Source organism: Beta vulgaris, chromosome 9 (assembly GCF_026745355.1).
Source record: "Beta vulgaris subsp. vulgaris cultivar EL10 chromosome 9, EL10.2, whole genome shotgun sequence".
Taxonomy (NCBI): domain Eukaryota; kingdom Viridiplantae; phylum Streptophyta; class Magnoliopsida; order Caryophyllales; family Amaranthaceae; genus Beta; species Beta vulgaris.
In genome coordinates, this window is record NC_079210.1 from 36,443,262 (window position 1) to 36,515,350 (window position 72,089).

General features: G+C 37.6%; 3 protein-coding genes across 3 annotated transcripts; 1 reads left to right on the forward strand and 2 right to left on the reverse strand.

Moving 5' to 3' along the window:
* Nucleotides 1-22,499: 22,499 nt before the first annotated feature.
* On the forward strand, nt 22,500-23,927 carry LOC104903662 (hypothetical protein). Its single transcript, XM_010691738.4, has one exon. The coding sequence runs from the start codon at nt 22,844-22,846 to the stop codon at nt 23,762-23,764; it is 921 nt and encodes a 306-aa protein (XP_010690040.2). The 5' UTR covers nt 22,500-22,843; the 3' UTR covers nt 23,765-23,927.
* A 2,348-nt stretch (nt 23,928-26,275) lies between these two features.
* Nucleotides 26,276-32,205, reverse strand: LOC125493631 (uncharacterized). The gene is made up of 7 exons (XM_048637107.2): nt 31,250-32,205; nt 30,889-31,130; nt 28,747-28,962; nt 28,290-28,382; nt 27,996-28,100; nt 27,425-27,904; nt 26,276-26,329 (listed from the first exon to the last, which is right to left on the reverse strand). The coding sequence occupies exons 1-7, from the start codon at nt 31,344-31,346 to the stop codon at nt 26,276-26,278; spliced, it is 1,287 nt and encodes a 428-aa protein (XP_048493064.2). The 5' UTR covers nt 31,347-32,205.
* A 2,692-nt stretch (nt 32,206-34,897) lies between these two features.
* On the reverse strand, nt 34,898-37,522 carry LOC125493632 (uncharacterized). The gene is made up of 4 exons (XM_057392248.1): nt 37,276-37,522; nt 36,157-37,159; nt 35,477-35,588; nt 34,898-35,392 (listed from the first exon to the last, which is right to left on the reverse strand). The coding sequence occupies exons 1-4, from the start codon at nt 37,520-37,522 to the stop codon at nt 34,898-34,900; spliced, it is 1,857 nt and encodes a 618-aa protein (XP_057248231.1).
* Nucleotides 37,523-72,089: the final 34,567 nt, after the last annotated feature.

Below are 72,089 nucleotides of genomic sequence, written 5' to 3' on the forward strand. Positions count from 1 at the left end.
CGGCCTGAGTCCGGCCTTCCCTAAGGGTAATTCGGCAAGAGGGGGTCCGATTAACTTGCTTTTGTTGCTTTACTTGTTGTATTTTGCTAAATGTGTTTTTCCTTTTACAGAAGCTTCTTTAGCATTCTTAAAAGAAACTGATCAAGAGATGGCCGAGCGGTTAACTTCTGCTGCCCTTAAAGCTGCTCGGATCAGGGCCGAGATGAAGGCCAATAAAATCAACAAGCCCTCCAAGCCGAAGGTAAGCACTTTTTCCATCCGGCCTGGTTCGAGTTTACCTTGCATATCTTGCTAACTCCTTGGGTTTTTATAGGACCCGTCCAACCCCAAGCCGAGGAAGCGCAAGGAGAGGGCCGAGGAGAGGGTCGAGCTGACAGAGAAGGCTTTGGCCAAAGCTCGAGCTGAGAAGGAGGCTTCAGCGAAGAAGGCTCGGAAGGAGCCTTCTGTCGAGGTAAACAGTCCTCGACCTGATTCTGGAGGTGGGGACACCCACGTCTCGGTTCACCCCTCGGACTTCGAACCTGTCCGGAGTCCGGGATATGTACCGGGGACCTCCCACCCTTCTTTGGCTGAGCATTCCCTGTCCGAGGCGCCCGTTCCTTTTACTCAGATGTCCAAGACGGACAAGAAGAAAAGGATTTCCGAGGCCCTGGAGATCCTGTGCACCCAAACTGACCGAGATCATATCTGAGGTCAATGGGAGGAACGAGTCGAGCGAGCTTTTTCGCTCCTGGATGGACGTAAGTGAACTTCTTTTTCTTTGCCCTTTACTTGCCTTTTATTTGTCAACTTTCTCCTCCTAACTCATTTTATTTTGGCTGTTTTCTATCCGAATGACCAAGGTGGCCGAGGACTGGCTTGCTTTGGTTCAAGAAGTCCAGGATCTGAAGGACGCGGCTCGGACGCACGTTGACGAGCTTTATCAAGCCAAAGAGGGCAAACGGCTGGCCGAGCTGCGACAGGAGGAGGCGGTGGATAAGATCCGGAAGGGCGAGGAGGCCTGGCAGAAGGGGCAAGAAGAATGGAAGGTGGAGAGGGCCAAGCTGACAACGGCCAAGGAAAATGCTAAATCGGCCAAGATTACTGCTGAGGCCAAGGTGACCCGGATCGAGGGCGACTTGGAGAGGGTGAAGTTTAAACTTTCTACGGCCGAGGCTCAGTTGAAGGAAGCCCAGGCCGCGGCCTCCCGCTCTCAGGAGGAGTGGTTTAAAGTCTGGCAGACTTCGGATGCCTACACCGATTTCTGCGCTGACGTGGGCCAATCCTCCCACAAGATGGGCGAGGACGAGGCCCTTACCAAGCTCAGGGTTGCCTTGGCCGACTCCTGTCCTTCAGCTGACTGGAACTCGGTTTGGTCCCGCTACCAGGAGCTAGCAGAGGTCGAGGCAGCTGAGATCCGGGCAAAGATGGCCGAGGAGGCAAGCTCGGATGATGAGGATGATGACGATGATGAAGAGGCTGCCGAAGAAGGAGGGAGCACCGAGCCGCCTCCGGAGATCACTGCCGAGCAGCCTGCTGCCGAGCAACCGGGTGTTGAGCAGCCTACGGCCGACCCCTCAACCCAGAAGCCTTAGGATCTTATTTTCTTAGCTTTTTCCTTGTTGGCTTTTTGGATTTTTGCTTTTGACCCTGTATTTTTGTAAACTTTTGGTTGTATTTTGCAACTTTTGATCAATTGGAATACAACTACTATTTTGCAACTTATCGTTTATTACACAATTTTCGTTATTTGCAATATCACAACATTTAATAGACAATGGACTGGTTAAGTCTTGCTTGCCTTTTTGATCAAAATAATAAGACTGGCTAAGTCTTTTCATTTCTGGGGTAGAAACCCGACTTGATACATGGACTGGTTAAGTCCGAGTTACAATTGGATTTGCTAGCTAAAACTGACCAGGTAGTGCTGGCCTTACAAATTGCCCCTATTGCAAGTAACGAAAAGAAATTAAACATAGAATCTTTTGAGATTGTCTAAGTTCCAAGGTCGAGCCAGGGGGACCCCTTCGGGAGATTCGAGTCGGAATGTCCCTGGCTTGATGACCTCTGTAACCTTGTAAGGGCCATCCCAATTTGCCCCACTTCCCTTTGAGATGGGAAGTCCGGTGGCTTCCACCTTTCGGACGACCCAGTCACCTAGGCTGATTGGCCGAGGCTTTACCCGCCTATTAAAGTGCCTTGTGATTTTTGCTTGTACCGGATGGCTTGCAGCAAAGCATTGCCTCGTGTTTCTGGCAACAGGTCTAAGTTGACGGGTTTTTCTTCTCGTTTTGGTCAAACTCATAGAATGTCATCCGAGGAGAGGGATTCCCACCTCGACCGGAAGGACAGCTTCGCTACCATAGACCAAGCCGAAAGGGGAGTGCCCCGTAGCTTCTTTCACTGTTGTTCGAGCCGACCAAAGTACTCCGGGTAGGTCGTCTACCCATGCCCCTTTAGCTGCATCAAGGGATTTCTTGATTCCCTTTAGGACAATTTTATTGGCTGATTCGGCTTGCCCGTTGGTCTGAGGGCGGGAGACGGCTGAAAACCTTGTTTGAATGCCGAACCGGGCACAATACTCTCGAGTCGGCCCGCTGTTGAATTGTCGGCCATTGTCCGACACCAGGGCTCTTGGAATTCCGAACCGGGTGATGATATTCCTCCAGATGAACAGCTGGACCTGCTTGTCAGTAATTGACGCCAGTGGTTCGGCTTCGGTCCACTTGGTGAATAATCAATAGCCACAATTAGGAACTTCCTTTGCCCAGAAGCTGGGGGAAAAGGTCCGAGCAAGTCCATGCCCCACTTGTCGAAGGGCAGGACGCTTGAATGGTGGTGAGGGGGTGGCAGGTGCTCTTGGTATGTCCGAGTGAATCTGGCAGGAGGGACACCCGGACTAAGTCCGAGGCGTCAGCCTTCAAAGTGGCCAATAGTACCCTGCCCTTAGTGCCTTTCCGGCTATCGTTCTGCCCCCTTGATGGCTTCCCGCAACTCCTTGGTGTATTTCCCGGAGGACATAGTTTCCTTCCTCGGGGTTATACACTTGAGGAGGGGATGGTGAAGGACTTCTTATAGAGCTGCCTTTCATGCCAAAGGAACCAACCTGATTTATGTTTGACCGGTCGGCTTCTTTAGGATCACTGGGTAAGGTCCCTCTCGCAAGTACTCCACAATTTCGCCCATCCAGTTCGAGGAACGATTGAGTACGAGCTGCTCTTTGGCATTTATGCTAGGCTCCTTCAATACTTCCCAAGTTATGGTTCTGGGGCCGACCCTTCAGCAGAACTAGCCATCCGAGCCAGTGCATCAGCTTGCTGGTTTTCCGAGCGAGGAATGTGGGTAATCCGGAATCCGGACAACCTTCCAATGACAGCTCGGGCTTTGGCCAAGTACATTCTCATGTTGTCTTCTTGGCCTCATAGTCTCCAGAAATCTGACCCACATGAGTTTGAGTCGGACTTGGCTATGACTGATGTTGCTCCAGCTAGGATGCATAGTTGTATCCGAGGATGAGGGCCTCATACTCGGCTTCATTGTTAGATCCGAGAAACTCGAACTTAACAGCATATTCAATTTTCTCCCGACCGGGGTTTGATGACCTAGCCCTGCTCCACAACCACTCTTTGTGGATGACCCATCAACAAGCAACTCCCACTCCTCTTGCGAACCGACCGGGGTCGAGTTGCGCATTCAGTGATGAAGTCAGCGAGTGCTTGGGCCTTGATTGCCCTTCGTGGCTCGAATTCGAGCCCAAGTCTGCTAACTGGTCTGCCCAATCGCTCATCCGACTCGAGTGATTTCTATTCTCAATGAGCTTCCGGAGCGGTTGTCCGGTTAGGACTTTGATGGGATGTGCTTGGAAATAAGGCTTGAGCTTCCGACTCGCCATTACTAAGGCAAAGACCATTTTTCGACATCGCTGTACTTCGCCTCGGCCCCCCTATAGGCGTGGCTGATGAAGTAGACAGGATGTTGCTTTCCTTCTCGCTCGGCTATTAGGACTGCGCTAAGAGCGTAGTCCGAGACAGCCAAGTAAATGAAAGGGGTTCCCCCGGCAAGGGGGAGATCAGTTTAGGCAAAGTTGCCAAGTGATTCTTGAGGGCAGTGAAGGCTTGCTCGGCTTCTCATCCCATGCGAATCTTTTCGCTTCAGGGCCTTGAAGAACAACAAGCTCTTATCGCCGACCGGGAGAGGAACGACCGAGGCGCCGTAAGCAGCCGGTTAGGCGCTGTACTTCCCGAACGTTCCGAGGAGATTTCATCTCTAGCCGCTTTGATTTTGTCCGGGTTGGCTTCGATCCTCTTCATCCACTAGAAATCCGAGGCACTTTCCCCCTTTAACTCCAAGACACATTTTTTGGGTTGAGCATCATTCGGTATTTTCTTAGGGTGCTCAGCGTTTCTTTCAGATCCGCAGGGTGATCCGACTGGGCCTTGCTCTTGACTATCATATCGTCAACGTATACTTCAATGTTCCGACCCAATTGGTCGCTGAAGATTTTGTTGACGGTTCGCTGATATGTAGCCCCGGCATTTTTGAGGCCGAACGGCATCATCTTATAGCAGTAGACACCCTGAGGAGTGATAAATGCCGTATGAACCCTATCCTTCTCGGCCATGGGAATTTGATGATAGCCAGCATTTGCTCCATGAAGCTGAGAAGGGCGTGCCCTGCCGTTGAATCGACCAGCCTATCGATCTTTGGCAGAGGGTGATTGTCTTTTGGGCAGGCTTTGTTTAAGTCGGTAAATCGACACACATTCGCCATGCCCCTCGGCTTTTTGACCATACCACGTTGGCCAGCCACTCCGAGTATAGACATTCTTCATGAAACCCGCTTCGAGCAGCTTCTTGACCTCCGGCTGCTGCGGCATTTCTTTCGGACCTTGGTGTCTGAGCTTTTGTTGATTGGTCTGAACCCCTCTTTGATGTTAAGCTCATGACACATGATTTTCGGGTCGAGCCCGGCATTTCTGTGGCCTCATAGGCGAAGACATCCTGGTACTCCGTGAGCACTCGGATGATATCTTGCCTTGTTTGGGGGTCCATGGCCTTGCCTACCCTGACGATCCGACCGGGGTCCTGGCCGATCGCGACTTCTTCGTCATCCTCGGCTGGCTGAGGGCGTTCATATTGCTTGGGGTTCTCAGTTATGTATACCCCGAGGCTGGTTGAGGGCTGACCCCCTTCGTATTTTCTTTTTTTCGAGTCCTTTTGGACGTCGTTGTCCGAGTCCTTTTGGACGTCGTTATTTTGAGGCTATTCACATAGCACTCTCTTGCGCCTGTTGGTCGCCTTGAATTTTTCCTACCTTCCCGTCATCAGTCTCAAACTGCAAGAGGAGTTGGTAGGTGGAGATGGCGGCCTTGGCTTTGTTTAGCATGGGCCTCCCCATTATTATGTTGTAAGGCAAAGGGATGTCTACCACCAAGAAGTCGATCGGTAGGCTTCTCCCCTTACCCTTTTCACCCATCCGAGTGGGTAATTTTATTGATCCGACCGGGAGGACAGAGTTGCCCCCGAAGCCTATGAGCGGCTGAGCCATGGGGTAACATCCCGTTCGGTGTACTTCAACTTTTTGAGGCAGTCAAGGGTGATATATCAGCGGATGACCCACTATCCACCAATACCCTCTTCACCTTTGTATTGCTACCTTGAGCTCGATGACTAGGGGGTCGTCGTGCGGAACGTGCACGTCCGACTGGGTTCCCCGAAGGTCATGACGGGGCACTGCTCGGGGGAGCTGGACATCAAGTACCTGATGTTTGAGGTTTTGGAGGTGAGCCTTGCGTGCTCGGCCGGTTAGGCCTCCCGACGCGAATCCTCCAGCGATGACACCAATGAATCCTTCCGTGTCCCCCTGTTCGACTGACCCACCTTTTGCTTCCCTTTTCTTCGCTCGAGCGCTTTAGGTAGTGATTAGCTTGCCCTGGTCGGCCAAACCTCCAAGGATTTCTTGAGCTCTCGACAGTCTTGGTGGTGTGCCCATTCCTTGTGGTAGTCCACCATAAGCTTTATCCCTCCGAGACGATGATGTCCGGATGGGCGTTGGCCTGGGAAGCCAATTTTTGTTCCGGATGTCAAAGTAGATTTCTTTCCGGTTTTTATTGAATCGGGGGTCGTTGCCGTTATCGGTGAGCCGATCCCCGCGGCCCCCCGTTCTTTGATGCTTAGGCTGACCCAGGTGACCTCCTTCATCTTTTCTCTTCTTGCCACCTCATCCGAGTAACGGCAGATATCGTTGCCTGGATGAATCTTTGGGCCCTAGCCATGGCTTCCGAGTAAGTCTTTACTTCATTCTCGGCCAATGACCATCTGAGCCGACCCGGTTGGAGCCCGGACATGAGGGCAGCGAAGGCTACAGCGTCCTGTAGGTCGGTTATTTTGAGGGACTCCTCGTTGAACCTCTTTATATAGTCCGACAAGGATTCATTCTTGTCTTGCTTCACCCCCATGAGATGAAGGCTGGTTTTTCTTTGCCTCTTTCCAGCTACGAACTGGTGGATGAAGAGGTGTTCCAGTATGGCGAAGTCAGTGATGACCCCCGCCGGAGTTCTTGGAACCATTGAGGCCAGACCTTTGAGGGTGGTGGGAAGAACGGCACCAAGTGGCCTCGCAACTTGTCTGAACGCTCATTTGAGCCTTGTAACTAGCCATATGATCATCTGGGTCGGTTAGGCCCGCAAATGGCTCGATCAGGGGGGTTTTGATTTTCCCTGGGGGTTGGGTCCCTAGGATTTCTTAGCTGAAGGGGATCAAGAACTTGAGCCCCCTCCAGTTAGCCTAGGAGGCTGAGAATGAGCCGAGTCCCCTTGGCCCTCTCGGTCATTTGCTTTCTTCTTGAGGAACTCCCGGGCGTCATAGCCTTGGCTGAGGCGCTTCTTTTGTTAAGGAATTCTCGGGCTCTTGGGGTTTCCGACCCGCCCCCCCTTGGGGATTTAGATACATGGGTTTCTGCATGCAGACGGGCCGACCCCTGTCGCGCCGACTTTTCTTTTTCCCGGTGGCTTGGGTCTCTCGCATCGGACCGTGGCCGGCTAGGCTGCGGATCCCGATTAGAACGAGAGTGGTCCTTGTGGGAGCGGACGACTGTGCGCTCTCTGGGCTCATGCTGATTGAGCGGGACGACTTGTTGCGGCTGCCTCTGTTGGAGCATGGCCATCATGTCCATCATGCCCTTTTGGAAAGTTTCCTGGAGCTGAGCAGTGATAAGGGCCAGGTCAGACGCAAAGAGCGGCTGAGGCTCCACATGTTGAATCTGTTGGGAGACCGACCGAGGGTCCAGAGTTTGGACGGTGGGTGACCTCCGACCCGGAGAGGGGTCTGCTCGGCCTCCCTATTGTGCGCAGGTGAGTGGCCTCTCTCTGGCCGAGGGATTGGGGGTTCCCGATTATGCGCGGGTGAGTGGCCTCTCTCTGGCCGAGCGACCTGATCAGAGGCTGGCTTGCCGCGAGTGTTTTTGGTTGGTGCCATTGTTAATTGGCGTTCGAAGCTGAGTAGCTGTGTGAAAAAATCTTAATAAGTGGTGGCGAAGTAACTTTTTGTACTTTCCCCACAGACGGCGCCAAACTGTTTCTGTCTAGAAATTGAGGATGATAATTCCTTTGCTTAGGGATACCGGGTCAGATCTGAATGTCCTGAGTCCAAAGTCCGTACGCCGGAATCCTGCAAAGTAATGGTTAGACTGCCCCGGGGGTTGTTCCGGGATCGCCTCTCGACGCTCAAGTCAGTGATCAAGCTTAGAGAGATAAAGTCTAGAGAGAGATGCTCTGGTTTGTTAGGTAAGAATTCAATACCTTCTCATTGATGAGGGGGTTGAGTATTTATAGTGCTTGGGATATCCCAACTGTAGGCCAGCTGGAAGGCACTGACAGCTGGGAGGCACTATCACAGGTGGGGCCCTCTGGAGGCTTAAGGCTTTGTTGGGTTTAATTGTCTCTGGCTGGCTTAGCCCAGGAAATAAGCCCAAACACATACCTTAGAGAGTCAGAGGTGATGTGTCTTGAGTGCATCATTGTTGGGTCAATATCGCTTCTAAGTTAACCTAAACACAATTTTCAGGAAATACCAACATTAACTTTCACATCCATATCCTCTATTTGGAAGTTATACTTTGAAGTTCGAGAGTAAGATTGTTTCTAATATTTCATGTATTTGTTAATGAATATTATACTACCTTGTTCATGTTTATTATCACTTATTTTACTCAAATATTGAAATAACTTAAAATCAAGATTCTTAAGATCCCAAAACGCTCGAAACCAGTATTTTATATGCAAGGGCTTAGGCATGTATTTAGTGCCATATACAATACAATTTCTTACTGATGAAAGTCTTAACAGGCAACAATGGATCTCACTGCTTACTGCTTAGCTTTGGCTACTAGATTAATCAATAATCTACTCGGAATATTGCACGATGTTGAACATGAACAAGAAGGCCATTTTATAGTGATAAATACTAGTAATAAGTACAATTATAAAGTATAAACTACTAATTCTATACGGCATGTTGTGTCTTATTTATGGTTTGTTTTCTTTTTCAGAAAGTTGTTTTGTGTGTCTGTCTTGATTCTTTAATGGAAGGAATTGGGAATTGAAAATTTAAATTACAAACCATACAAGACCTTTTTACATCCATGTTCTGTACCACTAAAAAAAAGACATCCATGTTTCTTTACCTGTCAATTGAAAGTCTGTCAAAAGCTCAATGATATATCATTGTTGGTGCTTGTCCTCTATTAAGGAGCTCAATAATGTGTGTTGCGTTGTGTGGGAGGTCAATATTTTTAAATTTGATTTTCCTAATTTTTAATAATTATCTATATTGTCATCTCTTGTCAAGAGGAAGCTTTTTTTCGTGTGTGCATGTGTGATATCCATGCACAGTTTAAGTGTATATTCTTTTGAGGGATACAAAATCTCCACTAGTAAGAATCAAGAGATGTAGGCCGTATTCTTTTAGACAATTTTACTATTTCAGTTCAACTCATCTTAGCTTAGTTCAATTATATTCCGCTCAGCTGTTTTTCTCGTATGATTTTACTTCAGTTCAGCTCATCTCAATTCTAATCAATTCAGTTTAGCCCAAAGAAAAAGGGCCATTGTAGTGGTTGTTGCTTTTATCTTCTCCGTTCACGCGCGAGTATATAGGGTTCTATTCTTGGTGAACAGTGGCGTACAATTATGGGTTAGTTGTACTCAAGGTTTTGGTAGTAAGGCATTTCTATTGATTTACATCACATATCTTATAGTATGTATATAAACACATGTGAATATAATTAAATAATTTATATGATACATACAAGTTTACCAACATGTAGATATACAAAAAATAATTTTCTCGTGAATCTGCTCCAAATCAGTAAAAGAGCAAAAAGGAAGATTTTTATATGAGAAAACGAGAAGGAATTGAGCTTGTGTCTGTATAGCTATATTTAGGTAAATCTAGGTATATGATAATAATTATGGCTTTCGAAGAGGTATCATCTTTGTGTTGGTTTGTTCTTCTTACTTTAACTGTGCTGTTTGTCAATGCACTTCTTTGAACTTAAATATAGTTTATTACATATTAGTAAAAACTATAATGACTGAATATTAATAAAGTATTCATTGAGAATCAAACAAGAACCCACATAACTATATTTTTAGTTATATATTAAGAAAAAATTCAGAAGATTATCTGTAATTGTAAATAGTGTTAAAAATCCAAGTAGGATACACAAGAAAATATAGAAGTAGTATAAGATCTTTATCTTACTACACTTTGTGATTGCTCTAGGACCATCGGAACACATTAAAGGTATGGTTGTGCAACGCTTGAATTTATCTATACTAATATATTTAAAGGTCCTTCTGAACAAGGAGCTTTACAATAAAAATTAGAAAATGCATGGTACAAGATTTGATCCCATGACTTCAAGCTTATAGAAAATGCATGGTACAAGATTTGATCCCATGACTTCAAGCTTATAGAAAATGCATGGTACAAGATTTGATCCCATGACTTCAAACTTATAGAAAATGCATGGTACAAGATTTGATCCCATGACTTCAAGCTTATATACATAAGTTTTAACTAGTGAATCAAGTAATGTTTGGTGTCAGAATGTTAAAGTTAAATATTAATAAATAAAAGTTAAAATTACTCGGGATATAGACCAAGCCTAAAAACTAGTTTTAATCCTAAAAGATGAGGTCTATGTCAGCTAATACTGTTTGCTTTTCGTTGTTACCGATCTCTATTACATAAGTGAAGAAGGGAGCTATGGTGTCCCCCCTATAAATTTATTTAATTGCCCATTGGTAAATCAAAGTCAAACTCAAATATAGCATTAAAAAATTAACTAAAATGTTGAAGGCAATCAAATTATAATAAAACTATAAAAAAAAGAAACATTATTGAATATAAGATTTGGTACATTTATGCTGAAAAAAGTAAAAAAGTATATTACATCAATAAAATATCTTATTAATCAATTCACAAACACAATTAATCAAATATAACATCAAAACGGAAAATTCAATTAATTAATAAAGTGAAATGATTTATTTAACACAAAAGACTATGTTAGTACAACACAAGAAAACCTAAGGGGGAGTTTGGTTGGGGGTGAAACGGTAAGGGAATTAGGGAACCTGATTCTCTTGTTTGTTTGCTCAAATCAATGAAACCCTTTACCCTCTCCTTATCCCCAAAGTCCTCTATTTTCATCCCTTCACCCCCAAGGATTTCACTTACCCTTTCTTTAACTCATAATTGACCATGTCTTTAACCACCCAACCACCACTTGAACCAACCACTCAACCACTTGACCACCCAACCGCTACCACCTGCGCACCCTGTCACCACAACTCGACACCTCCATCCCAACATACCCTACCACCGCAAACTAGCCGCCGAGTAACATCACTACCATCCACCACCTAAACCACCACTCACCCACAAGGCACAAAAACCCTAGAAAAAAGTTGGAAGAACAACACAACAATGATGGGAAAGAGAGGGGGAGAAGGTGGCAACGTAGAGAAGGGGAGAGGTGAAATCGACGTTGTAGAGAAGGGGAGGGGGAGAAAGCGACCACGCGATGCAGGGGAGAAGGAGAAAGTGACGACTTAGAGAAGGGGTTGGGAGAAAGCAACAGCGTGGCACAAGGAGGGGGTGAAAACGACAGTGCAAGGGAGGGGGTGAACACGACAGCGTGGCATAGGGGAGGGGAGGAGGTGAACGCGACGGTCAGGGGAGGGAGGGTGAACACGACAGCGCGGTGCAGGGGAGGGGATGAGGTGAATGCGACGGCTCCGGGGAGGGAGGGGGAACACACAACAGCGCAGGGGAGGGAGGGGCAACACTCGACGACGGAAAGGGGAGGGGTTGATGAGGTGGTGTTACTGGGGTGGGGAGGCGGTGGGGGAACAACAAAAGAGGAAGGAGTAGTGGTGCTATGGTGGGAGAAGGTTAAGAGGAGGAAGAAAGAGGATTGACATTATACTAACCAAACACCACTCTAAATCTAAGGGTTTTGATTTCATTTGCCCTTCTACCCCTTTCTTGATTCCATTCCTTTTACCCCATAGGAACCAAACGCCCCCTAAATAAATTCACTTAATATTATATTCTTATTCGTTCATCAAGTAAAAGACATATATATTACACTTTTCGGATGTAGTTTTACCTTCTCTTTTACATATACTCCCTCCGGTCTTTATTAGTTTACCCCTTTCTTTTGCACAGAGTTTTAGGAGATCATAATGTTGTGGGTCATAGAAAGAAAGAGAAACTATTATTTTATATTAAAGTTGAATGTATGTGTGATAAAAAGTTAGTGGTCCCATTCCAAAAATAGAAACAAAAGAAAGGGGTAAACTAATAAGGGACATCCCAAAAAGGAATACAGATAAACTAATAAAGACCGGGGAGTACATCACATCATTAGTATTTATTTTTACCAACAATTTTTTGTAATTTTTGGTAGTTGTATATTGGAGTACTTGCAACATTTGCTTTCTTACTAAGACATTATCTCTTTTTCACTCCTGACACATGTGATCCCCGTTCTTTTCTTCATTTTTCTCTATCTCTCTCCTCCTTTTGAATTCTTATGTCACCCTTCAATGTTGCAAGTTGTTATTTCACTAGGAACAATACAAGAGGGGAGGGGGGTTGAATTATATGTGTGGAAATAAACATAACTCTTTGCTGAATTTTAAACTTAAACGAAGAAACAAGCTAAAGGAACACAAGGGATTTTTACGAGGAAAAACTTCTTGCGCCTAACAAGAAGAAACAACATCGACCACTAGGGATTTTAAACTCGACTCTTTCACTAATTAGGCCAAAAAACTTTGTTACAACCTAATTCTACTCATAGGCATACTTTGAGTTCCTAAACTCAAGTTCCTGAACAATTGTTCCCTTAACAGTTGTTCCTCTCAAATTCACTTGAAATTTTCTCACTTTAACTTGTTTAAAGTTTCTCTCTCACAGAACCTCACTCAAAGTCCCTTACCCCAAAACCAAAATACAATTGATCAATAAACTTAGTGGAATTAAGAGTAGAGCAAAGAACAAATGACTTTTATGAGAGAATAAAGGCACTAACACTTTACTTACTCACTAATTCACTCGGTCAGACTCCAACTAGAACTTAATTAGACACTAGTATTTATACTGGTAATAACTTAGAACGTGGTATTAAAGCATGTGTTAGTGATAAAATCATTATCCCATGATGTTCCTTACCCGGAGGAACACGTTCCTTCTTAAATCCATGATCTCCATGATCACTGTTAAACGTGAGAGATAAACATGTTATTGCTCCCTTAATTTTAGCAACCACTTAAAGCTGTAATTCTAAAATCTGATTGAATTAAAAAGTATTTTAATTCATAAAATCAAAATAAAATCCTGTTACCAAAAATATTATATTTTAAAAATATTTTCCATAAAATCGAAAAGGATATTTATTATCTTAAAAATAAAATATTTTCCTTAGATTTTCCTTAAAATCAATATTTTCCTTAGATTTTCCTTAAAATCAGATTTTTAATTAAATAAAATGGTTACCTAGAATCTAGGCATAAATTACTCAACATACATAATTAAACTGTTGTACTGCTTCATCCTAAGTCTAGTTCCTTTTAATAGTTAGTTCCTTTAACTTCTTATGACAGCGCCAGTTCGTCTGTTTCTTACAAAGGAACAAACGCTCATTCTCATTTTAAATTGCCATAGTTCTTTACCATTCTTACTCGTGTCTTTACATTGGAACTAAAAACAAAAAGCCTCACTTTGGTCTTCTTGCTCTAATGCTTCTCCAGTATCAAATCTTTCAACATCTTCACTTAGGCTCCGTTTGCTAGGGCGTAAAATATTTTCAGTGTAAAATGATTTTCATGGAAAACAATTTACAATGGAAAACACAATTCCAAAATTAGTTTTCCGTTGTTTGGTTCGATGTAAAAAATATAATGAAATGAAAGGAAAATGAAAGGGAAAGTAATGAGGTAGTGAGAGGAGTGTACAAGAGAGAGAAGAAAAATAGTTTTCCCTTCATTTTGAAAGGAAAATGGTTTTCCATCATTGGGAGAGTAATTTTACCCCAAGGGAAAATGGTTTTACACTCTTTTGCCAACCAAACAATGTAAAACTGAAAATAGAGGAAAACAGTTTTCCGGGAAAACGTTTTACGCCCTACCAAACGGAGCCTTAGGGCCTGTTCTCCCCAGCTTATTTTCAGTTCAGTTCAGTTCAGTTCAGTTCAGTTCAGTTCAGCTCTAATAAGTTCAGTTCAGTTCAGTTCAGCTCCAATAAGTTCAGTTCAGTTCAGTTCAGCTCCAATAAGTTCAGTTCAGTTCAGTTGATCAGTTCAGTTCAGTTCAGTTCAGCTCTATTCTTTTATAACCATTTTGTTAAATATTATTATTATTATGTTGGTATAATTTATTTTACTAATTACTATTATTATTATTATTATTATTATTATTATTTAAATATATATCATTACTATTAAGTATTATTATTATTATTATTGTTGTTGTTGTTGTTTCTATATATTTTTATTATAGCTTTACTAATTATTATTACTATTATTATTAGAGGAACATGGTTTAGGTCAAAGCACAAATAAACCCACTTTTTTTAGCCCATAAACCAATCAAATCGTGTCAAGACGGTTTATGATGTAATTTTCGCGGTCCAACCCAATCATTATTTTTATTACTAAATATTTTTAAATTATTAAATCTAATTATAAAAATAGTAATATTATTTCTTCTTAGATATTATTGTTATTATATATCATCGTCAAGTATTAATATATTAATACAAATAATATAAAATAATTATTATTAATTATCATTACTATCATTAATTATTATTATTATTAATTTATGATTATTAATATTATTTATTTATAACTATCATTTAAAGATATTCAAAATACTACTATTATTATATTCATTATTATTACTTATCATTATAATTATTATTTAATATTCATATTATTATTGTTTAAAATATTATTTATATATTTATTACATTCAATTTATTTCAATGTAATATAATTCAATTCAATTCAGTTCAGTTCAGTTCAGTTCAGTTCAGTTCAGCTCTGATAAGTTCAGTTCAGTTCAGTTCAGCTCCGATAAGTTCAGTTCAGTTCAGTTCAGCTTTGATAAGTTCAGTTCAGTTCAGTTCAGTTCAGTTCAGCTGTTTTATGCCGAAGAGAACAGGCCCTTAGTGTTCAAAATCCAAAACTTACTCTGAAAATTTACCTTTGTCTCAAAAACTAATCTTTTACAAAATGCTACATCAATCCATTTTTTTTTGATTTCCTGTTTATGGCTTTTAGTTTTCAAAAAAATTGAAAATTGAAAAGAAAAAATGATAATGAACGGGCCTTAATCTTTTACAAAACTCTACGTCAACTAATAAAGCTTCTTTCAACATTACCAACCTATGTAATATACCAAAAATAACACAAGATTTGACTACATTCCTGCTCCTTGACCTCAACCATGACTTCCTCATACTTATCATCCCACCCCTAATTCCATGTAGGTTTTATCCACCCTACCTAACAGGCTAACATAGACATAAAAGTATCCTTTATGATCTTATAAAGTCGCACAATATCGATAATTAGGATCATAAAAATAAAAAGACTTAGGGATCAAACACTCACCAACCACGGTATCCGTTCTCTGAAATGTCTGGTTGTTTGTCTTGATGTACACCAAAACTACCAGCAACTTGTATTTTCTTTTTAAAAATAAATTCTCAATGCAATAGTAGTTAATTAAACCCAAAAATTCCAATTATACAAAATACATTATGAGGGGCACCAGATAAATGAACCTGGTGATTTACATCTCTACTGTACTTCCATGTCATGATAATTGAGGGACATCCTCCATTTGCTGAGCTTATTATGGGTCCCATAAGCCAGAGAAGCTGCCTCTATTTATTTGTGGCCCATATAAAAATAAATGAAAAATAAAATAAAATAAAAAAATAAAACAGCTAATAATTCAGTACACTAAAAATGGGTCTTTGCTTTTTCCCAGCAAATCTTTCTTCTCATGCTCTCAATCCATAATCATACATTACTTACAAAAGATTAAATCTTTTGGGGATGATTAGTGTAGTATTAACAATTACATGGGTGGTTGTCGTTTATTGACAACATAACACCTGCGTCTTCATCATCACTTCTTGTCCCTTTTCTAATTTCTTTTTCTCTTTTTCTCTCTTTTTCTAGCCTCTATTTTACTTTTGAAATATTCTTCACTTTTTCTACTTTTCTCTGTTTGTAGCCAGGTTTCTTTTTTTTTTTTTTTTTTTTGCTTTACAACCTTTAATTTAACTATTAATTGGGTAAGATAATGCATTAATGCATGTCTTAGATTACTACTAATTCTTTTAAAATACTTGCTCTCCCTTTGACAAGGATTGATTGGCTTGTTGTCGAAACTCTATATGAAATTTCGTCTCTCGATGCTAACTAGATAATCGCAAAACTTATACTTTCTCCATTTTATTTTGAATGAAACGTTTGCTTTTTTCACGTAACTCAACGTACTTCTTTAATCATTAATATATTTAGTTGTTCACATATATAAAAAATATAAAAAATTATAATTTGGTAGTATGCATCGGGACTAGAGGTGTCAAAAACTGGGCCGACCCACGGGTGAACCCGCATGCGACCCAGACCCAACCTGTTCCGAGCCGAGAGTGGTCGGTTGGAAAGCCGACCCATTCCGACCAGTGTTCACCCGTGCCCAGTTTAACCCGTGGAATTAGTAACCCAACCTGAGTTGGGCCGACCCAGTTGTACCCGTACCCAGTTGCACCCGTGAATAACGATCCAGACCAACCTGTTTCCGACCCAAAATGACCCGCACCCAACTTCACCTGCCAATGACCAGTTAAACCCACCAGTTATCACCCAACCCGTTATCACCCAACCAGTTACCACCCAACCCAGTTGTGACCCAACCCAGCTATCACCGACCAGTTGTGACCCACCCAGCTATCACGACCCAGTTGTGACCCAACCCAGCTATCACCGACCCAGTTGTGACCAACCCAGCGTATCACCGACCCAGTTGTGACCCAACCTAGCTATCACCGACCGTTGACCCAACCCAGCATCACCGACCAGTTTCGACCCAACCGTTACCACCGCGACAATAAACCGACCCAATGCCATTCTAATATTTGTGCAAGAAAACATTTGTTGTAGCTAAATAAAAAGATAGTATATTCGACCAATTATAACATAATAACAAAATGTTTATTCACTTAATTTTCTTTACAGTGGAGACACGAGAATAAGGACATTAAAAAGTACAAATATTCAAAACTTTTGAAAACTGAAAATCTGAAATTCAGTAAACTTACAAGATTAAATTACAATTAAGTGTATAAAGTAAAATTTACATTACAGCAAAACCGAAATAAAAAAAAGAAGAAAAAACCAGATACAATAAAAATCAAGGTCAAAGCAAATTATAGGGATTGTATTCTTTTCTTTTACAAGAGGGATTGTATCTTCATCTTCATCCTCATATATTGATGAGTATAAACAGTCCAATCCTACAGAGAAAAAGGGCACAAATTAGATCGCAAATTACTAATAGAAATATAAAATATAATAAACTTATAAGAACGCAAATTAGTAAATTACTAATAATACAACAAAAAAAAAACAAGATTAGTGGAAAATTAATCATGAGCTACAATAATATAGAACCAATCATTTTATGCTCATGGCTTTATTGTTGATGAAAACTTCCTAGAAAAACAAAAAAAAGTTGACAATAACCTGGAAAAACATAAGCAGCTTATCAGAAGGAGAAACTAAGATGGCAACAATTTCAGCTGGCTCCGTTGAAGCTTCTTCTTCACAAAGCAGCATTAGTTTCTGGGATCTCTGCATACTTTTGTTTTTACCAGCAACATTACAACAACCCAGTAAGAAATTCGAAATATATAATCAAAAAGCTTAATTCTTTTCATCACCCAACCCCTAGAATTTAGATTCTCATATCTCACATTATTTGAAAAATAAAAATTCAGAATTACAAAATTTAGTACAATTAACAATAAAACAAAATACAAAAAAAAGAAATTAGAATTAAAACCTATAAGTACTGTGACTGCAAATTCCCAATTCACATACCAATAAGAACTTTAACATTGTGAAAATTACAAGAAACTGAGATGTTAAGATAAAAGAGGCGTGAAGAGTAGAAGAGAAATTTGCTGAAGAGGATTTGAGAGAATAAAAATGTTAGGGTTTGAGGGATCTAAAAGGGGCGATTTTCTACCAAATAGAACTTTAGGGTTTTTATCTTAATTCATCCGTTGGATTGTACATTTAAGGGCTGAGATTAGCTTTCATCCCAATTATGATTTTTTTTTTCCAGAAGAGAGTAGTTTAATAAAGGGCTCAGATCTGTTCTTCTCTAATCAATGGTATCAATTCATGATCCATGACATTCTTTTTTGACCAATGAGCATTGAGAATGACCAAACACATGGATTGCCAAGTTAATGTCCATCAATGGTTGAATTTTGATCTTTCTCAAATCAATGGCCCTATACAACTTATAAAATGGTTTGTTTATAGCCACTATATACAACTTTAAGACATATAGCTCAAGTAGATTTTTTTGTTTAAAAATGCATTTTTCATAAAGACGATTAACTCAAATATTGTATTGTTATCTTAATTAGCCTATCAACTACCATTGACACATTCATTTAGTATAGTATGTAATTTGGATCATTATTCAAGTAGATTTTTTTGTTTATGAAACGCATTACACTCGATGACGATTATCATAATGATTACCCACCTACATTAACTAATCTATACACTAATCCATTTGTATTACTTTGTGTTAATACTAAGTATACTAGCTAGAAATGCAATACATTGATCTATACACTAATTATACATTGACATATAGTCAAAATGCAATACATTAATCTATACACTAATCTAGTTTAGCCTAGTGATTACCCTCCTATATTAACTTCCGTCACGTTATACTCGTATTAGTTTGTGTTGATCGACTTTAATCATCATTATCACCAATTATGATCACATATACTTGTATTATTTGTTGGTCAATGATATGAGATTTGAGAAACGATAATGTTTATCGACAAGGGAGTAACCGAATAACTGACTAAGTATTAAGTTATTATATGATTGTGCAACATATGAACCCTCATTATAATCACTTAGGCCTCATATGAACTGTCGTGTAAACATATGATTGTATGATTATTCTCCTTACCATCATAGCTATTTACAAACTTATATATCAATCATAATGCTTATAATAATAAATCATTTATATAAAGTTTGGAATTGATCATCTACTGGTTATTATTGTCGTTAGTTATAATATATAATATTAAAACATATGAACCGTCGTTGTAAATCTATGAATGTATGATTATCATTTGTTATACTATTTATTGTTATTGTTATTGTTATTGTTATTGTTATTATTCCTCTTCGTATTTGTATTACTATAATATAATATCCTTTATATGAAATTTGGAACTGATCTTGTACTCGTTATTATTGTCGTTGGTTATGAATTATGATATATAATATTAAAACATATGAAGAGTCGCCTCTACTCCTTTACTCATTAGGCAATAGGCCAATTACCAATAGCCAATAATGGTGAATGGCCCAATAATATAAGATTATAAGTAAAACTTATAAGTTAAGTCTTACTTTAGTAACATTTCAAATTAGTAATATAAGTATCAAGTATTAATGATTCAATGTATTATTAAAAAATCACAATAATGACTCAATCACAATTCACAATATCAGTATAATTACAGATTACTATAATATACCACTATAAGTATAAAGTATAATGACTATAATCTATACCACAATATCACAATACCTCAATACCACATCCACATGTTATAAGTTTATAACAATCTCGACCCAAATCAATACGCCACGGAGCCGCCGGTTCGATATTTAGTAGTTCCAAGTAATTCCGACCCAAGTTATTCCGATATCGATTTCTTTCGACCCAAGTAGCCCGAAAGCCGATTTATTCCGACCCAAGTAATTCCGAAAGCCGTATTATTCCAACCCAAGTTATTCCGATATCGATTTTTTCCGACTCAAGTAACCCGAAAGCCGATTTCTGCCGACCCAAGTAATTCCGAAACCCGATTTCTTTCGACCCAAGTTATTCCGATTTCGATTTCTTCCGACCCACGTAACCCGAAAACCGATTTCTTCCGACCCAAGTAATTCCGAAAGCCGAATTATTCCGACCCAAGTTATTCCGATATCGATTTCTTCCGACCCAAGTAACCCGAAAGCCGGTTTCTTCCGACCCAAGTAATTCCGAAACCCGATTTCTTCCGACCCAAGTCATTCCGAAAGCCGATTTCTTCCGACCCAAGTTATTCCGAAAGCCGATTTCTTCCGACCCAAGTCATTCCGAAAGCCGATTTGGACCGACTTCACCTTATTCCATTCCGACCCAAATTCACCCAACCCAGATACCGGCCGACCCAGTCTCACCCGACCCATTTCCGACCCAGTTCTGAGCTCCTCTCACCCAGTTTCACCCGACCCAAGTTCACCCGACCCACCCAGTTCCGACCCATGACACGGTGTCACCCAGATTATTCCGACCCAAATCATTCCGACCCAGCTTGGGTCAACCCAAACCCAGCCAGTGACCCAGATTGACACCTCTAATCGGGACGAATCTAACAAGATCCCACTTGACTATAATTTTCTTTATATAATAGCGATAAATTAAAGTCAAAATTGATCAATAAATAGTGTCATTTCACCCAATATTTCATTTAAAACAGAACGGATGAAGTAGATAAGTTTCCCCCACCTTACGGACAATCATGAACAACTTAGTAATAAGAGATAGATAAATTAATAAATTTAATTCATAAGTTCGGATAAAGACCACTATAGATTTAGATTAAGATAGTTATCATATCAAAAAAACGTGGAGGAAAAATGAAGGCCTTAAATGAGAAGAATGATTATGTATGATTCTAATCTTGTTCATCTTGCTATCCATTCATGCAAGTAGCTAAAGGTGTACCTATCCTTTTCTTCTCTACTGTAACAAGTTGCTAAGGAATTTGAGAGAGGAGAAAAGAACAAGAAGTAAGAAGTTGATATTTAAGGGACCATTTCACTCAACTTTTTCTTTCAAGGGGTTGAGGCCTTGAGGGGGGCTTGCATAATCTTTAATGATTTGATTACTAACTTTCAACCATCTTTTGGTACATTGTATTCTAATATTTGTAATATCTCAATTAACTAGTGTCACATACACATATGACATATTGTTATCATGATATGTTCATCATTGATGTCATTAGGAAAGGCAAATAAAAGTTGTCTAACTCATTTTTACTGTTGATTAATAAAATAGTAAGTTTATTGGCATATGATATGACATATATCAAAGTTCATGTAGTTGGTTGATTTTTAATCTTAGGGTCAACTTTCGCGGTTTATAAGTGGGAAATATTTGTCACAAACATTAAATAATTAGAGCAAAAATAATGTATCCAAAGGATTGTTGACTATAAACATGATTATTATTGCTTCCTCCTTTTAATATCCTTTTCAAATTTCTACATTTGGTTTAGTAAAGCAACTTTTTACCAATCCATTTGAAAAAGTTGGAAACAATCTTATAATTTATTAGTACTTCCTCTACTTGCTTAACTTTGAAATCAACCTAATTACATATGCTGAAAATGAGATAGCAGGAATGATGACCTAAATCCTCTAATATTCCACGTACGTGTGATGACATTTATCTTTCAACCAATTTATACTGAACTGATTGTTAATACTTTAAACAATTGAAATTATCATTAAACAAAACTTGTGATTTTTATGGATCACAACCCACTGAATTCTGAGTTGTTATTAAAAAACACTATTCACTATATATGTACCATATAGCTTCGCCACGTCATCTTATGTACCATGTAGATTGTTATGTAATCTTACAAATAAATATTGTTTGCTACTAGATTTTAACATGCGACCTCCTGCAAAGAAAAGTTTGTTCTTACCATCTTAACCAACTTTTTTTAGTGCTTTATGAATCCATATAATGATATAGATTCATTGCAAACATAAAGTAAATTAAATGTTAGATTTTTTTAAAATTAATTTTTACAAGAGTGGAAAAAATACATATCAATTATGAAGAAGAAAAAAGGTAATATCGAAGGCAACGTCCGAACCAACACACTAGTTGATAACTATAAAATCCTGTGCACGAGCTTCAAATAAAGGGTTAGAGGTGCCATGTCACACATAGGTTGTTTGGATCTTCCTTCAGTTTTATTTCAAGTCGAGTTATAGTAAAGTTTATTCTCTAGTAGTTTGTCAAAAAAAATTAATCAGAATAATTATGTAACCAAATTGGGCCTAAGATGAAGTTAGTATCTGTTCTCGCCAACTTATTTTCAATCCAGTTCAGTTCAATTCAGTTTAGTTAAATTGCAATTAGTTCGATTCAGTTCAGTTCAGTTCAATTCCAATCAGTTCAGCTCCTAATTTATTTATTATTATTACTATTAGTTATAATTAAATTCACTTCAGTTCAATTCAGTTGTAATCTGTTCAGTTCAGTATGTTTAGTTGCAATCAGTTCAGGTCAATTCAATTCAATTCAGTTGTTTTATGTCGAAGAGAACATGCCCTTACTTAATCAAATTAATGGTAATTCAGGTCGGATTAGTTATGTTCTACAATTTCCTATAAGACTCAATTCTTTTTTTTTATAAGGTAAGTTGAAGTCTCTTGCAAGTAGGGGAATTTGGGGATCCCTCTTACTACGGATGAAAATTGATTTAAGGACCTCTGAAATACGAGGTGAAGCCAACACCACTAGGCTACACTTTCCTAATAATACTGAATTAGCTGAACAAAAATAAACTACTTATATCTTACAATATAAAAATAACACCAGTCATTCTAAACTCCATTAATATTCTGTTATTGGTCCCCTTCCATTGTTTTAACAAATAGGCAAGCTGAACTGGCAGGACCAAGGATCCCCCCCTGCTTTTAACCTTCTATTCTCTTTCCTTCCATAATACTCCTACAATATATCAGATTTTAAGGTGAAGGAATCATACATAATAAATACATATACATATGAGTCTTGTCAGAATTCCTTGGATCTCCCTTCTTTCTTTCTTTGTTTCCTAATTAATCACTTCCCTTTTCTTTCCACTTTCCTCCCCCTAAAATAACTCCCAAAATTCAGTAATCTTCAATTAATCCTTGTTCATTTTGTCCAAATATGAGAGATATGGTAACCTGTTTTAGTGAACATGCTGTAAGAATATCAGAAACTACATGTTCGAGCTACATAAACCAAGATCAACCATGTCTACTTTCGAATCTGAATCTCACACCTTCTGTTCCAAATGCAGTTGTTTTTCTCTACAAAACTACCCTTCTTTCTAAACAAAAACACTTCCTCATCACTGTAACTTGGTGCAGGAATCAGTTAGGACAAGGTGGTCTGAACATTAACTTTGGTGATCACCCATCAACCTCCTTTAAACTCAACACGTTTTCTCGCCTTTTTCGTAAGAAAAAAGGCCAGAAATCATTCGAGATTGATTCCTCGAAAATCGACGTGTACTGGGATCTTTCGTCCGCTACTTACCAGTCTGGTCCTGAACCTGTAGACGGATACTATGTCGTCGTAGTTGTTGACTCTGAACTCGCACTAGCTCTTGGTGACCTAGCTCAAGAAGCTATCACCAAGAGATTAAAAACAGACTTCACAATGCTGTTAAAATCAGTACTCGTTTCTCGGAGAGAGCATTACTCCGGAAACGCCCTTTACTCTACTAAAGTACAGTTTTGTGACTCTGGAGTTAACCATGAGATTATGATCCGGTGCAGCGAGGACAATGAGAAGCTCAAGCAGCCTGTTTTATATATTAGTATTGATAAGAGGACTGTGATCAAAGTTAGGAGGTTGCAGTGGAATTTCAGAGGAAATCAGACGGTTTTCGTCGATGGATTGCTTGTTGATCTGATGTGGGATGTTCATGATTGGTTCTACAATCCTATCTCTGGCTCTGCAGTTTTTATGTTTAAGACTAGAAGTGGGGGTGAAAGTAGGCTTTGGTTGGAAGATAAATTGGGACAAAAAGATCAAGAACGAGTTGAATTTTCTTTGCTTATATATGGTAGTAAGAGCCCTTAGAAATTTTAATCTTAGTGAATGTTCAGATTTTAATTGTTCCAAATTCTAGAATTCAACTTTCTTGTTGTTATTGAATATAGATATAATTTATTTGCACTGTTTAAAATGAAGTAAATACATAATGATTCTTTTTAGAATGTGAGGATTCATTCTTCCTTATCTATATCTTTGTGACTGTCGAATGCATTGTTTTCTAGGTCTTGGATAACCCAATCTTGAGTTTTTGATGGTAGAATTGGAAAGCTTTATTAGGTTTAGTTGAAATTGATGATATTATGCTAGCTGTTAGATTAACTTTTTGACTACAATGGTTGATCACTTTCTCTTCTTTTGGTAATAATTAGGAAAGCAACGATGTAAAAAGCACTGAAAAGTGGTAAAGTATGTAGGAATTAGATGCTAATATGGGTTGCAGGGGAGGGTCCAAAAAGATCTCCAACAGGACCATCAATTGAAGTTGCTTTGTAGAGAGATGCAAACAGCTTGATTCAATTGCTCTTTTTTCTTTCCTTTTTTGGCCGTTTCGTTTATGCAGTTCGACAAAATATTTATGAAATCATGGTTGATCTCAATAAAATATACTCTAATCACATATTTTTAGCGTCATAAAATAGGTGTGGTCGTAATTTTGAGACTTGCAGTGGTACATGATTATGATGGTACCTTAAATTCAATTAATGTATTATCGTGGTATAATTTTGTTATAGTAGTATTATAGATGGTTATAGTGGTAGATGGTAACTTCGATAGCTATAAAATTTACTCCCGAGGAGCTATCCTTTCGATGTCTGCCATAGTAACTGGAACAGGTTCTTCCCGGGGTACAGAGTGTTCACCATTCAGGGAGATCATTAGCTCCCCGAGTCGAGAACATATCTCGCGGTACCTCTTCGGCCATGCCAGGAGTACCCTATCACTTGTGGAAAATGGCTAAGTGCAAATGAATCACCCTCATCGGGAAACACGGGGATCATTAGCCCCCCGAGTCGAGAACATATCTCGCGGTACCTCCTCGGCCATGCCAAGAGTACCCTATCACTTGGCGAAAATGGCTAAGTGCAAAAGAATCAACCTCCTCGGGAAACACGGGGATCATTAGCCCCCCCCCCCCCCGAGTTGAGAACATATCTCGCGGTACCTCCTCGACCATGCTAGGGGTACCCTATCACTTGGCGAAAATGGCTAAGTGCAAACGAATCAACCTTATCGGGAAACACGTGATCATTAGACCCCCCCCCCCCAAGTCGAGAACATATCTCGCGGTACCTTCTCGGCCATGCCAGGAGTACCCTATCACTTGGCGAAAATGGCTAAGTGCAAACGAATCAACCTCATCGGGAAACACGGGGATCATTAGCCCCCCCGAGTCGAGAACATATCTCGCAGTACCTCCTCGGCCATGCCAGGAGTACCCTATCACTTGACGAAAATGGCTAAGTGCAAACGAATCAACCTCCTCGGGAAACACGGGGATCATTAGCCCCCCCGAGTCGAGAACATATCTCGCGGTACCTCCTCGACCATGCTAGGAGTACCCTATCACTTGGCAAAAATGGCTAAGTGCAAACGAATCAACCTTATCGGGAAACACGATGATCATTAGACACCCCCCCCCCCGAGTCGAGAACATATCTCGCGGTACCTCCTCGGCCATGCCAGGTGTACCCTATCACTTGGCGAAAATGGCTATGTGCAAACGAATCAACCTCATCGGGAAACATGGACTCATTTGCCCACCGAGTCGAGAAACTCCTTCATTGGACCTCCTCGATTATAAGAGGAGCGTCCTATTAACTTAGCCGAAAAACGACTACAAAAGGAGTGTTATCGCGACGCTTTTTAACCCATTTGGCGACGCCAAAAAGCGTCGCTAAATTTGCTTGCGACGCTTTCTAAAAGCGTTGCGTCAATTGAGTAGGTATTTTACGACACGTAAAAGCGTCGCCATTCTCGACGCCTAACATAGTCCCCAATTGTCTCGTCGCGTAAAAGCGTCACCGTTCCCGTTGACTCGCAGCACCTTGCTGCCTCTAAATCTGGACGCTTTTTGGCGCGTTAAAAGAGAAGTTGGATTTAAATTTTAATATTTTAATTATTTGGCAAAATTTCATGATGACTATAAAATGTATTTTCGTTTTTGTAGTCCCTTTGCTATTTTTCCGAATATATATATATATATATATATATATAATATAAATATATATATATATAGATATATATATATTATCACACAATATATAGTACGTATATTTACTCTAGAATAAATTATAACAAACTTATAAACTTGAAGATAATATATATTATATTAAGGTAAAAAAAAAAAATACTTTGATCATATATATAAATGTAAATATACTAAGATAACTAAAATCCCTACAAACATAATTGCAAATTGTATGTCGTAGTTAAGTCTAGCTAATTAATAAAAATATCCAAAGTGAAGTAACCTTGAAAATAAGCTAACTAATAAGATCTAGCGCGCTAGTAAAATAGATGACGATACGATAGTAGCTACTTTGAAGCCATCCGTTCTTGATCTTTTGCACCTTCATTATTTTCGAGTACCTTCAAAAGGAGAAAAAAAGACAATATAATCAGTACGATAGTAATGATTGATGTCAAATTAAAGAAAGAAATAATGTAGTCTGGCTGATAAAAAAGATGAAGGTTGTGAAAAGTGACCAGGTAGAGAGATGATTATGGCAAAGTGTGCAGAGCGCCATGAGATGCCTTAAAAGCATCACATGGAAAGTCCAGCACCATCATTCGTGTTTCTTACCACTCCACTCTCGTTTCATTTATGTTCAGGCATCACTAATATGAATTTCTACTCATTCCATGTCTTAAACTTTCTAATTACTAAATAAAGAAGAATCACATAAGAGTGCATAGCTCAGAGAGAATAAAGAAGAAACAAGACAACAAAAGAACTCAAGTCTCATGAGATAAGCTGTCTCCATCTACAGGCGCTAGCAAAATCAATTTCATATCAAAATCTCCAACTTCATAAACATTACCCTCCTAAATAACATCAAACTACTGTTTCATCCCTTAGGAAAAACAGTAACATGTTTAGATCAAGTGACATCCAGCATATCAGTAAGGCCATTCACATGTCCTAAACTTCATTAAGCTGTCAGCATCCTGCCATCATTATAAACATTAGACACCCTAAAAAAAACCAAGCTGTTGACTCCCAGTTTGTGTATTATCCCAATTGGTGGCAGGAGAAATGAGAGACTGCAAACGGAATTAACTCAAATCCATTTCAAAAACAGAAAAATAAAAAAACTCACTTAGATAGCCACATATTTGTTTCAATATACTGCATGTAATACTACAACTAAAGATAAAATTAAAACAGATAGATGGGTGCGTGTTCACAGATTTGCAGCCAATAATTCTCAATCCTCTTCAGTATAAACAAGAGTAAAGTAAATGCTGCGTGCAACGCCTCGAAAGGTTCAGATCAGAAGAATGATCATGTAAAACTCAAGCAACTTATCAATGTTGATGTCAAAGAAGAAAATAATGTATCTGATAAAAAAGATAAAGGTTATAGTACTAGGGCTGTACTCTGGGCAGAAACTTTCTTGCTTGGTACATTAGCTCATTCATAAGGAAGGGGAATTTAGATAAAGTTTGAAAGTAGGAAGGTACCTTTTGGTTTGTCACTTCCAAGACTGCTTGTGCACAATCTAAAAGGTGCATTGAAGCCTCTCCTTTACGAACTTTACCTACTAGTTGAGAAAATTGTCCAACAAGAGTTTTGAGCAGAGAGTTGTTCTCTTGAACTTTGGCTTTCAACAAGCTATTTTCCTTCTTGAGAACAGACACTTCTTCTTTGTTCTCTTGGATTTGGGTGTTCAACAATCTATTTTCCTTCTTCAGAGTGGACAATTCTTCTTTATCATTCTCCATGAACACGGCCGTCTTTCGAACTCTTCCACACCCTTGCTTCTTCAGGACACCATGCACCCCGTAAATGTCCCCCTTTCGAACTCCAAGTCCATAACCTACGGGACGTTTGGGAATCTCTCCATCATACATGGTGTGCTCAAAAGCTTCATCTTCAAGTTCTAAGTCAGACTTGGAAGGGTTTGCTTGCTTCAATGATTCAAACTTGGCATATGCATCATCCTACACAAATATTAAGATATAAAATATAAGAAGTATTAGTTTACAATAAACGGAAGCACGCTTATTATTTTATTTTAATCTGTACTTATACCATAAATTCTTCTGTGAGTGTGTCTGGTAGAAAGCTTCCATCCTTTCCAATATGAGCTTTTTTCCAAAGAGTTAATAAACTCATTTTTTCTCCATGCTCATCCTCCTAATAATTTTTTAAATGTAAAAACAATCATAGAAAATTTCTACAAGATTAGTTACATATATATATTCCAAAAAGATTTTTCCTAGATATATTATATATATTATATATATTATTATATATATATAAATATATATTTATATATTATATATATTATATATATATATTTATGTTAATATTCATGAATCATACATAATCAGCTTGCTTGTTTGCGAAGCTCTTGGAGCCACATCTGTGAAGTTGATTTAGGGAAGCTCGTGCATCTTTCCCAGCTTCTGACAATTTCTGCACTCATATTAAAGAAAAAAAATATTTATCAAAAATACAGAACAAAGATTTATCAAATGTCAATCATTAGCTTCACTAGTTCAGTGTATGTAATATGCATGCATGTGTACATTCAATCATTCATACAGTTAGTCATAATTATAGAAGAATAGAAGATTGTGTTTCTGCTGAGTATGAAACAAGCTATACCGTTTTGGCTATTTATAGACTTGATTGGAATGATATGGTACATACAGCATAAAAATGATCAAACCAATTACCATAAGATAAAATTAATTATGTCATCACTTGTCAGCTTTTTTGAATGATGCTATTTGTAAACTAATGACTCCATAGAAATTAATATTATTAAGTAACTTACTTTCCCTAGCTCTGAATGCCAGTGCTTAACCAACTTTATCCATTGATTACTAGTAATTCCGTATGGTGGCTGCAAATTACACATCTCATCGAGAGTCTTGTCATCTGGTTTGTAGTAATGTGACTTGAGCTCGTGTTTAAAATGCCTCCAACTTCTGTTAGCACGCTTGAGGATTTGTTTCTCGTATTCAGGACCATCAGGAATTACAAAGCGTTCCTTTAAGAAAATAGTATCGTGGGTGAGCCTAGGCGTTTACAAGCATATCCAAAGAAAGAGAATTAAAAAATACTGTTATTCTGAAGGCAGCAACAGAACTATTATGAAGGCATTGTCAGGATACCCGAACTTAATATATCATACAAGTCGCACAAAGTATGTTATTTCAAGATTTGCAAGAGCTTATGATTGATAAGTCAGAACAATTAAATATTAAAACAGTATAGTAGCAAGTATAAGAAGAACAGATGGCATTAATCATATAATTCTATTTGTTTTATATGCTACTACTTGATTTGTCATGTTTTAATTTGCTTTTAGGTCTTTATTCTGTTGCAACATAAGACCTGTACTCAATTGGATGTAAACTAGGTGCTGAGTTTGTGCTTATAAACTGAGCAACTAAACACCAGAATATCCTAGCTTGGATCTGTTTTTTCATAGGTTTTAGGACGTCTAGATTCAGGAGAACACACACCGTCGCAAATTGGAGTTTCAGGTTGGAGATTATGTGTACTTAAAGCTTCAACCATACCGACAGGGCTCTCTGGCTAGAAGAATCAATGAGAAGCTTGCTGTGTGGGAAGGGGGTAATGCTACATCACGTGCCAGGCCACCTATCAGGTTCACCTACACCAGGAGGTCTAGGAGGAAGAATACTGAAATGTAGAGTGAGCTGGCAGGTGGTTAGTTACTGTCACTCTAGTGGGTGCGGAAATTCAGGGAGTTGGTTAGAGAAATATCTTTGTGAAAATCAAGAGAGACTATTACATAATGCAATCTGGTTCTAGAATTTAAATCATTTAAGTTTATGCAACCATGCTGAATGTATGTGTTGGATGTGGTATGAGGATCATGCTGCTTTAACATGTTCTGTTATTATCTGCATATCGGAGGGGTGAAAGAGAACTTTAAGATAGAGAACAATTCTTGTAGCTAGTTGCTGCGTTAGATAGGTACCTAGAATCATATAGTACCTTGACGAACTCGTACATCTGTATAGTATTGTTAAGCTAGCTTATGCTTTGAAATGGATCTATTTCTCAGTTTATGAGATATTCTATGATTTATCATCCCAAAAACAGAAAAAGGTTCTGCATGATGATTGATTACAGTTGCTTGTACCCTTTAAAGTCCCAAAGTTTTGTCAGCATTAGTAGTAATTCTTGGTTCAGAGGAGGTAGTTTGTAAGAATAATGTTGTCCTGGAGCTAACTCATTTGCTTTCAAAATTTGGTACTCTAAGTGTTCATCCTGGTCATTGGTTCTTACATGGACATGGAAATTAGTGCAGCTGAAGTTTAAGATAGACTGAAATTGATGCGAATGACCTCATAGTGAAGATGTGAATGTCAAGTTGCTCGTCCATCTAATGCGAAATGTCAGCATTTCATTCTTCCAAGAGGTTTTGTGAGCAGCACAGATAAGAGGAACATTTTGCAGTTAGTTACTTCCCCTCTGTTTAATTTTACTTGCAACATGGGGAAGGCACAGGAGCCAAGGAGAAAAGAGAGATGGAGAGAAATAAAAGAGGGCCCATGTGAGTTTTACACAGAGAGTAGTCGAGGATATAACATGCTGGTCGTATTTCATCCCTCCAACAATTTCTCACTGTTATTCTTTCATTCAAAAATTAACAGTTGGTGCAAATATAACTTGTCTCTTATATGTATTTGTTTCATTCAAAAATTAACAGTTGGTGCAAATATAACATGAGTTGGTGCAGGTCCCATTGTTATACGCAGATGCTGTGATTGGTACCAACGGTGCTACTATAAGCTAAACCAACGAATTAGTAAAAACACCAACGAATTCCATCATACTCAAACACACAATGACACAAACATGATAAAATCCAGCCAAATCCCAACCTAACACACATAAATGCGCGAAAATGAGTAAGAAGAAGAATCAAATATATACTTACTTTGACCTCCTCTACCAACATAGCTTTCAGCTTCTTATCGACGTTATGCCAATTCACTTCTCCAACTGGACAGTAGGTCTCTACCTTTGCAATGCTACCAATGAATCTGACCAAGATATCTCCACCTTTCCTAAGAGGTTGGTAAAACTCGTTGAATTCAACACAGTATTTAACGCCGTTGTTACTCCACACACTGATTGTCGGAATAGGACCACTCACCAATGTGATGTTACCTTCAGCATCTGCATAGAGATAAATAATGGGATGACGTTGCATAAAAACATATTAGAATAGCATAAATAGATATAATAGATACCAATATAAGTCAAAATCCTAGTAGACCATCAAGGAAAGACATTACCCTTTGTCATAACCTCTTCCTTCGTATCAAATTGAACATTTGAAGGCCAATCTGGATATGATGTTGACCGTACAGATTTTGATGTTCTCGACTTCATTAATGATTCTTCACCCTCTTTTTGCTTTGTTGGCTTACGGGATTCTGATGGGTTAAGAGGTGAGATAGTAGGGGAGTTATGACTAGAAGGCGACCTACTAGGTGGGATAGGATCAAAGGAATTAGAAGGGATTTTGAGCGGGGTACTAGTAGATGGGTTGAGAGATGCTCGAATATGACCAGAAGAAGGATGTGGGATTTTGAGCGATTTTGATGTATTGGTAGAAGGGTTGAGTGGTGGGATATGACCAGAAGAAGGATGAGGGATTTTGAGCGGTTTTGATTTATTAGTAGAAGGGTTGAGTGGTGGGATATGACCAGAAGAAGGATGAGGGATTTTGAGCGGTTTTGATGTGATAGTAGAAGGCTTGAGTGGTGGGGTATGAGTAGAAGAAGGAGGAGGGATTTTGAGCGGTTTGGATGTATTAGTAGAAGGGTTGAGTGGTGGGATATGACTAGAAGAAGGATGAGGGATTTTGAGCGGTTTGGATGTGATAGTAGAAGGCTTGAGTGGTGGGGTATGAGTAGAAGAAGGAGGAGGGATTTTGAGCGGTTTGGATGTGATAGTAGAAGGCTTGAGTGGTGGGGTATGAGTAGAAGAAGGAGGAGGGATTTTGAGCGGTTTGGATGTGATAGTAGAAGGCTTGAGTGGTGGGGTATGAGTAGAAGAAGGAGGAGGGATTTTGAGCGGTTTGGATGTGATAGTAGAAGGCTTGAGTGGTGGGGTATGAGTAGAAGAAGCAGGAGGGATTTTGAGCGGTTTTGATGTGATACAAGGAGGGTTTTTCCATATAGCTAATGGTTTGCTAGTTGTTGCACTTGGTGTGATTGAAGGATTTGTTGTGGTGGCACTTGGTGGGCAAAATGGTCCAAATTCAACGTTAGAAGGAACCTCATATGGCTGGATTGAAGGATTTGTTTTTTGTTTGATTGTGATGCATTTTCGGTCGAAGGAGAGTTGTGTGCAGCAGCAGCACCTGGTGACTGTGAAGACAATGAACTGGGCTGGTCATCTGCATGTACGTCCCTCGTTCTCTTCCCTCGATAAGTCATAATATATCACTGCTAGACAAAAAAGATAATGATCAAGCCCTTCTGAAAACTACTATAATATTTAAAATGAAGCAAAATTACAATTTACATCTACATTATTGATTAAATAATATTAGTCATTTTGACTGTGATGAAACACACAGGCGTTAGCGAATAAAAAGAAAAGAAAAGAAAGAGTTTGAGAATTCTTTCTGTTATGAACCCTCAAAACGGTCTAATAGATGTCCATTGAATATTCTAATATATTATGAACATTCTGAATATAGAATTATATCATCTGTATGGGACAGATTCTACTGTCCAAATACTGTAATTTGTAATTTAGTTAGGTCAGGAGTAGCTTTGCTGATTAATATAAGTCTTCATCTTATTTCTGTATACTCTCCTGCATGTAATAAGATGCAATACCAGGTCACGGTTGATCTGAATGCGAAATATCTGGGTCATGCGCATGAATTTGACAACCTAAAACAATTCACCCAAAGAGTAAATAACCTGAACTTGAAGTTTACTGGATCTGAATCCTATCTGACCCATCTGTTCGACTTATCGACAAGCATATCATAGTCAGGAAATGTGATTATAGCTTCAGATTATGACGATAGGAAAAGATAAGGCTAGCATCGGCCTGTATGATGCATTGAATTTGAAGCTTGAAATTATTAGCTATTAGCTACAGGGAATCCAAAGATTTTAGCACAGCAGATCCAGTTTTTGTTTCTCCAGCACCATGTCAGAAAACTAATTCGACTACAAGTTTGTTAGTAATAATTGCACTTTCAGCTTTAGGTGAACCTTTAATAGTTTCACAAAGGCTTTACGTGAACTTAATGAAACTTGAAATGTGATTTTCAAATGTGAAAAGAATAGTGTCGATGCTATATTTAGAGACTTAAATAACGTTGTAGACATCTACACAGACACATTGGTACATTACTACATCTAATAAGGTGTGTAAAGTGTTTCGGATCCCCCAAAGTAGACTGGAAATTCTAAATAGTTTAAACAGTAGAGCAAATTATTTTCTCTATCATATGAATTATGCACTTTTTCGGTTATGTACAGGGCATACGTAATTTCTTTTCTTAGAGTATCGAATAAGATTAAAAAGTATTAGGAAGTACTCTAGGATCATTATAGCATGTAAGCCTAAATGTGAGGAAATATGTATTTTATAATTAAAAGAATAAAAATTCTAAGCAACAGAATAGTACCTTCCAATTAGACCTGACAAAGGGCCACTTGTTATCCTGTAAATGTCATATGCAACCATAGTGCCTCAGAATAAACATATACATAGCTTTAAAACCTCATTTTGGAGACTGTATACATTATCATCATCTTTTCTTACCCACTCGAAATTCCACCACCAGCCGAGAAACCTCCACTCACAGGCTCAACCACATTCATTACCAAATCAACCTTACCAGTGTCTGAAATGTTGGAAGAAAAAGAAACTGATTAGATTAGGGGAAATTTGATTCATCCAGAGAACAAGACATATGTAAATATCCAATCCAACACCACAAAGTATCTTTATAATGCATAATCAACACAATGGTCTCTAAAGTCTGAAGTAATGAACTACCACCAACTGGGAAACGAAAATAAAGCGATAATAGAAGCCAAACAATTCGGTCAACAGTATGGGAATATATCATATAATAATGGTAACTTAAAGATCAATTAAAGCCTATGCTCAAGGGGAAGAGGGTCTCTCCTTAATCCAGCTAATAAACTGAAGGCCAACAGATCAATTGGCCTACATTAAGAAACTCAGACCTGAGGCCTGTATAAGAGATAGAGAGTTGTACAGTACAACAATCTCAAACTGCTATTTAAAGCATTATTACTTGTTTATACTGATGTACATATGCTTTACTAGGAAAAAGAAGAGGTTCTTTAAAAGATCAAAGGTGCCAACGTCAAAAACTCAAACAAACTCATTATATAAAGTATCATATGAAAACTTCTATTTCCATCGACCAACTTATCCGAAGAACAGTTTAAAGAGTTCTCATCATAGTAGCTATGCTATAAGCCTATAATATGGTTTACTTTTCCAATAATGATAGCAAGAACTTAAGTTTTTTTAATCCAATCTTAGTTCCTTTAATTAACATGCTAACTTAAGACACGGAAAAAAACAAATCTCCAATCTGAACAACAGAGCATGAAGCAATTAACCAAAAAATTAACAACAAAGCCTAATTAAGTGGCTTATACTATAAATCGATACAATACGACATCAATAATCAATATCCTCAGCAAAGCTTTCACCCAATCAAAATAATCCACAACATATCACATTCATTTACATAATTTTTAAGTAGATATAGAGTGAAATCAAGAGGGAAATGCAAATAGAGGAATAATAAGAAAGATAAATGTGGAATAGACAAAGTAGTACCATTAAATAAAAGTTAATAACTCGAATCCAAAATCAAAACATAAATCCACAAATGAACAATGATAAAATTCTAAAAACCCAAAACCCTTCTATTCTAGAATCTCGTCATCCTCGGGTATATCAAACAAGTCCCTGGGCTTAGTCTTAATTACGTGCAACCATCCTTTTTGTATCTCATCCTCGACATAAAAAACTTGTTTTGCTTGAGAAGAGAAAACAAATGGATCATCATGCAAATTTCGACCAGTGTGCATCAACTTCGAGAAGTTGACAGTAACTCTGCCACTTGGGTATGTTTTAAAACCCCTACGAATGTCAACCCAGTCACAACGAAACATTACAACCCTAAATGAACCATAGTAATCAAGCTCGAAAATTTCTTTCAGTTTTCCATAATACTCTTGGCCATCGGCTTCAACCATCACTCCAGAATTTTGTGTCTTCCGAAATCGTTCACGATCCACGGTATCAAATTTATATCCATTAATGATAACGCTTTTCATCCTTTTACCGCGATTGCTTAAACCACCGGCCAACGCTTTTCTCAGCTTTCCTTCTACTGTGTTATCATCTAGGTTATGGATCTATAATTCCAGGTAAAATATTTAGTTAAACTTTGATTGATATATAAAATAATTAAGGCAACCCGAAATTTTAAAGCATATAACCTGGTTTTGCAACCAATCGGAGAATTCGTTAAGTCTCCATTGATTTTCATTATATTCATTCGCCGCAATTTCGCCCACTCGATGCTCTTGCCGCTTTACTTGGAGGAAATCACTTAAGAATTTGAAAAAAAATATATTGTTAAAGTTATAATTAATACTTTCACTAGATAACCAATAATGGTACTTACTCAAACACTTGTTTCATCTCATCTGAATGAAGTAAAACATAGCGATGTGCTTGCTTTAAATTTTGTCATCAAGACGAACATTTTCTCTCTTTCCAATTACGCGACATCCTGAGTTGTATAGATAGTTATTGATGTGTGGAACCCCGTCATCATTTCTTTTCGGTTTGTTGAACATGGTCTCAACACTTTCTAAATATCTCGAGCAAAATGTAATTGTCTCCCATAAAAGGAACCCTTCGGCTATAGACCCTTCAGGTTGTGCTTTATTGCTAACATGAGATTTCAAAAAGGCCAAGTACCTTAATATATATGAAGATCGTGAGTATGAAAGAGATAAGAGAAGATTTGACGATGGATTTTTATATAAAAAAATTAACAAATTAAAAGAAAATATGAAATTAGAAATAATGACCTTTCAATAGGATACATCCACCTGTAATGAACAGGTCCACCGAGTTTAACCTCATCCACTAAATGAATTAGTAGATGAACCATAATTGTGAAAAATGTTGGGAGGAATCTTTCTCCATCTTACAAAGGGTCAGGACAAGCTTTGACTGAATGGTATCTAACTCTCCTTTATCAATGGTGGTTGAACAAATCTTCTTAAAAAAGTACGACAACTCCTCAAGCAAATCAATAACTTTTGTGGCATTTGATGCTCTTAAAGCAACAGGAAGGATTTCTTGCATGAGGATATGATTGTCGTGGCTTTTCATATTAATAAGTTTACGCTCCTTCATGTTCACACATCTTTGCAAATTTGATCCATAACCATCAGGAACTCTGAGCTTTTTCAAGACTCTTAAAAAACGTTCTTTTTCTTCTTTATCCATGTTGTATGAAGCTGGAGGCATATACTCTTTAACACGATTAGGATGCGTTTGAAGCCAAAGATGAGATTTTATATTTATTTGTTTCAGAGCCTCCCTAGCTTTCTTATCATCTCTACTCTTGTCGGTTTCTAAAAGAGTTCCTAAGAGATTATCACACACATTCTTCTCAATGTGCATAACATCTAAATTGTGTCTAAGAAGATTATGTTCCCAGTATTCCAAGTCAAATAATATACTTTTCTTTTTCCAAAGAACCTTATCATTATCATTATCAATTTCATCATCCTCAACTTCTTCTCTCCCTCTTTTTTTAGGAACCGTTTTTGATTTCCCATAAACATAATTAACTTCTTGCTGCTTCAAAATTTCTGTCCCACTAGCATGAACCGGAGCAAGGCCATATTCCTCTTTCCCATCAAATAAATTAGCTTGAGAACGGTAAGGATGATCAATCGGTAACCATTTTCGAGAACCGGGGTAGACAATTTTACCACCAAAATAATATGAACAAGTAGAATTGGCACAAGTAGGGCAAGCTTTATAACCTTTTGTACTCCAACCCGACAACATAGCATATGCAGGAAAGTCATTTATAGTGGAATGTAAGGATGCTCGTAGTTTAAAGTTTTTTCCACTATAAACATCAAAGGCATCTACACCTTCCACAACAATTTTAACTCATGCATTAGTGGTTGCAAATAAACATCAATATCGATACCGGGACCATATTTTCCAGGAATAATCAAGGACAAAATAAATGATGATGACTTCATACAAAGCCAAGGAGGCAAATTATAAGGAATCAGAATCACTGGCCATGTACTGTAATTAGTGTTCATAAGACGATATGGATTAAAACCATCACTTGCTAGACCCAATCTAACACTACGAGGATCTTTAGCAAATTCCTCATATCTATCATCAAATTTTTTCCAAGCCTCTCCATCTGCCGGGTGGGTGATAATTTTATCGTCCTTGCGGTCAAAATGCCATCTCATGTCTCTTGCAGTATTAGATGACATGTAAAGCCTCTTTAGTCTAGGTGAGAGGAAAATACCATTACTTTAGCTGGCACCCCCTTCATACATGTTTCTTTACCTTTCTCACTTGTATCACCTTGCTTGCCTTTCACATTTTGCCATCTTGGTGTGTGGCAAATATGACACTCACTTTTGTCTGCAAAATCCCCCAATATAACATGCAATCATTTGGACATGCATGGATTTTCTCATAACCTAAACCCAAATCTTTAATTATCTTCATGCTTTCGTAATAGGACGATGGGAACTCCATAATATAAGGAAATGCGTCTAATAGAAGTTCAAGCAATTTATTAAAAGACTCAGTAGACCAGTGGAACATACACTTAAGGTGAAATAAGTGCAATAGAAACGATAGCTTTGAAAAAGTAGTACACCCCTCATATAGACTCTCTTTAGAAGCTTCCTTGAGTCTATTGTACTTTGTCTCTTCTGCGTCGGTGTTAATTGATACATATTCATTATCTACCTCGAATTGAAAATTTACCTCTTCATGCATCTCATTTATATCTTCGTCATCAGAATCTAACTCATTTAATAACGGGGGTTCGTTAGTGGATTGTGGACTACCAACCCCAAAAGCTGCATTTAGTAACCTCAATATCATCTCGACCTACTCCCTTTGCTTGATCACTATGGAGCCCTAAGTTGTTACCCACTTGATGACTACAATGAAAAATCCAATTTTTGTAGTTCTTATAAAAACCGTACAATAAAATATGGCCTCCTACTTTTTCCAACTTAAACCATTTGTTTAACTTGCAATTATTACATGGGCATCGAGTTTTTCCTTCAACAAGAGTCTCTTTAGCAAGCTCTAAGAATTTCATGCAACCATTATAATAAGCGGGATGGCCTTTTGGTAAATCTATCCAACTAGGAATCCATGTCTACAAAAAAAATATATACGATAACAAATAAGAACCATATTAAGAAGAAAAAAAATATGAACATATATCTTCAAATAGTTCACATAAAACATGACCTAAACGAAATACTCTTGCTTATATGACTTGTTATGTACTCAGTGCCTAACATATCTAGAAATTGAACTCAGTGCCTAACATATCTAGATTAACATGAATTGTTATGTACGTTCCCTATCTATTTGATTTATTTTGCGTATTTACCCTATATGTCCACACTTCAGCAACACAATTCGTGCTGGAGTAGTTTAATGGCTTAGGCAGTTATATTACTATATATGAAAACTTATGTAACTCAGCCTTGGCTACTAGAGTCAGATAGTGTCAGTCTGTCAGACTCCATCTTTTGGAAGCTTGCATGGTTATTGTCCAGAAATAGTTCTACGATAATTTATGTTTGAAAGCGTACCAGAAAAAAAAAATGTTCTTTGCTTTTCGAATCATAAACCTTGGGATTGATGGGTTCCACGTGAGAAAATTATAAAAAGTAACAGAGGCATCATAACAATTTTGATAGTTTACTGATCAAAATCTTAAAGAGTATAAAAAACACAAATTTTCAAGAGAATTGGAAATGATAAACAATATCAAAACTTATTTATTTTATATAAGAGTTGATTCAAGGAGTACAACCAGATAATTACAAAAGCCAGTATCAAACAGATCATACAGAATGTAGTAAGATCATTGAAAACCTGAGGAAATAAAAAGTGGGAGAGGGGAATCGAGGAAGCAGTCTTTTGACATACAATCTAGATAGCTACACACATAAAATCACATGATATTAGAAAAGAGGTAGAAGATGGGGAAGGGCACCCTAAAGGAGAAAAGGGAAGTAGACCTATGGATCACTAGTAGCATAAGCTATTACTACATAAGAACAATAAAGGGCTGCCCACTGGGGCCAATTACACATCCAAAAGAGCCAAAATTACGAATAAGGGTCATGGTTACAGTCCTCATAAGCTCTAGTATGGTGAAAACTTGTGTAAACAGACAGAAATGTAGTAAGATCATTGAAAACCTGAGGAAATAAAAAGTGGGAGAGGGGAATCGAGGAAGTAGCGCGCAGTCTTTTGACATACAATCTAGATAGCCCTACTAATACCGTTGTACAAGGAAAGGAATAACAATTTAATGATTCTTCAAAAGCATTTCCACATCATATAGACCATCATTTGTTTATGTAGGAGAAAGCGCCGCAACGGATTTATGGAAATGAACTGATCAAGCAATTGCACATATATCAGAATAAGGAGAACAAAGTATTACCTCTCTGTTCTCTGTTAAGACAATAGCACCAACTCCTACGCGATGTGTAGCATTTGCAGGAATTGTAGAAATACTTTCAGGAATCCAGTAAACCAGCATTAAATAATTTGGCTCTGCATGATGGTACCAAAAGCCCTCCTTTAATCAACATAAGAGAATTACAGAACGACAGCTAAAAATACTATGAATCCATAATGTAGGCAGGAATAGTTGATTACGCTTTTGCCGAAGAAAAAAAAGTTTATTATTCTAGTGACTGAAGTTTAAAAAAAGACACAGACATGTAGAAGTCTGTAAAGCTAATTGGTGTCAATCTAGTTTCCTTCTCTGTGTTTCCTGCTTATGGCATACCTTAACCACAGAAGCTTTCAACATAAATAGTTTTCTCCATATTCATCGAAAAATCAACACTTCCAATTCATTACAGATACTGCATGTACATCAGGTATTCAGGCATGTAAAGGAAATCAACTTATTGCACTAAATTATGAAAATTTCAAGAAACAATAAAGCATAAAAATTTCAGTTAGTCGACATTTGTATATTGTATAATGAGAGGCCTTTTAATTATTCAATTTACAATAATTCCATCAAAAATCATATCTTTGAGATTGAAGAAAAAAAAGGCAAGAAAAACCTTTAGAATTTAAAAAACAGATTCTAGACAATTCGAGATTGACAGTGAGCTAAAAAAAAGGCATGAAAATTTCAAGTCTAAATTGATGGGAGGTTGAAGACAAAAATTCAATTGTAATTCGAAAAAACAGATTGACATTTACAAAATTCATCAAAAAAAACAACAATTTGAGACAATTTACAGAAGGCATAAATTACCTGATATGATGCAGAAGATGATGGCGAAGAAGAACACTTTTATTGAAATTTCAGAGAAATTCTCGCAGCTTTCCAATTACTTCAAGACTGTTGATAGGTAGGAGATGAAAACTTCAACAGAAGTTCGAACAATTGGAACGAAAAAGATAGGAAGAGAAGAAGGCATACCTGATGATCAAAGACGAAGATTATGGCGAGAAATTATGAGCGAATTGAGAAGAATTGATTAGATAGGGTTTCACCATTAACTACCCAGTTGCTCTGAAATTTCGCTTATTATGCAGTTGAGTGATAATAGTACGCGTAGTGGGGGGGGTGGGGGGTGGGGGGATTTTTTTATTTTTTAATTTATTTGCTCGCTCTAAAATTTCGAGCGGGAGTATACAGTGATAAGCTAGCGAATATTTCTATTTCACGGGTAATGAGGACGCTTTTAAGCGTGGGCAACCTTCTCGACGCTTAAAAGCGTCGAGATATTGCGGGATAAATTAAACCCGCGCCGCACTTATGCCGAGGCGTCGAACAATAAGCGTCCCCAAAGTAAGGTTTTTCTAGTAGTTATAAGTATCGACAATTGGACCTACTCGGGATTCGAGTAGCGTCGTGAAACCTCCTCGGGAAATATGGGGCTCATTAGCCCCCCGAGTCGAGAAACTCCTTCATTGGCACCTCCTCGGTCACAAGAAGAGCTTGCTATTAACTTAGCCGAAAAACGGCTAAGTATCGACAATTGGACCTACTCGGGATTCGAGTAGCGTCGTGAAACCTCCTCGGGAAACATGGGGCTCATTGACCCCCCGAGTCGAGAAGCTCGTTCATTGGCACCTCCTCGGTCATAAGAGGAGCGTGTTATTAACTTAGCCGAAAAACGACTAAGTATCGACAACTGGACTTACTCGGGATTCGAATAGCGTCGTAAATCCTCCTCGGGAAACATGGGGCTCACTAGCCCCCGAGTTGGGCATAATTCCTTGGTGAATCCAAGGGGCTCCATACTTAGCTTAAAAAGAGCTAAGTACACTCATGACCAACTCGGGGTCCCTAGGGGAAGGGCTCATTAGCCCTGAGTTGGCACATCACCTCTTTGTCAATCCAAGGGGCTCCATACTTAGCTTAAAAAGAGCTAAGTACACTCATGACCAACTCGGGGTCCTTAGGGGAAGGGCTCATTAGCCCCCGAGTTGGCACATCATTTCTTTGTCAATCCAAGGGGCTCCATACTTAGCTTAAAATAAAAGAGCTAAGTACACTCATGACCAACTTATGATCCCCATGGGAAAGGCTCATTAGCTCCCGAGTTGGGCCCTCATCACTTGGTCAATCCGAGGGACCCAATCGCATCTCAAAATCACCAAGTACACTATTCATTCAACTCGGGACCCCATGGAGAGGCTCATTAGCCCTTGACTCGGGTTATAATTTTGGCGCTTCAGCAGGCAACAGAGATTGGGCAGTCATCCCACCAACTCAGGGTCACCTACTCCAGGCCCTTTGTCCCTCCCGAGTCCTGATCTAGCTTCCCGAGCCTGACCAGTCGGCTATCCCCGGGTTTCCAACCTCCTCCTGATCCAAACCAAGCACAAGGGTTGCCGGGATTCGAGCTATATCACCCCCGAGATACGTCAAACGCATACCTGAGGTGCTGTCGGGACCAATCTACTCGCACCATCGAGGCCGTCGGGTAATCCGCACTTGAGCAATGAAGCGCTGGCGGTGATACTGCCTCATGTTCTAAGGGCTCTCGGGATTCGGGAGGTGGACACACCCCTAGAATGTCCTAAGTGAGCTCTCGGTGTTAGGGCCGTAAATGTACCCCCGAGGGGCCTGTTGCTCTAGCGTGTTCAGGGTCGGGCCTGATGTCCTGTCCACATCATCTCAATTCAGTCGGGGTTTCTTAGTCCCGACTCGGGAGTCAACCCTCGGCCAAGCAGTAGTCGGTCAATGCCAAGGGGATGTCTACATACCTCATCTACCTCGACTCTGGAATTCATGAGATCTCCCTCCTCGACCCCCGTGCTTGGTTAATCCTAGCGCCAGATAGCTGACTCAAGGCATCATTCAAGCTTGGCAAAAGCATTATTCTTCCGCCAATCAACCGCACTAAGAATGACATATCTCTACTCCGATTACTTGGCGTGGGGCTAATTGTTGGGGCCCATTTTCTGGACTGACCCATCTTTGACGAAGTTACTAAAATACCCCTACCTCTAGGGGACATAATCCTCTACCAGCTGGAGCTGACTAAAATGCCCTCATTTATTACAGGTCTCATCCTCTATAAATAGGGGTTGTCTCATGAGACAAAGGTATTCAATTCTCACCTAACAAAACCAGAGCATCTCTCTCTAGACTTGCTTACTTTCTCTCTCTACCTCAATCTCAACTGACTTGAGCGTCGGAGGGACTTTCCCGGAAATACCCCCGGGCCAGTTTTTCCTTGTTTTGCAGGATTGACAGTTACGAGACTCGGGATCATAACTTAACTCGGGATTTGACTCTCACCCTAAACACATTACTCTTTTGACTAGTTTCTAGGCAGAAACAATTTAAAATGTTTTGAAACAGAGAGAAGTCGCCAACAACTCTTTAAAAGAAGACTAATGAACCTAATTGGATATTGAGAAATCACAGGGACAACTTAGGGATTTATCTAATGTAGTTGTTTTTCGTCATGACTCTATTAATGGGCAATGAACCATAGACTGAGTTAAGAGATGAGGGTATGAATAACATCAAGAATCAAATTATCCCATTGATGACCTCTACTTAATTTCGATTCATGTCAAGTTTTATGCATATAAATAACCACATAATATTTTAATGCAATCTGAATATTAATCTATGTCAGTTCATTAAACAAACAATAGGCTAATTTTTTTTTTTGGCAATTAAAGAGTATATATACCAAAAAAACATGTGCAACAAAAGCAATGCACATGAAGCAGACAATCCACAAACTACACAAGGAGGATTACAACATCAGCTTACTCCTATCAATATCATTACAATTAGCAGCAACTGTAAATAAAATTTCTCTAAGGACTATGTTTCCATCCTTACAGCTCCTTGTGAATATTCTGTTGTTCCTTTGCCTCCATATGGCATATACACATTCAGAAAATAGCATTACCAATAACTTCCCTTTTTTCTTCCTTGCCTGACCTTACACACTAGATATGACATCCTGATGAGACCCTCCTGAATCAGGGAATTTCATAATTCTGCAAATTTTACTCCAAAGCTCAGCAGTATAATTACAAGAGAAGAACATGTGTTGTATAGATTCCTCTTCTGATCTGCACAGACTACATCTGGTGTCACATTGAACTCCCCATCTCCTAATTCTATCCACTGTAGGTAATCTATTATGCAGCACCATCCATAAGATAAATTTACTCTTAGGAGTTGCATAATTGTTGCAGATTAACCTTTTCCATCTTACTCTCTCCACAGTATCATTCATCTTCTTGTATGCTTTTTTCTGGGAAAATTTGTCACCAGTACATACTTCAGCCCAGCCTCCAATATTACTCAAGGTGTCCCTAGCCTTTATTATCTTCCTCAGTATCCATGAAGTCTGGGAACTGATATTGACAGTTAGGACCTCCTGCCTTTTGATATAGTAGGAATGTATCCATCTGACCCACAATTTATCCCTTTTAAACTCAATAGCCCATAACAACTTGATCATTGCTGCTCTATTCCAGTGCTTCATATTAATAACATTCCAACCACCACCACTTTTTGGCATCTGAATTGTAGCCCAAGCAGCAGGAGCCTTCCTAGATTCCTCAATTTTCCCTGTCCAAAGAAATTTCCTGCATACCTTCTCCACTGCTTGAATGATTTTCTTTGACAAAGGGAATATATGTGCCCAGTAGTTTTGCATACTACTGAGAATGCTTTTAATCAACTGGAGTCTCCCTGCATATGACAACAAGTTTGCCATCCAAGTTTGTGCTCTATTAGTGATCATTTCCACTAAAGGCTTACATTGAGCATAGGTCAGTTTGTTTGATGTAAGAGGGACTCCAAGGTATCTAAATGGTAGTTCCCCCAATTGCATTTGCACATTTTCTGCCAGTTCTCTAGCTGTACCATCATCTACCCCACAATAGGCTAATTTTTGGTGACATGTTATTATGCATTCAAATTACAGGAAACCTAACTGGTCATTCAAATTATATGAATTTAATGTTAAAACAGTTCTTTAAGTCTTAGCTGGATTAAGCATATGTTCGATGATGAAAGCATTAAACATACATTCATGCATATGAATATGAAATATAAAAAGAATAGAGATTAGGGAATAATGTACAATATATCATTAATTCTTTAAAGATCGACATCATGACGAGTAGATTGTTAGTAAAACAAGAATTGAATTGGAATAGACCCTCAAGAATTATACCTTTGTCGCATGAGTCTTATGCAACGATCTTTAGGATGAGTAATCTTGAAGCTTGAAATAGAAAATTTGAACGGACAGATGTGTTTGAATGTATTTAAATACGAGTTTGAGTGTGTGAATTTCAGTTTGTGTATGGTAAAATATGTTCAGAAGTCGTAGTCGTAGTCGTAGGAAAGAATTTTAAGGCATTGTCAAAAGTCTTTAGAAGAAACGAGGTATTTCTCAGCATTGTCAAAAAGATAAAATAAAATTGTGCACTAGGCGCACCGCTTTATGCTTGACGCACATCTCTGAGCTAGAAGCACAGACAGTTGCGCGCCAAACGCAAAGAAGCATGTGCGTCAGGCGCACAACTATGCGTCCTGCGCACTTGCTTTTTGGTAGGGATTTGATTGTTTTAATATTCTTTTTTATCCTTGGATAAAATATATCGTTTGAAATTCGATTTCAGTTATCTTTAGAAAAAAAATCTGATTTTTTAAATATCCTTTTAAAAATTAATTATCAAAAATAATTAATATTAAAATATTAAAAATACAATTAATCATAAGGAATAATTAATTAGGCCTTTAAAATTGAGCTTGGATTTAATAAATAGATTTTATATTTTTTGAAATGCTTTTGGGCTTATCCCGTTTGATTTTTTTCTTTAGACAGACCAATTAGGATGACGGTATGTTTCATCATTGGGTAGTCGATGGGAGATACGATTTTGTGTCTCCACTCTACAGAGACCATTAGGACTGGTAGGCGTGTCGCGCACCTAACAAAAATAAATAACCTAACTAATCCTCCTAGCTATGTAGTAGGGTAAGTCAGAGTCGATCCCACAGAGAGAAAGTTGTTCTATGATTAGCCCTTAATTAATGGTAAGACTAAAGGAGATTAATATCAAGAATAATGGTGGAATTAAACTATGCTAAGTCAATATATAAATAAAAGACTCTACAGTTAAGTATCCCCACTAGCACGAAATAATACAAAATAATTCTTACCCCAAACTAATCAATTAAATGTTCACAAGGAAAAGTCCACCCTATAAAGTACCATAGACCTCTCCCGAGTATCTATGGCTTCTCTAATATGCATTCAAGCCTACTGACGTGGAATCATGCAAATTAAAGACATTGAACGCGACACTTTAACTTCCTAACAATCCATTCTACCTACTTCCGTGGAGAACTTCATGTCCTTAATTGAAATACTCAAATCCGTCAAAATCCAACTCCCGTCGTGATCAAGACAATGGAATTAGAACAATACTAGTTATCCCTAATCTAGTATTGGAATATGCACAATCAATTAAGCAAGAATAATTAACAATTAATATGAGAATTTAAAGAAACAATCATGAATTAAATCATACTAGGGTTCAACTTAACCATAGATAAAAGAAACTACTCTATCATGAAATAAATAATGAAATCTAAATCTACCAATAAAAGCATAATCAAAGAAATCAAGGAAATAAACTAATGAAACTCATGAATTAATGAAAAAGAATAAAAACTAGGGTTTACACTAAAAACTAGAGAGAAAGAGAGGAGAGAAAACTAAAACCTTGAACCTAAAAAAATAACGTGAGAGGGAGGAGGAGAGAGAAAGAATATATGAAAACCTATCTAAATAAGATTCAATAACCTAATATGATTTGGAAAGTAATTTATAAGATAAGAAAAGTCTTAAATAAATCATTAATAGGCGGATTAGTGATCCGCGCGTACGCGTGGCAGATTCCAGAAGAAACACTGCAACGTCAAAAAGGCATAACTCCTTGACTAGAAGTCTCCTCAGGGCGTGCCACCTATCGTTGGAAAGATCTTCAAGTCTAGTTTCCAAATCTGGTGAAATTATTTGATTCTAAGAATCACATCAAAAGTTATGATCAAAAGAGTAGACGTGACTCTTTTTCACATTTCTTCTAATGATTTTCCGCTTCGCTTTTGCTCAAACTCGTATTATGACATATCCATAGATCCTTATACATTGTAGCTTCCTTCCAAGTGCTCCTAATCTTTAAGCTTAACTAATCATACTCCAAATAAGTCTTCAATGCCTGAAATTCATCAAAAACAAGAAAACATACCGAATAGGAATAGAAAAGCATAACTTAAGAATATAATGTAACAATGAACCTAAATATGAAACTAAATGCTCTAAAATGCAACCTAAATGCATCTAGAAACTATATATATAAATGACTTATCAAGAACAAGTTGATTGTACATGTGTCCTGTTCTATTTTGTTTTAATGTAATTAATCAATTTTGATTTTAATTAAAATAACTAAAATAAATAACCACCAACCACACCACACCACCCAACAACACCCAATCTCACCCCAAGCACTGCCAATAACGCTCATTTCGTCCCACACCACCACCATACAACCGCATTACTACCAACCATCACAAACCAGTGCACAACTTGTCCTACCATGCCACTTCTAAATTCCATCACTGTGAAGAAAATTGTGCAGGCCTTGGACATATTTGGAAGGTGACAAAAAGGAGAGGAGGCAGAAGGGGAGGTTTTAGATATTGGCGTGAGTGCGATCGAGATAGGAGGCGTGGCAGGCGGTGGAGATGGAGAGAGATTGGAGGAAGAGGGTGGTGATGTGAGCAAGGACCAGACAACCTTGTGTTAAAGTTTAGTTGTGGGGCAGGTTGCGCCAGCCACAACACTAACCAGCACAACTTGTATTCTCTTCTCTCTCGCTCTAACTCTATTCTCCTCTCGCACTACCCCTGTAATCCCGCCTTCACAAGCCACCACCACCCACCTCCTATTTTCCCTCCATCACATCTTTCTCCCTCATTCGCAAGCCACCAGTACCCATCACTAACTTAGGTGAAAGTCCAAGCGAGATCAAGGGTAGGGATGGTCATTGGTCATAAGGGGCCGAAAGTGATTTCGAGGATGAAGAAGTTCACAAAGGTGGGGATTTAAGATCGTAAGGGAGGGTCATAGCCTTTCAAGCAGAGGGGGTGGGGGTGGGGGATGGGAGCGGGTGCTCGTAGGTGGCGCCATATCAGGGTTGAAGTGTTAGGTGTTGTTCGCATGGAGTTAGGGAGGGCACTAGTACAAAATCCATGATTTGCGTCGGACCTAAGACCACCATTGCGTTGGATATCGGTCCTACGGCACAGGTCTCAACGCAAATGAAGGAGCCATGATCTGCGTCGAATTAGGAAACGATGCAGTTGAGTAGCTATTTGCTTCGGACGGGTCTCAAGGTGCGACGCAGATCATTGATTTGCGAGATCAGAGGTTGGGATGGTTATTGGTCATAGGGGGTCGAAAGTAATTTCGAGGATGAAGGAGTTCACAAAGGGGGGGGATTTAAGGTCGCAGAAGGAGGGTCGCAGCCTTTCAAGCAGAAGGGGTGGTGGTGGGGGTGGGGGTATGGGAGGGGAGAGCGTGCTCGTAGGTGGCGGCATAGCAGGGTTGAAGTGTTAGGTGTTGTTTGCATGGTGTTGGTAGGGGTGTGGCGTGGTGAGTACTGAGGGGTGGTGAGGGGGAGGAAGTAAATGAGGGTGGTAAAAATAGAGAAATAGAGAGAGTAGAGTAGAAAAGACAAAAATGAGGAAAAAGAAAAACAAATACAACTTCAGCAGGTCACCGGTCTCGGGTTCAATATGAGCGAATTATGCTAAAAGGTTGGATTATTAAAAAGTAATCAAAAGGTGGGACTAATTTGAGCCTACAATATGAATGTTGGATTATTAAAATCAATTTTTTCTTGATAAAATATGTTTGCATATAATTGTAGACTTAAACGTATTACTAATCTCTTCCAGGTTAGTATGTACATCTAAGAAAAAAAAAGGTTGCAATTTGGAATTTAGGGTGCAATCCCTTCTCCCAAACTTATCAGATTCGAACTTATTAGACCTGATTTGACCCGTTGATTGCATTTATTTCAATCTTATCAACCTTGTTTAGATCATTAGTTCTAAAACTTTTTTAAAAGGTGAAGAGATCAAACCCTTAGGTAAAGATGTTTGAATATTATTATATGCGTTAACAAATTCACTTGTGTTATGATCTTATGTTTAACTTTAAACCGACAATCTGATATTCCTAGCTCTGCAACACTGCCACTGTCTATAAGCATCACCATTTTATACTTTACGTTTTTTTGTCATAAAATACCTAATAAAACACAAGTTTTATAGGGAATGACCTAATAATATTTTTTTGTCTAAAAAGACCTATTAAAATACTTTTGATTGTTGATAACAATCATTTTATTATTAATTTCAGGCCAAAAAACCAAATTCCGGCGTTGACATCTTTTGAACTCCAATTGACTCTATTAATTCTTTCTTTCTGTCCTACATCTCACTGCTATAAGCTCATCTGCAATCAACGTCAAAATTTGGTGTTTTGGCTTGAAATTCATGAAATGGTTGTTATTAACAACTGGAAGTATTTAATAGGTCTTTTTAGACGAAAAAAAATTATTAGGTACTTTCCTACAAAACCTGTGTTTTATTAGGTAGTTTTGGACAAAAAAAACCCTTATACTTTTGACCACCTAAACCACCCTAAACCTTTCTCCTCCAAGAAGCCCGGTCCCAGCTCGTTTCATGATCAGCGGAACAAACTACAACATTTCCTCCCTATGTGATTGTGTCTGATTGTCGACTATCAATGATTTTTCCTCTCAGGGTTTGTTCTCCCCAGCTTATTTTCAGTTCACTTCAGTTCAGTTTAGTCCAATTCAGTTGCAATCAGTTCAGTTCAATTCAGTTAGTTCAGTTCAATTGCAATCAGTTCAGTTCAGCTTCAACTATTATTTCTATTAGTTATAATTTTTTCATTTCAGTTCAATTCTGTTCAGTTGCAATAAGTTCAGTTAAGTTAAGTTCAATTCAGTTCAATTCAGTTGCAATTAGTTCAATTCAATTCAATTCAATTTAGTTGTTTTATGTCGAAGAGAACAGGCCCCTGAATTCCGACATTTACTATTCAGAGTCCCTAGAATTACTGCCTCCTCTAGCTCATAAAATATTTGGAATTGCACGAAACAGAAATATGTAAGAGACATAGTTTTATGAGTTTATGACGGTCAAGAAAAGTATAACTAATCTAACAAACTAATCCTTACCATATTTACTTTATCCAAACCCAAAGTGCACTTGAAATTAGATACTTCAGTTTCAATTCCACCTGATTCGAAAACTAGTGATCATGTCAATAATTGCTTTTTACTGCAAAACTTACATCATTTATAAATCCGAATATGATTCAGCTTGAACCTAAACTAAACAATTCATTCGAATATGAGCCAAATCAAACTAACTCTACCACAACCCGCTTTAAGTAATCTATTAAAACATCCATCATAAACCTGTGTGTGTCATGATCATATATAATGCATTCAACTACTCAAGACTAACTTGTTACCCATTTACTCATTTGGAGCTGCTTTTATTGCATATCTTTACTCATTTGGAGCTCTTATATTGCTTTTTCTCATTTAGAGCTATTATAGTATTCATTTTGCTGGTTTTGAGCCCCCTAAAATACGCAATAAGAAAACAACATAATTTTATGTGTACCCTGCCTTTGGCCGAAATTGTGGTGGTCTAATAGCCACCAATGTCACAACTCACAACTCTGATGTATAAAACCATATGGATTGTGGCAAAGATTTATACTACATGTACATGTAGATTTTGTTTGTTCTTAACGCACGTGATTACATGAATTACGTAACTTGAACGTAAGTGCATTGCATAATCATTAGTCTGTAATAAAGCAGAACATTGTATAAACTATTTGATGAAAATTTTTTTGCACTTTGAGAGAACAACTATACATAGGACAATGGACAGAGGCAGTAACATTACGATAGATTAAACCCTCTTCGGCTCATAATTAGTAGTTTGATAGTGTCCTCTTATAAGTATCTTGGAGTAACTATAGACTATAATTTGTATTACGTGGCTGCCAGAAGAGAAAAAAAACGATACACTACAATGATTATTTGGAAAAATTGGAAATAACTATTTTTTATACTAAATTATACTTCCTCCGTAATTTAATAAGTGCAATAAATGGATATTATTTGTGAGGTAAAAAATATTCATTTGTTGAGTTTATTTTGTAAAGGAGGAAGTAGAAATAGTTATTCTTCTTATTATTGTTAACTACTTTGACTAAAAGCTATACAATTGCTACTAGATAACATATTATGTCAGAATTCTTCTCGATTTCTTCCTATAGAAATCTCAAGTAATTTGGAAAGAATTATCTTCTCAATTAATTTGAAAAGAATCTAATTCTAAATCTCTTTGACATTTGCAACTAGAGTTTAGAGCTCATCAATTCGGAACACATTCAATTAAATTCCTAACAAATGCAACTACAAACTTACTTCAATTCATTAAAGTTACTTGCATAATGCAATTACATGCTTAGTTCAGTTCATTGTACTTACCAACTTATGAAGTAACAATCAGATTTTTGAAAATATAGTAAATTCATTTATCCCTAAAAATTTATAAAACCTATTACAATTAGGAATTATACCTTGAGAGTGGTAGAAATTCTCTTCAATCTATAGCAAAAAAAAAAAAAAATTGTAGTGATTTAAGCCTTTAACCTTCTTTTGAAATTTGATTACAGTAGCCCTAATTAGCCTAAATAAAACCCAATTGCAATAATTCTCAGAAATATCAAGAACGAGATTTTTGTGAGTTTGATGACTTGATCTTGAGTATAGAAGTTGATGATTATATAACATTCGTCAAGGAGAATGTCAGAGCCGATGGGCGTGACAAAAATGCAGCTGGGCGCGACAAGATCAGACGCAAAAGGAAAAGCTCATCGCGAGCCGCAGGGCGCGCGGCACTAGCAGGAAGTTTAGCATGACGAGCCGCTGGACGCGGCAAATGTCGAGTATAACACACGAGGCTCATTAGACGCCCTTTTCCTCTTGTTTCTTTTGCCTCTTTTACTCATGTATCGTTAACCTAATTATATATACTCCATGTATGGGTTAATTAGGGTTAGTTCATCATTGAAACACAAGAGAGAGAAACAATAGAGAAGTTATAAGAGAGAGAGCTTTGAGAGATTTATTGAAGAGAGTATTCAAGTGATTCTCTTGCCTATTGTCTTCGTGGTTCCACTTCATCATAGTCAAAGAGTTTATCCCTGACCTGAGGACGTAGCTATCAAATTGATAGTGAACCCCGTTAAATCTTTCGTGTTTTTTATTTTTTTGCATTTTATTATTGTTTGTTTATTCGCTTCCGTTGCAACAAACTTGGTACTAGAGCTTGAGATTAAAATCAAGTAAGGGATTCAGGAAGATGAATACGATGAACTCGAAGATTGACAAGTTTAAGGGGAGGAACAATTTCGGGCTATGACAGATAGATGCGTGCTTTATTAAAGCAATAAGGCATATGGAAACCTCTTGCCAAAAAGGATGACAAAAGCAAAGTTGCAGACTATCCAAGTGAGGCCGAATTGGAGGCGATGAAGGAGAAGTCTCACTCCACTATTTTGCTATGTTTGGCAGACCATGTGATCACGGAAGTTGCTAACGAAACGTCATATGAAAACTTTGTTGAATCATTTGTTGTTGGGAGAGAGACTGTGGCCCTACAAGAAGTGAAGTTAGCACTATTTACTAGGGAGTTGCGCCAGAAGGCGACAACGACAGAAAGTGGTGGAGATTCGGGGGCTAGGTTAGTGGTAAACTCAACTAAGGGGAAGGGTCCTTAGAAGAAAAAATTTTCTAAGGGTAAAGGGGCCAATCTTAGGAATGTCTGTCACATCTATAAAGAACCTGGCCATTAGAAGCATCAATGCCATGGAAAGTCTTTTATGCAATGGAAAGTCTTAGTGGAAAATTAGACAGGAAGAAGATTATAAGGCTACGTACGGAGAATGGTCTTGAATTTGTTAATGATGAATTCAATGAGTTTTGCAGGAAAGAAGGGATTGTGAGACATCACACTATTAGGAAAACACCATAGCAAAATGATGTTGCAAATAGGTTGAATCAAACCTTGTTAGAGAGAGTTCGATGCATGCTCTCTAATGCAGGATTGACTAGAAAGTACTGGAGTGAAGCTTCGAAAAAGACATGCTACTTGATAAACCATGGTCCAGATACATGTATTAATTGCAAGGTACCTTATAAGGTATGGTTTGGGAGAAGTGTTGATTATTCTAGTTGGTGTGTCTTTGGTTGTGTTGTTTATTTTTTTGTTAGTAAAGGTAAACTTGAACTAATGGCCAAGAAGGGTTCTAATCTGGGATATGATCGAAGATGATGTTAAGGGTTACCGGATTTGATCCCCATCAGAAGGGCGTGTCATACTTAGTAGAGATGTTACTTTTGATGAGAATATTATGTTTTTATCTGCTAACAAACCAACAAGTAATACTGATGATAGCACAACTAAAGGTATTGAGCAAGTTATTGCGACAATTCCTACTCTTGAGACACAGGTTCGAATTCAGGTGGAGGATGATGTTCCAATAGATTCTACTACTGTGGAGACTATTCAGATAGATGAAGTTGTTGCTGATGAAACAATTTAACTTGGGTATGATCATGAGGAAACTGCTGATAAAGGTCAAAAACGACCGAGGAAGAAGACTTAGAGACTGATTGAACGAATTGAAGGCCGAAAAGTTCCTGGATGAAATTGATGTGCAGATCGAGGAGATAATTGGTTATGCATTAGATGTAGCTGATGATATAAAGTCACTTGAACCAATTTCCTACAAGGAAGCAGTTTCTTGTAATGAATCATCCAAGTGACTAGTTGCTATGAGTGAGGAGAAGGAGTCTCTTCACAAGAATCAGGCATGGGAACTCGTGAAGGTGCCACATGGTCGTAAGATGGTGGGTTGCAAGTGGGTGTTTAAGAGGAAATAAGTGATTTCAAAGGGTGACAATGTCAGATACAAAGCCAGACTAGTTGCTAAAGGGTTTTGTCAACAGGAAGGGGTAAACTACAATGAGAATTTCTCACCTGTGGTACGCCATACTTCTATTAAAGTGTTATTAGCAATAGTAACATATTTTGATCTGGAGCTTGAGCAGTTAGATGTGAAAATAACTTTTCTACATGGAGAGTTGGAGGAGGATATTCTAATGAGTCAGCCAGAGGGATTCGTTGTTCCAGGGACGGAGAACTTTGCTTGTCGGCTGAAGAAGTCCTTGTATGAACTTAAGCAGTCACCTAGGCAGTGGTATAAGAGGTTTGACAGCTTCATGGTTGAGCATGTATTTGACAGGAGTCCTTATGATGTTCTATTTATTATAGCAAGGTGGAGGACGATTCTTCTATTTATTTATTATTATATGTTGATGACATACTTATTGCAGCGAAGAAGAAGTCAGACGTAGTGAAATTGAAAAGGCTTATGAGTTCCGAGTTTTACATGAAAGACTTGATAGGCATGGAGATTTATAGGGATCATGCTCGGAAGAAACTTTTCCTTTCTTAGAAAAGTTACATCTTGAAGGTACTCGACATGTTTAGTATGAATACTGCGAAATCTATTGATACGCCTGTTGCTGCGTCTTTTTGTTGTTCTTTCTCCTCAATCTGATGAGAAGAAGGAGTACATGCCTAAGGTTCCGTACGCTGGTGTTGTTGGTAGTTTGATGTATGCTATGGTGTGCACTAGGCCAGATATAATTCATGTTGTTAGTGTTGTTAGTAGGTTTATGACTCAACCTGGGAAGGAACGATAGATATAGTTCATGTTGTTAGTGAAGCGGATTTTCCACTATTTGAAGGGAACGATAGATGTGGGTCTCATATATGGGAATGATGCTGCGTGTTTGGTGACCAGATATTCTGATTCGGATTATGCTGCGAATATAGACACTAGACGGTCAATGGCTGGGTATGTATACACTGTAGGAGGGTCCGTAATTAGTTGGAAGGCTACGTTGCAGTCTTTAGTGACTTTGTCTACTACGGAGGCTGAGTACATGGCTCTAACTGTTGCGGTAAACGAGGGTATATGGTTACGTGGTTTGGTCTACATCATGAACGTGTGACTGTGTATTGTGATACCTTGAGTGCTATTTGTCCCGCCAAGGATTAGGTGCTTCATGATAGAACTAAGCACATTGATGTGCGGTATCATTTTCTGAGAAGTGAGAAGAGGATAGTGATGCATAAAGTTAGGACTGCTAATAACCCAACTAATATGTTCACCAAGCCAGTTGCGGTTTGCAAGTTCAAACATTGCTTGGACTTGTTGAACGTTGATACATATAACCATTTTGGGGGGTTGTTATCTTAAGGTGGAGGCAATCCCGGCCCCGGGATAAAGAGGGCAAAACCCGGCACCGGGTTAAAGGTGTGAGAGTTGGGAGGGATCAATATCTCATGTATCGTTAATAGGTATCATGGTTATTTTTTCAAGGTGGAGTACTTGTAGTAGATGCAAGTCAAGTTGGAGATTTGTGAGTTTGATGACTGGATCTTGAGCATAGGAGTTGAGGATTGTATAGCATTTGTCAAGGAGATCATCAGAGCCGCGGGCCGCGACAAAAATGTTGATGGGCACGGCAAGATTATTAGACGCAACAGGAAAACCTCGTCGCAAGCCGCGGGGCGCGGCACGAGCAGTAAGTTTGGCATGACGAGCCGCGGGGCGCCACAAATGTTGAGTACAACACACAACGCTCATTAAACGCCCTTTTCTTCTTATTTCTTTTGACTCTGTTGCTCATGTATTGTTAACCTAATTATATATACTCTATGTATGGGTTCATTATGGTTAGTCCATCATCAAAACACAAGAGAGTGAAACGATAGAGAAGTTCTAAGGGAGAGAGCTTTGAGAAATTCATTGAAGAGAGTATTCAAGTGATTCTCTTGCCTATTGTATTCGTGGTTTTGCTTGATCATAGTGAAAGAGTTTCAGGCCCGTCCCTGAGCCTGGACAGGAGGGGCGCCCGCCCAGGGCCCAGGGATAAACTGCATGGAGTATTATATTCAAGTGCAGCGTGTTGGCTCCTTGGTTCAGTAATTGGCATATGATTCCAGTTTATATTCATCCACTCAGGTTCGAATCCATGTACATGCGTTGCTTTCCATTATCTTCATTTTTAGTTTTCTTTTATTTTCAATGATTTTAATATAGATTCAGTTTCCTTTTTTTTTCGCTTTTCTTTTGTTTCTAGTGATTTTATATACTTACTTAATCTTTAGTAAGTGAATTTTTTTCTTCTCATATAGTTTACTTAGTACCCTCTCTCAAGGACAGATCTAAAATTTTGAATTTGAAGGGTCCTAACTAAATCAAGAAAATAGACAAATGAGCACAATACATAAATAAGGAGAAGTTCAATTTTAACAATAAGAAAACTAATCTTTATATTATTTGAGTTATTTATTAAATATACTTTCATTATATCGATATTTCAACGCTATCTCATCCATTTTTAGTAAAATTCAACAGAATGACTTTTACGGTCATCAATAGACATGACTTTTACCTTTAATATCTTCAATTATTTGTTCTTAAAGATTTTAAGAAGATATAAATTTAGTAGACATAAATAGAGACAAATCAAAAAGCTTACATAGTAAAATTGTTTTTAAGTATTTGCAAAAAGAATCTTGGTCAGTCTTAATATGACAATAATATACAAATTAAGAATTAGATTGGTTAAAGTTAGAGCTAAAAAGATCAAAGGAGAAAAGAAAAAACAGAAAAAAAAAGAGTTGAAATTGGTATCCAAGCAAGGATCGAACCCGTGATACAAAAGCAGTGCATGCAATAAGTTGTTAAAGATTCTACCACTGGAGCAAAGCTATATTCTATTATCTTAAAACATCAAACAAATTGAGCAATACAATCCAAACACTAGGGGAAAAAAAAGGAAGGGTTGCGTTTTCTTCAAAACGTAGCCCTTCTTTATTGTAGGGCTGCGGTTTCAAATAAAACGCAGCCCTTCTTTCTTGTAGGGCTGCATTTTTTGGAACAAGCACAACCCTTCAAAAAAGGGTTGTGCTTGTGTAAAAAACGCAGCCCTTCTGTTTCGAAGGGCTGCGTTTTTTGAATAAGCGCAGCCCTTCCTTGTAGTTTTTTTTAATTCTAATTGCGCCATGTACAGTACTACCCAAGCACAATTCTTCCTTTCCCTCCCTTGGAAAAATTTTACGCACCACCACTTTGCGAGAAAATCCCTAATTCGAGTGCACCACCACCTGCTTCATTAAAAAGGGCAGTGTTATTACACCTAGGCAGCCTGATCCAGTTGTAGTACCGGAGTTGAAGGTAATCACTTAATCCCTTTGTTTTGTTAAACAACTATTGTTCTTTAATGCATGAAATTATTACTATATATATGTTGTTTCATAGACTAACTATAAATAGAGTTTTTTTTTAAAAGGAAGAGACACCATGTGAGCTATTAGCTCGAGGAGATGGTTATGCTAATTTCATTCTTGTAGCTTATGGCCATGTACAACCCCCTAGTGACCAAGTACAATTGCATAACCAGTTAGTGGATGATATTCACTATGTGGTCAGCGTCAATGGGATTGTGTCTGGTTTTGAAGAATTACCTCTTCCGCTGCCAAAGCCAGAAGTTAGTCTACATTCACTGAGTGATGCCCTTGGCAGTTATGTTCTATGGCCGCGTGCATTGGTGCGGTTTTCAGATAAGGTATAATGATTAACATATTGTTTTCTTTTATAGTTCCTATGATTGTCAGTAATACTTTACTTTTAACTAATTACTAGGTTTTAGGGACTGCCAACAAGAAGGGAAAGAAGGCATATTCACCTGAGGAATGCCGACGTGATGAAGGTGAATGAAATGTGGAGAAGGAAAAGGTTTCTATGGCAAAGAATCCACTTATTACAAAGATAGAGGTGGTGGAAGGCCGTAGTTCTCCATGCTTTTGGTTACATGAGTACGCTAGCGATATAGTCGATGATAATATCATTGAGATTCATTTGTCGGACAAACTATTCCACTGCTTTGAGGATTCATCGACCTTCATTTCTAAGCTTGATATTAAAGAATTCTTAATTATGTGGGGTAGAGTTGAATGTTTCCATGATACAAACATTCATGAGGTAATACTTTAGTATATAAATTAATTATTCATATACATATGCCTTAAGTAGTTTTCAATTCAACTTCTACAATAAGTAAGTTTTCTTTTAATCAATATGATTTCTCAGGTTATTATACAATGAATTGATTGCATATACTAATGAGCCAATGTTTGGTTGGTTATGTCCAAACATAGTACGAGATGACAGTTGATTACAAAACAAAACCGAATTGGAAGAGTATCTCGGTATGAGTTTCAAAGCATCTTCTCGCATTGGATATAAGATCATTCGTATTCCTTGTATTGAAAAGTATGCTTCTTAAACTCACTTTACTTTTATTATTCGATAATTAAATTGACCTATTAGTTGTTCTACGATTAATAATAACTATATTTTATTGTTGTAGGGCTCATTGGACACTGTTGTGATATTTGTCACGTAACAAAGTCTACCACTTTGATTCTTTGCGTAAACAACCACCACGGTCCTTACTAATCAAATCATTGTTAAATAGGTAGCCTAATCGAAACTCAATATATGCGGACTTATTAATAATGTACATCTAATCTTATAATAATGTATTGATGTAGTGTGATGAAGGATGTTAGTGCAACAGGACTTCGAGCATCAAAATCTCCTGTTTGGAAATCAGTCGAGGTAACATGACTAATTTTTTTGTCCTTATATAGAAACACATAATACACATCTAACATGAATGTCATTGGATGCATCCTTTGGTGAACATTTAGTGTCCGCAACAACAAGATGGACTTGCATGTGGGTATTACGTCATGAGGTACATGTTCGATATCGTCAACCGTTGCACTAAAGTTGATGATCTTCAAAAGGTATGTAACTTATTAGTATATGTTAGTTTAGGCCTATTTTTGCCTTTTACGCTTCCAAATCGTATTTATTGATTCCTTTAACCCCAAATTCATTTTGAACATGATAATATGAGGCATAATTAACTATTGTGTAGAGTTATAGGTTTGCAATTGTTGTTTGTTGCATTTCGGGAACGAAAATGTCAATTTAGGCCTAATTTTGCCTTTTCGCTCCCAAATCGTACTTATCGAGTCATTTAACCCCAAATTCTTTTGAACATTTATATGAGGTATAATGTAACTATTGTGTAGAGTTATAGGCTTGCATTTTTGTTTGTTGCATTCGGGAACGAAAAGGTCAATTTAGGCCTATTTTTGCCTTTTCGCCCAAATCTACTTATCGAGTCATTTAACCCCAAATTCTCTTTGAACATGATTATATGAGGTATAATGTAACTATTGTTTAGATTCTTAGGCTTGCATTTGTTGTTGGTTGTATATTGGAAACATAAATGTGATTTTAGGCCTATTTATGCCTTTTCGCATCCAATTCCTATTTCTCGAGTCATTTAAGTCTATTTTCTTTTTGAATATGATAAAATGAGATATAATATAACTAGTGTGTAGAGTTTTAGGCTTGCATTTGTTTTTGATTGAATTTCGGGAAGGTATATGTCATTTTTAGAACTACTAACTACGGTAAATGATTGAATTCTTATACTATCTGTTTATTCCTTGGTTGTTTTGCAAGGTTTATAAGAATAACACACTAAGTTTGAGGGCCTTCACCAAAGAAGAAATAGATGAAGTTCGGGATAAGTTGGCGTCCCACATTACCGATGATTGCTTATGATACATTTTAGCCCGAATCTACTAGTTTGTATAAATTCTATGTACACTTTTGAAATTATTAAATATATATTTGAAGTTAATTATTACGTTCAAAAACTTGTCATATATTGCATTTTCATCGGGTTTTTTTTGTGTCGAAGGGAGGTTTTGGGTGGGGGCTGCTGGGTGGAGGGGTTGGCAGTGGGTGGGTTGGGGATGGGGGTGCAGGGCTGCTGACAGGGGTGTGGCTGGGGTGTGCAGGGCTGCTGGGAGGCTGGCAGGGGGGTGTGCAGGGGTGGGCCTGGCAGGGGTGGGAAGGTCTAGGTGTGGGCAGACTAAAGGGGGATGTAGGGGTGGGCCGGGTGTGGCAGGCTGTCAGGGGGTGTGGAGGGGTGGGCCTGAGTGCGGGCATGGGGTGGGCTGGGGTGGGAAGGGTTGGGTGTGGGGGGTGGGCAGGGGTGGGCAAGGGCTGCTGGCTGTGTGTGGGAGTGCAGGGTGTGGGGGGGAGTGCAGGGTGTGGGGGAGTGCATCAGATTTACTTTTTTTAAAAAAAAAAGTTAAAACACGAAGGGTTGCGGTTTTTATTCTAAAACGCAGCCCTTCTTACCTTAAAGGGTTGCGTTTTAGGATAAAAACTGCACCCCTTCATATTAAGAAGGGTCGCGATTTATAAAATGCAGCCCTTCTAGTCTAAAAGGGTTGCAGCCTCACTCTTAACTAAAAGGGCTCCGTTTTTGGACTAAAAACGCAACCCTTCACCTTAAGAAGGGTTGCATTTTTTAAAACGCAACCCTTTTGGTCTAAAAGGGCAGCGTTTTTAAACTAAAAACGCAGCCCTTCACTTGAAGAAGGGCTGCATTTTTAGTCCAAAAATGGGGCCCTTTTAAACCAAAAGGGTTGGTTTAAAAACGCTGCCCTTCACTTGAAGAAGGGCTGCATTTTTAGTCCAAAAATGGGGCCCTTTTAAACCAAAAGGGTTGCTTTTGTGTGTAAAACCGCAGCTTTTCCTTTTGAAGGTTGCGGTTGAAAACTGCATCCCTTCTTTTATGTTGAAGGGCTGCTATGGAAAGGGCAGTTGTCAAAATACGTAGCCCTAAGGACCTTTTTAATCGCAGTCCTTCTTTATTTTTCTACTAGTGAAAGTGACTTAATAGTTACTAACCTAGTGGGCTAGTATATTGCTTACTCACAATGGGTTGTGCACCCATCACATGTACTCATTTACATCAATCTACATCTTTGCGTTGCACGAATTTCTCTAATTTGTTTCCCAAAGTCTCACCAAGCATGTTCTAAGCTCCTATGTATAAAGCCCACACGTTCTACAACCTAGACCAACTAGAACAAGAAAACTAAATAATTATGCAAAAACAATTAATTTAAAGATCATTAAAATAGTGATTAATACTACAATTATATTTTAGTTGTCACATTTTGATTTGTCGCGGTTAAAATTTTCACCTTTAACTTTAACTAATATGAATATCAAAATACTATTTTTTATAGTATTGTTTCAATGTTTTTCTTACGATTAAAATTTTATACAAGACAAACATACATTAATATAACATAAGATTGTGATAACATTTTCATTATGGGTAACAGCTTACTTCCTATAAACATAACTCTTAATGTTTTATAATAACTTAGTGTAAATTTGTCGAACCTGAAATTTGTTGATTATTAAAATTTTTACATTATCATTTAAACTATTGCTTACTTATGTGTAATTACATATATACTTCATATATAAATAGTTAAGTATGTCCTTTAGATACCGTGAATAGAGTAATTATAAAAAAAAGGATGAAGTAAGCATAAATTAATTATCCCATCAACTATCATATACTCCCTCTGTTTTTTTTATCATTCCTACTTTTCTGTGCGCGTCTTCCAATGCACGTTTTAAAACTTAAATATCTTTCATTATATATTAGTAAAAATTATAACGATTGAATATTAATAAAGTACTAATTGAGACGAATCAAACAAGACCCCGCATGACTATGTTTTTTCTTATAAATTGAGAACATTTGAGAAGATTCTCTCTATGCATGAATAGTGTCAAGATTCCAAGTGAGAAAGATAAAAAAAAAACAGAGGGAGTATTAAATATTTCATAAATCAAACTAGTCGAGTGTAATTGGTAGTACTAACTTGCATGTTATAATACTTGCATGCTATTGTCCAATATTTCCACTTGGATAGTGATGAAGTAACTCTTTAGGGTAGTCCATCTGATAATTGAAACTATTAAGAGACCTTTTGATTGAGGATAATCGAGAAATGAAAAAGGGATGATTCTACTAAGTTTCTTTGTTGATGTTTGGGTTGGGGATAATCCAAAAGTTCTATTGATTTGGATTCGAGTCTAAACATGTCTTGATTAGGGGGAAGCTCTTACAATAAATTTGCATGTATTTTGGGGTTAAAACTTGAAACCTTTTATGAAACTAGGATAATTTTTCTACCAAGAATGTTTCGGCCTAAAGATTAAGATTGAGGTGATGTGAATAATAGGTCACAACTCACAGGTTCGAATCCTACATCTTCTTTTTTGTACTTTGTACTGTCTTCGTGGCTCATATGGATAAAGAAAACTAAGATAACTTTCTTAATCGTTAATCCAAGTAATTATGGGTAGTAGCCCTAATAATTACATCGATGCAATTAATTCCTCCCACCATATGACGATATGATTAAATAGTGGAGCTCACTTTCCCTTGGATTTAATTGTGTGGTCCACCATAAGTGCCCCGACTGAGAAGCAGCAGCAACTATTTTAACTTCAAAATAAATGTCATGTGCTATGAGAAATGCTTCTTACTCTTTAGAGGGGTTAAATTTGACTAGCTGGGGACTATTGCTGTTGATAATTTTGAATCATGGAGCCGACTGTTAGTTCATGTGATTTTGTACCTTGAAATATGTACCCTCTAAGTTTGGTACTTTTGTTCTTTGCCCTTTATTGCACCATGACTTTTTTTTAAGGTAAGCTTGTATAGTTGTACAGGGAGCGAAATTTGACAGTAAAAATTATTTGCCACAAGGATGAAAGGATAGCCTTAATAAATACTATGAAATATACTAATTTTTGATATATGTATTTTTTATTTTCTCCGTTCCTTATTAGTTTACACTTTACTTTATAGGTGATCATAGGTCGGATCGTGTCAAGCCTTGGGCTGAAACTAGCGCGTCAAATCCCACTAATTCTAGTCGGGCCATGTGGCTTTTCGGATCATTTTTGGACCGGGTCAACAATCAGTCTGTTTTTTCATATTTAAGTCACATGTGGCCTGATATTTTGGTCAAAAATCGGGTTGCGTCGGGCCCGACCGCAGGCCAAAAAATCGTGCCCAAAATCCGCCTATTTTCGGGCCATGCCAAACCCATGTTGATCACCTCTAATTTACCCACTTTTCTTTATGAGTTGTCTCTTACTCCCTCCATTCCAAAAAGATCTGACCGCTTGTTGTAACACACATTTTAAGATCATAAGTTGTATTGTGGTTATCAATTGTTATTTTATTTAAAAAGTAGATGCGATAGGAGTTGGTGGGGTAATATATTTTTGACATTTTAAGGTGATAAGTTGTAAAATAAATAATATATTAATAGTGGGGCCATGTCAAAAATTGAAATTTTCAAAGTAATTTAGGACAAATATAAAAGGAAAGTGTTCAGACTATTCTGGGACGGAGTGAGCAGTGGCAGACTCATGAATTTAAATTTAGGGGTACTGATAGACAATAAACACAAAAAATGGGAGAAAATTATTCAATACATTGTTGGCGGGTTTAAGAATTGAACCGCTTGGGTTTGAAATAGTTTGGAACAATGACAGACATTAATTGATAATATTTTTATGGAATTATGGACTATAAAAGTAATGAGAATCTCATGTGAATATACTTTTCTGTACATATAAGTCACAAGTGATGGTTAGAGCTGAGTGGGTAATGAGTGTCAAAGTACAAAATATAACAATTATAACAAGGAGAGTATTAATTATTTAGAGACTGGGAAATGAAAACTGGAAACAAATGGGGAAAAAATTCAGAGTTTAAGTATCAGAGGAGCAAGACTCAAAATATTAAAAAGAAAACGAAGTGGCAAAAGAAGAAATAATAGATGGAAAGTGCAAAGTTGGGATTCAAACATACTATTGAAGAGGACAGAGAACTTATATTAGTAGTATGACCATTAGAGCAACTTGACCGATCATATTATTTCCGTCGCGAGAATGTTTATAACTCAATTTCTTTAAAACTGAACTTTTTTTTAATTAAAAAAAAGAGGGTAAGGTCGTACCCCCATGTCCCTTAATTAGGCCCGCCACTGGGAGAGAGTATTACTTCACCTAGTTCTTTTTTTTTTGGAATGTACTGACTAGCTTTATTATAATTCTTTGATATAAACATCATTTTTCTCCCAAATATGGACGTTCGACTATTTCAGTCCCAATTTTTAATTATTTCTCATCGGTTTCCTATATTGCTCATACTTTACAAAAATGGTTCCAATAGGTTAATGATCTGCTACGATTTTTTTCGCTAGCACCTATTCAACAACATTCCACCACCGTCTCACCGTCCCACCACAGCCCCCACTACAAAGATGGTCTCTCCAATAACAAAACTGAAGTATATGGTGAATTCCGCAAAGGAGAAGAAGAAGGAGAAAATCATGAGGATGCATTTATCAAAGGGAGAGAAGTTAGGATTTCGTCATCGTTGAAGAAGATAATGTATGAATTTTAAGCAACAACTATCCTGAGAGCTATTGCTTCTCTTAATTTGATGCATATTGGGGATCTACTCAGCTTGATTTAATTTAAGCTATGGATTTACATGGTGTGTGTAGACAAATAATTGTATTTCCTCATTTTTCTATCCAATAATAAAACATAACGTCATCCTAATTGATCCAGTGCGAAGATTCTTACGACTTAAGCCCAAAATCATTTTAAGAGCATAAGTCCAGTTTTTAAATCCCAATTAATTATTAGTGATTATTATTTTTACTTTTTAATATTAATTATTCTTTATGATTAATTACTATATTTTTAAGAAACATTTTCTTCTATTAAAAGATATTATAAAACGTCAGATTTTATTTTTTGGCTAATTGATTTCCGGATTTCTAACGATAATGTTAAATGAGAATAAAAAGAAACTTTTAATGATTTGATATATAATTAAACTCACTCAGATCTGCGGATGCGCTTCGCGTGCCAGCGTTGCACATGTGCGACATCGAGAAAGTATGTAAAATTCATAAGTGCAGAAACAGATGTGTGTCGCGTGCCATGATGTGCACCAAGCATCACGAGGTGTGTCGTGCAACGTTAATGCACGTCCCACGACCTCAAATCTTATCCGGTTTCTTCCATTTTCCCTATAAACAGACCTCATTGTCACTCTATTTTATGTGGACTTTTCTACATATTTTGCCTGTGACTTACATATATTTTCATACCACGAAAATATTGTCCAAATACTTAAAACACATTCCCATATAATCAAATTTCCATTATAAACTCCATTCAAGCTTCAAGATTGTTTCTCCAATTGATCTGTATTCAAGACCCATGCGACAAAAGTATAATCTCTGATGGTCACTTCCAATTTAATTCTTAATATACTAATAATCTACTTTTTATGATGTTGATCATCAAAGAATTTATGCTCTCTTGTACATTCTTCTCTAAATTTTCCTTCTTTTTATATTTGTATACATGATAGTATTCATGTGCATGCTTATATGCTTTATCGCTTTCATCACCTCATATATCTATTTTTTATTGATCAAAGACCTAAATAAATATTTTAGTCTTAAATTCAGGTAATTTTGGGCAATTTGATTAGTTTTTCTTTAATTTAATTGCATAAATAGCATATCACCAAAAACTAGTCTTTCTTGTCTAATGAACCAACGTAGATTAACTTTTGGATTATAAAAACATATTGTTTGGTTGTTTATTTGCATAAGACTCGAACATAAATCGCAGTAAGTAGTAGGCCAACAACGATCGACTTTGAAATATGATCATATTCGTACATTCACCCTTGAACTCTATCTTTGTATCATTGACCAATTATGAATTTATGACAGATGAATTCACATTAGATAAGTCCCTAAGTTGTCCCTGTGATTTCCAAACATCCAATTAGCTTTATAAGTCTTCTTGTAAAAACTTGATGGCATCATATTTTTCAAAATGTATTTCAAAACAAAAACATCTACAATGAGTTAGTCAAATCCGCGCTCATCCCTTATAGTCAATAAAAATATCCTACAATGTGCAATTGGAAGTCAAGAGAAGGGGGAAGGGATATCAGGGGTGGCAGGGGAGGGGGAGGCAGAGGACTAGAGGAGTGGCAGGTGAGGGAGGAGAGAGAAAGAGGAGGAAGGAGCAAATCTGGTTAGGGAATTAAAAAAAAAGATATTTTAACCTATTAAATAGGTAACTAGTCAATTAGTACCATTTTTGTAAAGTTTAAACAATATTTAGGACAAATTGAAAAATAATCAAAAGTTTGATTAAAATGACGGAACGTTGATAGTTGGGACTGTTTCCGCCAATTGTCCGTTTTTTATTTGTCATTATCTTTCTCTCTCTTGTCCTACAATATATTCATACTTTCTTTTTCTCTTTAATACCCACATATTATTTCTCCTAAAACTCTTCGCTCAAAGAAGTAGGTAAATTAATAAGAGATTGAGGGATTAAATAATTCTCATTATATTATCGATTAAGGATCAATTAAGTTAAAGACAGAAGTAATTCTCACTTTACGCTCTTTTGAGACAAAATATGACCTTTTCCTCATATTCATCTTGTTTATCATTTTACCTTTACACTATTAGATAATGTTGAGAGTAGAGTTGACATATAAATTGTGTTCATTTTATGTTTGTGTCATTTACTAATCGTGTCAAAAAGTCTTGTCACCAAACCGTCCAGTTTAATTAATCGTGTCGACCACCCTTGACACTGACCCAACCTGTTTAAATTAGCTTGCCGTTCTCTGTGCCGAACAATTTAAACTATTTAATTTATTCAAATTTCCTAATTTTAGTAAACAATTTTATGTTCAATATTTTTCTATCCATGTTTGTTTATGTAATAAACTTGCTAGTATATTAGAAAGATTAAAGAATTCATTAATGCTTTGCCAACTTATACCCTAAATGGTACTACAGTGTTAGATTTTCCTATATGTTTAAGTTAAACATGTAAAGTCGTGTCAGTTTCAGGTTGAAAATGTTGTCACTAACCTAACCCATTTATTAAATAAAAAAAAAATATGCTAACCCGTCTATATATAATCGTGCGAAAAAGCTTGACACTAACCTTTTTTTCTGTATTCGGTCCTCACGATTTGTCGTTTTGTGTCAACTTTTGACAACGACAATTGACAATATTTAGTGGTGTGAAAACTACTTTTAAAATGACTTTAAAACAAAGGAGTATATATTAACTATTAACTTTTCTAGTATTTGTCGAAATGAATCAAGACTCACACCATTTCTAAGCGGAATACTCAATAGTTATCGAAATTCATAGGAATACCCCCTATATAATAATAATAATAATAATAGATATACACTATTCCATGATAACTCCCAACTATGGAATAATGCCTCTCAAAATTATCTAGTGATTTTAAAAAATCAATTTTAAAAATCAAATAATGATGTTTCTCTACTTGACTAGACAAAAAACGGGATGAAGACAAATATTTGAAAGAACAAATGAAGAAATAATCAATATTGACTACATAACATCATATTGAAAAGATACCTCTTCCTTGGGAGAATGGAAGAAAAACCCATAATTACTATTATTATGGTAAGACAACCAATAATTAAAATTGTTGTTGTGAGTTTTCCCTAGAAAATAAAACTTATATTCACGGTTAAAGAGTTTGTAAACTTGAGAGTCGAGAAGTTGGACTATCAGAGTACAAATTATATCATATACCGTAATGTAATGTGAGTATAGTATATCAAAAACTATTTTTAAATGAGCAAAGATTACTATAAAGGTGAGTTTCAAATAAGGAAAAATTAGTCTTCGTTCTACTATATACATGGTACACTTGAGTGTTTCAGGAATGAATTTCTATCAAAATTGCTCAAGAGAACATGGCAGGCAATAAGAATGTAGACCAATAACTTAGTGGGCTTTATAGGGTTATCCAACACCTCATAGGCTTGATAAGTTGGGCTATACGGTTCTCTATTACGCAATTCATTAGATAAATACAACCATGTTGTGTATTTGTTGCGGCCCATACGCGCCAGTTGGATCCTAGTCGTATCTGTTTCTTTCTTGGGAACGTCAGGTGGACCCCGTCCCCTATTTATATAGGGGGATTGTTTGCCCATGGGAGGGAGGAGGTGGGCCTCTGGCCTCGAGTGGAAACTGTAGCTCAATTACCAAGGATATGAAGTTTATGCAATGTATCTTCATTGAAGATACACTGCAAAAACTTAATATTTGACATCGAGTGTGCCCAATTCCTTATTTATTTATCCTTAATTATCCCACTCTTCTTCAATCCTAGCTAGAGGTAAAAGTTATTCGGATAAAATTCAAAATCTAATCTAATCCAATCCAATCCAATCCAATCCGAATTAGTAATTTTGATCGGATTTGAACTGTGTTGGTATTGGATTTGGATTGAAATTTTTTTGAAAAATTGGATTTTTGGATCGGATTGGATCCAAAAATCCAATATAACCGAATAGCAATATGCCTTGTATTATATATGTGGATTGGGTTTAATTACTTAACTGGTTTTATTAGAAAAGCCTAGTCCATATATAGCCCAATAGGCACGTATATCACTTCAACCTTTCCCCTAAAACCCTAACAACACTTAATTCCTCATTTCCTAAATCTACCAGGCTGCTGTTGTGCTTAATTTATTTCATCGAAAAACTAGAGTTTTAAAATATCGGATTTTCGGATCGGATCCAATTTAGAGTATGAAAATTCAGATTGGATTGGATCGAATTCAAACTCTAATCGGTTTAGTTTCAGATTGGAAATTTGAAATTCAAATTTTGTTTGGATCGGATTGGATTAGGCCGTAATCCAAACCGTACACCGAACTTTCACCCCTAATCCTAGCTCTATTTATTTTAGATAATCAAGGATGTAATATATCTTCAATGAAACTCTTAGTTTTTTTTACTATTCTTTTTCCACAAGTTATTAAAAGAGACGGTCTAATTTTATGTTAAAATTAGACTAACTTAAGTTTATCACTTTATTCAAAAAGCCCATCACTTTATTCAAAAAGCCCATTACTTATCTTCTTTCTATTGAGCTTAATATGTTGCCTAATTTTAAATTAAAATTAGACGGTCTTTTATAAGACCAACTCTTCTTTTTCTCACCAAAAGCGCGTCTAATTTTTTTTTTATTATTATTGGTTCCTATAAATTATAAACTATGAACAAACTTCAATTGAAAGCTATTAGGAATTGGAGAAACCTCGTATTCTCGAAGGTAAATTTTCAATCTATAATGTCAAATAATTGATGGCTATATTTCCCAATAGATATTCTATTTGCACAATGCTTTCATCAATATTGGATTTACAACCCCTTTTTTTAGAACAATAAAACATTATAGTAACTGTGATGAATATATATGGAATTCTGTAGGAAGTCTTATGTGTAATGTATATGAAAATGAATATCTATCCCAAAAATGTGTAATTTGTAATATTTGTCTTCACAATAAGATAAGTGTTTTGCAAGTAAAGTGACAACCTATTTGAACATAGGTTATAGTTACCGGCTTTAATAGATTCTAATACATAATGTGAAATATATTGAGATTAAATATGTGTTTTTCTCCATAGACATTGTTATTTTCACTATTTTATACCACCCTTTAACTAGCAATGGAACTTAATGATGACAAAACAATACCTAAGGATGGAATATATCCTTGTTACCAAGATTTATCATCATCTATCTAACGATTCATGCTGAATAAATGAGTATACAGGTTTAAAATGGATTCTTTAAAACCAATTATATTGCTAGTCTTGGGTGAAAACCCTATGTAGGTGTGGTCGAGGATTTTCAAATACTATTATTGTTGGATTGAGTAGAGGATGGTCAAGCAAGAAGCAAAGGCCAATGCACGAGGAGGATCAAAGAAGGCGAGCACATGAAGGCTGTCAGCACTAGCAGCCCAGGCGGGCGGACAATTATGGGCCCGGGCGAGTACTTCTTCACTCGAGCTTGTATTTTTATGCAGATTGGAGGTAGGAACTTCCAGGAACTCTAACCCGATTGGGCAAGCATTTTGCCCAACGCATGGGATTTTCGTGCCCGAGTTGGAAAACCTAGATCTGCACGTATTTTTGCAATTTAAATTCTAATCGTGGTCGTGAGATTGTTTTATGTCTTGTAATATATATACCTTATTTTCTGGTTTTAGAAAGTGTAGCACACATTCTCATTGTTCAAACTTGATATCTCATCTTTATTAGGGTTTTAAGAGAGAGAGAGAGTTTGTGGGAGTTTTGTATGTTCACCATTGTTCTCCATTAATCCCATAGTGCAAGTTTCTGAATTTTTCGCCCAAAACTCGGGTTTTCCACGTAAATTGGTATGTTCTTTCTTTTTTTTTCTCTCTCTTTGCTTTACATGATTGTTATTTCAATTTCATGTTTATTCTTGATTATTGTTGAGTGCACAAACTAGTTAGCACTTGTTTCTAAATCATAACGAGTGGTATTAGAGTTATGGCTTAAATTAGGGGAAAGTTGTTTAGTGGTGTGTGGAAAACTAGGAATCGTGGTTGAAAAATCAAAATTTTGTTTTTTCAGTGTAGAAAAATGAAATTTCGATTTTTTTTGGTAAAATTAACAATGGAAGAAGGAAAATTGAGGATTAAGCGGCTTGATAGTAAAGATTTTTGATTTTGAAAAACGCAAATGGGGGATCTTTTGTACCATAAGAATCTTAACTTGCATCTTAAGGGAAAGAGACCAATTGGTATGATTGAGGATGATTGGAAAGTTCTTGATAGGAAAGTACTTGGAGTTATGAGATTGACATTTGCCCGAAGTATGGCTTTTAATGTCAAGGATGAGAAAACAACGGGGGGTTTGATGGAAACTTTGTCAAGTATGTATGAGAAACCTTCGGTTATAACAAAGTTATACTTGATGCGTCATTTGTTTGATATGGAGATGATTAATAGTAGTTCAACCATCGAACACATCAATGAGATCAATTTAGTTTTGGGTCGATTGTCTTCCATTGGTATCAAATTTGAGAATGAAGTGAAGACATTGATTTTGCTGTCTTTTTGGCCCTTGTCATGGGAAACTATGGTGTTCGCCATTAGCAACTCCTACGGTAAAGAAAAGTTGAAGTATGATGATATGAGATACTTGATTTTGAGTGAGAGCTTTGAAGGAAAGAATCTGGTAAATCATTGGGTGTTTATAGTAATGTAAGTAGGATGGTAAGGAATCAACAAAGGGAAAATGTAAGTCATGGAATATTGAATTCAAGAGGTATGGTAAACCGAATGGAGGAGCTCATGTGGTGTGTTGGGTTGTGGAAATGAAGCACATTTGAAAAAACATTGTCCAAACATAGGGAATGGGAAAGGGAAGAAGAAGGTCCAAGATAGCGATGAAGAGGAAGATGCATCAACAAACTAGACTTCGTAGTACATTTTTAATGCTTACGTGGTAAACGTACCTTATGAAGAGGAAGATGCATCAAGTGGAGTATGATTGTGTTTGTGAACGTACCTTACGACTCAGATCAATGGGGTATTTATAGGAGCCGGTAAGAGTCATTCTTCAAGTAGGAATCTGCTCCTATTGGTTGGACGTAGGTATATCCTTTTAGAATATACTTTCATCCTCTATTGATGTTTATCTTTAGGCCCGTAGACGCATTTAGATAGATTCTTGATCAAGCACCCAGGCCCATGGAGAATGGCCTAGGGAGGAGTATTGTCTTGGTATCCTAATGAAACCAGTATAACAAAGTCAACAGGTCTGTGATAAGTGCACTGACCATGACGATTCATATCGGTCTATGTGGACCAGTATGTAACTTATTCAAGCCCCATACAACTAGCCCCCAAGCCGGTATGTCTGGCGAAGAAGTATCCTGCTTAGTAAATGTTAAACCGTCATAGGCATGGCTGACATGAAATAGCGTGGAAAGGTTAACCGTTGACTGGGAATCCCAATCGTTGCCTGGATACGCGTGACTACAGTCAGAACTCATTGCTTTATAGTTGTTTTCGTGCTTCATAACACGTGGTGTGATCAAGGACGGGAAGACGAAGAGTCGTGTAATCTAAGCCGTGAATTTTTCTA

What these genes read in the sequence shown, in the direction of transcription:
- LOC104903662 (XM_010691738.4), top strand. Translation starts at nt 22,844, where the DNA reads ATGAGAGATATGGTAACCTGTTTTAGTGAACATGCTGTAAGAATATCA.
- LOC125493631 (XM_048637107.2), bottom strand. Translation starts at nt 31,346, where the DNA reads ATGAAGTCGAGAACATCAAAATCTGTACGGTCAACATCATATCCAGAT. An exon ending in GGAAGAGGTTATGACAAAGG is followed by an intron (nt 31,131 to 31,249) that starts GTAATGTCTTTC and finishes ATCTCTATGCAG; the next exon opens with ATGCTGAAGGTAACATCACA. An exon ending in CAAACAAGCAAGCTGATTAT is followed by an intron (nt 28,101 to 28,289) that starts GTATGATTCATG and finishes AAAAATTATTAG; the next exon opens with GAGGATGAGCATGGAGAAAA.
- LOC125493632 (XM_057392248.1), bottom strand. Translation starts at nt 37,522, where the DNA reads ATGTCATCTAATACTGCAAGAGACATGAGATGGCATTTTGACCGCAAG. An exon ending in TAATTTGCCTCCTTGGCTTT is followed by an intron (nt 37,160 to 37,275) that starts GTATGAAGTCAT and finishes TTGTTGTGGAAG; the next exon opens with GTGTAGATGCCTTTGATGTT. An exon ending in CAACATTTTTCACAATTATG is followed by an intron (nt 35,589 to 36,156) that starts GTTCATCTACTA and finishes CAAATTCTTAAG; the next exon opens with TGATTTCCTCCAAGTAAAGC.